The sequence below is a fragment of the Punica granatum genome, chromosome 1 (assembly GCF_007655135.1).
Source record: "Punica granatum isolate Tunisia-2019 chromosome 1, ASM765513v2, whole genome shotgun sequence".
In the NCBI taxonomy this organism is placed as follows: Eukaryota; Viridiplantae; Streptophyta; class Magnoliopsida; order Myrtales; family Lythraceae; genus Punica; species Punica granatum.
Genome location: NC_045127.1, coordinates 15,486,621 through 15,558,709, shown reverse-complemented (window position 1 = coordinate 15,558,709; position 72,089 = coordinate 15,486,621). Strand labels below are relative to the sequence as shown.

Sequence of the window (72,089 nt, the reverse complement as noted above, 5' to 3'; positions counted from 1 at the left end):
TGTTTGAATTTTGTAAATAAAAATATATTTATCATAAAGTCTCATGTAATATGGATGTCATTCAACAAGCCTTAATAAATGGCCAACAATTAGACGAATAAGTAACGGAGGATGACTAGTGAAGATTCGAGATCACGTAATTTTTTTTTCTAGCAATAATCGAAACATTTTAATAGAATTTTTATTTGAAGCAAACTTTTGACCTTTTTTAAGGATTTACTCTTTTCTACAATATGGTTTTAGTCACTTGGATCTGGCCGAACCCGCTTTCGTCGGTGTTTTAAAAAAAAAAAGAAAAAAACAGTTAGAACACCTGACATAATATTCTATAGTAGACGCGATTAATCTTTTTCTTGCTTTTGTTTAGTATGATATCTAACTATGAGGGTACTTGACGTTGGATGAACTTCCATCACCTCGAAAAAAAAAAAAAAAGCAATCCGTCTCCATCCAAGTATGTCAATTACTAATGGCTTCAAGCAAGAATTAGTTCAAATTGAACCAATCGAGTTCTTGATATATGTACAAGATGGCAAAACACCAGATTCGACGATATGATATAAGAAGGAATCCCAAATCCGGGCAAAGAACGACTTTGACATTGAATCTCTCTTTGAAATGCAGCTTCTTCAGGCATATATGGTTGAATCAACTAGGTGTTGCCCATTCCATGCTTCATCCAGTCAATAGACCGAGAGAGAGAAAGAGGGAGAGCATGTTGATCGGTCGCTCATGTAACGTTTACCGCCAATACTGGTGTTGATGCCACTGACGCTATACTGCTGCTGCCACTTTCGATCGGCTCTGAACGCTATCTTTGTACAGTCCATCTCCAGTTAATCTTCCTCCATGTTCTGACAACCAATGGGACTCTGGACACCAGCCTGAGGCCAAGCGAGTTGCCCAAGGCCTGTCAAGAACTCATGCAGCTCTACCTCAAGATCTACCATCTTCCACTGCTTCAGCAAGGCGATGATTGTGCTTGTGATTCCTGGTTAATAGTCTGGCATTGGAAATAGTTGTGATTAGAACATATCGCTAGATCAATGTGTAACACAGGATTTAGCTGAACCAAGCAACTTCATAGACATGTCCGTATACCTGATTTGGACCCGTCTCAGACGGCTCCCTCACCACAGGATCAGATGCAGGTCCATGGCTCCTCGGAGTACTGTGATTGCTACTTCTGCGTGAATCAGAACTTCTCCCGAAATCTCTGAACCTGTTCAGTTCCGGTACAATAACTGTTTTCAAATCTGGCCTGTCTTTTTGCCTGAGCTGCGCACACTCGAGGGCTAGTTTGGCAAAGGCCAGCATCTCCTCCATTGGCCATTCCCGAACCTCGGGGTCCAGCAACTCCTCAAGCTTCCCTTCCGCTATTGCCATTTGGACTTGGTGGGTGAGGCCTATTGGGGGCTTTGCCGTGATCATTTGAAGCAACAGTATTCCAAGGGAGTAAATGTCCGATTTCGTGGTCAGTTTTCCCGTATGTTGGTATTCCGGGTCGATGTAGCAAAATGTGCCTGCTGCATTTGTCATATGGTACCCAGTCGCACTGTCCACAACTGTAGGTGGAACAAGCCTCGCTAAGCCGACATCGCTAATCTTGCTTTTGTAGTTGTGGTCCAGTAGGATGTTTGCAGGCTTCAAGTCCCGGTGCACCAGCGGCTCTGGCTTTGCTTGGTGGAGGAACAAGAGGGCAGTTGCGATCTCTGCTGCAATCTTGAACCGCCTTCTCCATGAGATGGGAGGATTACTGCCCCTCCGGAATAGCCGATCATCCAAGCTGCCGAAGTCCATGTATTCATATACAAGGCACCCGTACTCGGGACAAGTCCCAAGGAGGAGTACCATGTTCGGATGTCTCATGCAAAATAGGACCTCAACCTAAAATATATATTGAAGCACATCAATAAGATCCTCTTCTGATATGTATAAATGAATTATGATATGATTTTTTTGAAATGGGAGGTCATACCTCTTGGTGGAACTGCCTAACTCCCTTGGTGGTGCCAGATCGTAAGACCTTGATCGCCACCGGGGTGTGATCAAGCTTGCCCTTGTACACGGGCCCATACCCGCCCTCGCCAATCTTATTCTCTTTCGAGAAATTGTTGGTGGCTTCTTCAATTTCAGTCAGTGAGTACTTCCGGTACCAGACATCGTTTTGATGCAATTTGCTTAAGGCTTTGTCCTTCTCCTCCGCCTCAAGTTTAGCCTTGAGTTCTGCCTCTCTCCTCTTCTCAGCCTCTTCGTCAGCCATCTTTTTAGCCTTCTCCGCGGCCTCTATGGCAGCTTTGCACTTTGCCTTCTCCATCTCAGCCAGAGCAAGGGCCGCCTCCTCAGCGAGCCTGGCCTCCGCAAATTTACGGGCCTCTTCCATCTTCAACTGTTGAAGTTCTGCAGCCTATTCAACCCCCGATGATTAATTTCAGGGACGTGACTTAATTACGGAAAATAAGCGGGCAGCACATGATCATTATGTATGGGCTTACCTTCTTCTTGGCAGATATAGCTTCTTTGCAGGCATTGCTGTACATATCCATGGTCTGCTTCAGCTCAAGCTTCAGCCTCTTCATCTCGGCCTCGAGTTCCCTCTGAAATGTCCAATGAACTCATTGTCAGATTGCTTTCCTTCTATTTTATATCCTGAGATACATATCCACATGTTCGATACCATACTCACGGAAGACTGAGATATCGAGGAACGTGTTGGCGAATCACTTTCGCTCATGCTTAAGTCCAACGTATCACCGCTGAGATCAATTGACCCGAAGGATTGAGGACTTGGGAATTCGCTTTCACTAAAATCGGATGTGGAATCCCGGCCCGGTGACCTCAACATCCGGATTGGGATATCCAGATTGTCCAGAGAGAAATGACCGAGACCATTTCGATCCCTCTCACCTGCTATTGTGATGCTCTTCTTTTCCGCAGCCAGTAATTCTGATCCCGTGCTTCTTCGACGTGTACGGGTCGCTCTATTCAACAAAAATTACATTTGGAGATAAACTTACGATTGCCGTATCTAATTCTTGCATATGCGAAAATAATAAAAAATATCATTTGCCCACCAATTTGAAAGTTCTTATAAAATGAAACCAATGCCGTTTCGTAATAACCATTTTTTTTTTACATTTACTAGAGTAGCAAGTTTCTGAAAACAATTCCTTTGAAACAGATCACGTCAATAAATTTTTGCACGAACTTATTCAGAAGGACAATCCCATACCGAAGTGCCTCTCTCGAACCAAATGCGGGGTGCGCAGATGCCCCAGAAGTCGGGGTCCTGGGGGGCGTGGCAGTGTTGACCGCGGACCTCCGGGCTTGTTTTACCGATGTAACCCTCCCTTTCGAGATCACATAGACGCTGCAGAAATCGGGGGACGATTTCGAGAGGACATTTGAGACATCGACGTGTTTCATTTTTCTGAAGCATTTAATTTAAGAGATAATTAATCCTTAAATTGTTATATGAATGAAAAGTAAAGCAATACATATATATATATATGTATATACAAAAGGAAAAACACAGAAGAAGAAAAAGAAGCAAGTGATGGTTTTATTAAAGTACCTAGTAAGAGCATTCCTGGTCGATGCACCAACAACCATGTTGGTTATGTAGTTATTCGCGATATACTCCAGTAACGCTTTCGAGACATCAGTCTCGTCGATAACAACCTCGTTCAATTGTACCTGATAAATAAGGTGGAGAAGTCAGGATTAATTAATTTTATAATCTTATCATGGATCCTTCAAATTATGTCACCACAGAGCAATCAGTTCCTTACCCCTTTGCGGGTTAAATATGAACGGTAAATACCGAAAAGATTGCGTCTATCCACTGGATTTCCCTCAATTGCATTGCCATCTACATAAACAGGCGGTAGGTTATTCATCCAGAAGATATATAAACAAAAAAAAAATCATCTCAAAGTATCTAAAATTTATTTTATCTAAAGATTGCGTTTTCGATTTCTTTTCATGTTGTGAAATCCTTAATTTCGGATAGTATGTATACAAGGGGAGAGGGATCGTACTTGGTATCTTGCGATTGACATGGATGAGTGTAATATACGGGTGGTTGACGGTGAGGTTGTCAACAGCCCACCGCACCGCGTGCGGGCTGTTTTTGTCCTTGTCTATGGCCACGGCTATTGACATGCTAATGGGGCAGCTGCCGTTATCGGAAGAAGCCTGGGATGCCGTATCAATATCCTGGCAAGCCTGGTAACCTTGCGCATCGAATGGTGATGAGCCCTCCAACCCGCATCTGCCAGCCATGAACTTGTCCCCTCCTTCTTTGGCTGCAGGGCTGGCGCCGTGCACGGTGCTATTCCTGCAGCTGCCAGCATCAACGCTACCGTTTGGGGCGGTGGAGATGGTGGGGTAGAAGGGGATGAAGAAGCTCATTGGCCGTAGTAGCTATACGTTAGTCGTTGCCAGGGGAGCCTCACATGTTCAACCAGGGATGTAATAATTAACTAGAGATTATACCTGGTCGAATGGAGCTACAAAATCAACCTGTGGACTATGTTGCAACAGGATTTCTATGTTGTCACGTGTAACAATTGGTCGTGTTTTAAGGAGGGAAGGCAGTTATCTTTAGGACCCTGACAACTTGGAACATCTTGACTGTCTCCGGAGACCTAGGAATTCCATTTATGGAAATGATTGTCCTGGACGTGTTTTGACAGGAATTATCCCGATTGTGGCATGCGTAACCACTTGTGACAGGGATAATGTCATCGGCCCTTAATGTCGGAGCTGATACACATCCAAGCTGATTCAATAAGGGAATCTACATTGCTGGTATATTCTTCTTAGTTTCAATAGGATTCTTTACGCGCTAGAATGCATCTAGACTGGAATTTAGTCCAAGAGGTTGAAAGATCAAGAGAAGGCAAGGCAGAATAAAATCGCAAAGTCAAGAGGGCAGGATAAGATAATTCGATGGTAAGGAAAAAGATAATAAAAGAAAACTCGGCAAGATGTATATGAAAAATTTTGTAGTTTATCGCGATTATAGGGGAGACGACTTCGCCTCAAGCCCACCTTAATCGGTCCATCTTTATTTCTATCTACTATCATCTATGAATAATCAATTCGTTTAACTAGATGAAACCAAGAAATAACATATACTAAAGAAGATCAGAGAAATTATAGGTCATGCAATTCCGTCGATCGAGTATAATTATATGTGTGGCCTATATTTATACCAGGAATTTCAAGGAACCCGATTATAATTGCTTGGATACATCTTTAAGCTTTTCAAGAATTTATTCCTTAGTTCAAAAATCCAGTTACGAACTGGAACTAAGAATTAGTAGGCATAGTCTTTCGTAGCAAGAATGGACCCGTGTCATGAAGTTATGATCGATTAAGTTCATTGTATACCAGACCATAATATAATAGCATTATAGCCGTGCACAACAAATCCGTATGTCTCTGTCCGCACTAGCAAGTTTTGTATTTATTTTATCTACTATTATATAAAAATAATTAAGTTATAAAGATAATTAAGGTATTAATAGCGTGCTCAAAAAATTTAAGTTACTTATAGCAAGATCAAACCAAGAAATAACAACTCAATGTGAAATTATAAGACTAGTAAAACGCCCGCGGCATTGCACTGCAATCAAGAATTAGTAGATGAGTTCCTCCGGAATATTAATGGACTAGAGTCATGAATTTATGATCTATAATTTCACGATTGAGCCTTTCTTGTGATTATAAGTTCATTTCATAACGTACTAGAATAGAATAGCATTATATATGTATATATATACATATATGTATGTACATAACAAGTTTAGAGTTCGAGTAGAAGAAAAATAAATGATAAATTTTCAATTAATGATATAATGATAATCTCTTAATTAATCTATATCTATATCTATACCATTTACAAAAGTAAGAGAAGTTTGTCCAATTTTCATTATTTCAAAAATACCCTTACACCATCATGATATTTCGCTGCATCATTTTTAATTCTTTACTTTTGGTTGCATACTTTATAATATTTATATTTATATTCTTTTTCTTTTCATTAATTTTTGACATTTTTCCTCTAACATCCATGTCAACTGAGTTAATCCCTATTGCAAGTATGTTTGTCATATTTTTTCCATATCGATTTATAATTTCAAAACTTTGTTGTATCATGTATTTGTTAGCAAGCGATTTCATGCGGTCTTTGTTTTATGGACCCTTTCATGCTCTCAATGGAAAAAATAAAAGTAAGAAGTGTTTCTCCAACGTTTCTTCCTATTTTTCCCTTACTTAAATAATGATAGTACAAATTTGCTCATTTACATAATTAACAAAACTAAAATAATTCTTAAAATCATTGTACCTTTGGTACAAGAAAAACAACTTTCAAATAATATTTCAAGAGAACCTTCCATCCCTTAGAGCTAAATGAAATTCATACATCACTTTATTTTTTATTAAAATTTATATCTTCTTGAGTATAATAAAATATATATAAAGATCCGATTAGAAAAATAAAGAGAAAGTTATAATTTAATAAAAGATAAATTTGATAGTTAAATTAGTATAAATAAATTTAATAGTGAAATACTATTTCATAGTTGAAGAAATAATTTTCTTGTGAAAAGATGTAATTGCTAAAAGGATGTGACTATTTAAAAAGTTACATTTATTTCTACGATATATACGTTTCAGTTATCAAATAGACATATGAATCATTGGAACTCCATTCTCCCTCTAAATCTTTTCTCTTTAATAGTTTCATTATGAAGTCTCAAAAGATAATGTTGTCGCTCGAAAATCTCAATGGTTGTATTCTTATATTTCAAAAGGTATGTCATTGCTTATAAAATATATATTCGCTTATAATTTATATATTCTTTATGGGTCTCTAATAGAGACTATTTACGTATAATTCTCGAGTAATTATTTATTTGTCATTCTTCACAGATTTTACTCTATTTTTAGGATATCGTAGGTTTCCTTCTCTATTTGGAGATATTATTTTATTATCTTTTAGCGTTATCTTTCTTTTTTTTTTCTGTATTGTTGCTCATATTTTCATAGAAAGCAAGAAATTGAGCAATCCAAGTTGCCCAAGTTGATTTTCGATGTTCCATATTGTAACTCCTAGTGAACTAACTTGATTCTCCACATTCTAAAGGGAAGTGTCGTGTTCTTGCAAAAGAGCATCAGTCTTAGAACAATATTTCAGCAAAGGTTCCTCCAAAGTCGACCTCAGTTTTGGTGCAGGAAGTCTTGGCTGCTGAAATCCTAGTAGTGGATTCGGTCTTGCTCCGGATGCTTGTTGATTTCCACAAGAAAAAGCAGAGTGATTCCTCCACCCTGGGTTGTATGTGTTTGAGTAGGGATTACTCTCAGCGTAGTTCTCACAAGATTCACATCTTCACTCTACTCGAAATATTGCCCCATCACTTGATGATCCTCTTGAGCTTCAAAAGATCCTCCACCTTGACTCGAGGTCTTAAGATAAGAAATTTCTCTAGTAAGAGCATCAATATTTGCATTAAGGGCCGTCACAGCATCAACTGAATGAATTCTTCAACTCCACAAGTTGAGGTATCCTTTTGCCCATTATTGGTCATCTGCTCAAATAATTCAAGCATTCTCTTCCAATGTCTTGGTAGATAGTACTTAGCCAAGAACTGCCGAGACAACTCATCTCGAGTGGTGATAGAATCCACTGATAACGATGAAAACCATGCTCGAGCCTGGTCCCTAAGTGAAAAAGGGAACATCCGCAACCAAACAGCATCATGTACCGAAAATTATCACATATATCCACGAAGTGTGTGAGATGCCAATTCGGATCCTCATTAGGTAGGCCTACAAAACTTGATTTCTTGATCAAAGAAACTTTTAATTTCAAAGTTATTAGCCCGAATAGCCAGCCTAACTATGCTCAAGTTCCCTTGAGGTGTCAATTGCAAAAAATGACACATAGTCCTCTGCTGGATACAACAGCAACTTGATTGTTACTGTTGATGTTTCCTCTATTGTTGCCATTGTTTTCTCCATTGTTATTGATGTCAGCCACCTCTCTCCTCTATTCTCTAAGTCGAGCATGGAATGTCCTTTCGATTTTTGAGGCAAAAGATATCATTTCTTCACTCCGAGAACGGCGCATCCGATGAGCACGCATGCGACGACAAGAGGTCTCCTACAAATCCAACAGCACAGTAAATTAAAAAGAAAAATAAAATATATGAATTAAAAGTGATTGCTCGGTCCTAATATTAGCAATAAGCAAAGAATCAATCCCCCGCAAAAGCGCCAAAAACTTGTTGCGATAAATCTAGCAATGATAACACACGTATACGTATCGAACAAGTAGTACGTAATGAGTATGAGTATCGTTCCCACAAGGAAAGATCTATACTATCACCATTTACTAGAATTAAAATAGTCAATCTTTATTCAAACAACTGATTTTCACAATAATTATTTAAAACTAAATTTAAGTAAGAAATTAACAATTTGTAAAATTGCAATGATATGAAACACGTAGAACATTCAACTTTCCCTAGGGCTATTCCTAATTTGATCACCTACTTCTCTTACTATTGACTGATTGATTTTATTGAGGATTTTATATCTTCTTGGACATCTTCCGATAGCTACGAGAATGTTTCCCCGTGTATCAAATCGACTACACTATTTCTAGGCAATTGACTAGTAAGGACCCATTAAGAGTGAATCCTAATTGGCTACCTAAGGCGATTGACTATTCCCAATTCTCTCGCAAATTAATCTCCTTTCCCAACTTGAAGTAATCTTAGGTTATTCGATTCGGAGCCTAAACCTAAAATCCGTCTCTCAAGTTCGTCAAGGTTGCTACAAAAATCTAGCTGTTGATCAGGCAATCATAAAGCATTAAGAACGGGATAGAATAAACACATCAATCAATCAATAGATAAAGAAGTAAAATCACGAATTATGAGCAACCCCTAGGTTCCATTGAAGCCCTAAGCAAAATTAATTTAGCTCATAATAATTGTGTTCATCATCAAAGAGTTAAAGAGAAACGTGAACGAAATACAAAAGAGCAAGAGAAGAATTGAACAAAACTCCGCTGGTCTCAGACAATAGTCATATATGATCTTCCCCTTTCTCTCTTCTGCAAAAGTCACGCCACCCTTCTCTGTCCCTTCACGTTCTGTTCAACACCCTTTATAAAATAATACCCCAAGGTCCCCTAATATTAAGCTAAAATCTTTCTAAAAAAATACACTTCTAACAAATAGAGTTTAATTTCCCAATTTAAGCCAAAACAAATCTCAACAATACTATAGACATCCCATTTTAATCCAGGGAATGAAGAGGTCATATGAGCTGAAAGGACGGACATGGGCAAAATAGTCAAAGTTGACCGAAAAGTCAACCGGGGACCGATCATAAGCTTAAGTGGAAAAGAGCTCAAAAACGTGTAACAGAATAGGACATCAGAAACTGAGTAAGAAAGAACGGAGTAACAAATAAAAAATTAACCTTGTTAAACCTGGTTAATGAAGGTCAAAAAAAGGTCAATGGTTAAACTTGATCAAAGTCAAATTTGGCTATCGAAAGACATGACCATAAGTAACGATTGACCGTTACAAGACTCGCTGCATGCATTGTTTCGACAATCGAAAATTGATCAAGTCCGGTCAAGGGCGGTCAAAGTACCAATTAGAGAAGCCAAAGTCAGTATTGGTCAACATTGGTTAATTGTTGACCAAAGGTCAACCTTATCAGGGCCAATCGGGCAATTCGCTCATTGGGATTCGAAATAAGTTGAAATTTTTATAGTAGATCGGGCTTGTCAAGAGATCTAATCAGGAATTTCACAGCGCCCGTAACTCATCTTGAATCCCGAGATATGACTTTTCAAAGTTCCTGATTAAGGAAGACATGATCAAAAACACTGCTTCTCTGTACTTCCGGAAACGATGAAATTAACTAGCTTAATGGAAACGATTTATGTCATAACTATTTTTCGCTCTAAATTCAACGATTTACAAATGTCTAGGCACAAAAATCACCCAAAGAGTTCATGGGAGCTAGGAGGTAAAATTCTCGAAAGTCGGGGCGTCAAAATGGTAAATACAAGACAACTCAATTTGGGATATAAACGCACATTTCGAGGTTAGATTTGGATCCAAATGGGGCAGATCTTGAGGCTATGACGTGCGTACTTGAGTTACAATCGGTTTGGTGGGTATCTTGTCCCGAGATTCTACTCTAATAAGGAGAACGAGAATTTAAAGTGAATTATGCGACAGTGATGAACAGTAGTCAAGCTCAGGACGTTAGGGAAAATAATTCCTCTAAAATCGCTTAAGCCGTATTTACGAGCAAGGTCAACTTTTATGAACTTCTGACTCCTCGAACTATGTGTCTTTGAAAAAATATTAGGTTGATATGAAAGAATCTTGCCCAAAGTTATCAATTAATTAGAACCGGTCTAGGAACAACCTGTATCGAGGGCTGAATTTTTTGACATGCTTCCCAGAGTCAAAACAAGCTGAAATTTAAATGACACATGCCTAACACATGACGCTTTTAGATAAAAATGCTATTTTGGGCAGAAGCAACTTAGAAGTTTCCCTAAAATTCGCTGAAGCCCATCAGAAAGCAATAACTGCCCTTGGATCTTTTGCCCTCTAATCACCCTCAGATCATCATTTATAAGGGAAACTTACCCCATTCGGAGTCAGGCCGCCTCACAGATTGCCTTGCAAGAAATCCATCTGCAGTCTCCTCTTGAGCGGTAAACACAAAATAGACACAGTCTTCCATTTTTTCTTCACACGTGTCCACTCTTGGCCTTCTTCGGCCATCTCTGACCACCAAACACCCAAACAACCACCACAAGGACATTCCTCTGCCTCCTAATGACCCTCTTCAACTGATCCCATTGCCAGAATCTGCCCCTGCAGCGCTGTCCAGAAGCTAAAAGATGACAGACCCGAACAAGCCTCTTTCGGTGTTTTTTCCGGCTTCTCCCTTCTCCACGGTGGTCCACCTGCTGAGTGACTAGCACCCTTCTTCTTACTTTCCTTTTTAAGACCCTAGAGACCCATTGAAGTCGTTGGAGCTGGCCCGAACAGACCCTCATAGTAGTTAAATAGAAACAAGATCCGAATAAGCCTCTTTTGGTGTTTTTCCGGCTTCTCCCTTCTCCACGGTGGTCCAGTTGCTGAGCGACCACCACCCTCCTTTTTCTTTTCCCTTTTAAGTCCCTGAAGACCCATTGAAGCCGCTGGAGCTGTCCCTAATCGCCCCTTACAGCTGCAGAGCAAAGAAGACCCGAGGACCTCCATCGGCTTCCTTTGACCAGTAGCTTGGCGACCTTCCTTTCTTTTTTGCTTAGTTTTTGCAGGTTGGAGAAGGACTATGTGATCTTCTTATTCCTTGAATAATATTGCTTATGTTTAGTTTAAATGTATGAGTTCCTTGGATTAATTCAAGGTCATCTCGCCCATTGGAATAGTCGTAATGTTACTTTAGATAGTGGCTGAGATAGTTAGTGATTAGTAGATTGATTTATGATTGCTTCATTAATTTTGATGATTAGATCTAAGTTTTAGGTGCTTGGTTGAATTGGGTGGTCATTCTTTTATTGATTTGGGCATGTTTGATTCGACTTCGATAATTAGAATGTACATTTTAGGAATGGACTGAGCTGCATATTGATTTCTTTATTTCAATTTGGGATGGATTTTCATGTCTTTGACGACTTATTATCATGTTTGAGAGATGTGCTGAGTTCTTTGGCAATTATTTAATGAATTTGAGGTGGCACGATTTCAATGGCTTGTTGTCATGTCTGGCAATCGGGTGAGTTGGACGACTATTTGTCGAGCTATTTGAGCATGTTTAATTCAGTTTAAAAGGATTATAAATGATGACCAGATTTGATTCTAGGCTTGAAAGCTTGTTTTGATCTATTATGCGGGATAATGATAGCCATTTCAAATGCTTAAGTCTCCTGAACTCACTCTTTCTCAAGTTCAACAAAGATCATGATGAAATTGGAGAATGAATATTAATGCTTGAGCGGAATCATTAGATTCAACGCCGATGATCGAATGAAGTGGGTTTCAATTTTAGGATTGATTGTACCTTGTCGACTTGAGACATTTATGATTACCATTGCGTTTTTGTTCCTTCTACTTCTTTCTTTTTTGTCCTTGTTTCGTATGTCATCTCGAGCTTGGGAGGAGAAGAAGAAGAATGAGGAGGGGCGAGAAGACCAATGCCGGATTAGCTTGAAGAAAGCGTGGAGACCTACCAAGGCTTAAGTGAGTCCTAACTTCAAGGCCACCTAGTTCCGTGGTTATGTGTGGATCTTCCGAGCTAACCCTCCTAAGAATCCCTTAGGAAAGGTATAAATTCACGTCTTAGTATCATGTTTAGGTCTTGATGATGTGATGATTGATTTTATTTATCTTTGAGTTATTGTCCCTACACATGCTAGAGTCGGAATTAATCTTGATCTTGAAATTGAGTTGATTTGCTTAATGAACCCATCACACATGAACATGGTTTAACTCAAGATGTGGATTAAAATGGATTGAATTGCGCGAAAATAAACCCACAAGAATTGGAATTATAATGGGTTGGGCTTTAATTGGATTTAATTAGGCATAAGATTTTGTGTGAATATGGACTAAGAGCTCAAGGCCCACCCCACTTAGTCCATAGCGTAAAATTTGAAAGTCCATGTATGTGATTATGTGCATCCATGATAATATGTACAATTATTTGTATTTAGTACAAATTGGAACTCACATGAATATTGGATAAGTTACGTAAACTTGGCACCTAAGTCACCCTAAGAAATGGACTTAATGTCATGATATGGGGCTAGAACCGTTAAGACACGACTTAGATATTAGAATCGATAATGGGCCAAAGCATAAACCAAAGTAGGAATTTGACTTGAGCCAGACACTGATATCGGGCTTGAATAGATTTGAATTGGCTCATTCTGACCCTATTTGGGTTGGTCTAAGTTGATCCATCTTTGTTCTAGTTCGACAATTTCCGATTTGAACCGGATAGGCCCATTGGGCCTCATGTGGATCTTAGGTCCACGTGGAATCCTTTGTACCAATCCAAGCTGATCCCCAACTTCTAACGGGTCCAAGTCAAGCCCAATGAGAATGACTGGGAAAAAATTAGTTAATTTGGACAGAGAAAATTCGAAAACCATGCAATGAGGATTTGCTTAGAAGTGTTAGTATTAATTAAACAAAAATCACGAAAATAGATGGGTCTTAGTAAAAAGTGGATGTGGGCTCACTCAAAAGTCTATTTCCATTAGATATCATAAAACTCAATCACGCCTGGAGGAATAAAAAAAAAAGATGCATATATGATAATGAATAAAAGGCCAAGAACACTAGAACAACTAGGTGGGCTTGGGCCTATGTAAGGCCCATCCCAAGTTGAATTGGACCATTACTCATATTATCTTGTATACATATAGACTTGGGCCCATAGGACATTTGATCCATGGCCCATGCATACATGTTAATCCAAGCCCAAATAAGGCCCATGATCATAACATGTAGTCACATGTTCAAGTGAGCCCCAATTGCTCGATTTGAATAGGATTGTCTGAGATTATAGAATGACTTAATACAACTCAACTCACTAAATAAAATCGGCAAATCTAGACAAGTAGAGTACCGAAAGGGCACATGACTTGGAGATCACATGTAATATAACCCCTGAACCTATTTTTTTTGTTCAAGACCGATAAATAAAAACATAGGTAGTATAGTTGGATATAAATTCTTTGCCTTTGGGCAACTCACCGGTCCGGGGTTTCAACAACCCCAAATAGGTAGTGGCAATTCCCTTTACTTCAATTAATCTGGTCGGAGTGTGAGTTCAATTCTATGTGCGAATCCAACATTCGCACATAAATATCTTCTCTTCCAAGGTCAATCCTCAATCTCATTCCATTTTATCTTCCTTTCTAAGAAAGTCTCCAACTCGTTTAGTTGCCCGAAATAAGCCAAAATAGCTTGAAATTCACTAACAAGCTCGCCTGTAAAGTTTGCTGCAGCACAATCGGAGTGTGCCTAGGTAGAGATCTACTGACACGAATTTATCCAATCAGATCATCTATGTTGAGTCACAATTAAAAGCGTGCCTAGGCACAATTCTGCTGAGACTCCATCATGACTTCCTAGATGATTCTGAAGGCTCTATTACGACCATTAGACCTCTTTACGCTTCCAAAGTTGTGCCTAAAACAAGATACTCGAAATCCATAATAAAAACTCCATAGAAAACCCGAAAAACCAACTCAATGAATAAACCTACAAAAATTGAACTCAAATTAAAACTAAATAGACACTATCTTTAAAAAAATTAATAATAATAATAATAATAAATAAAACTCTAAGTCTTAGCAACTAAGTTTAGCCCAAAATGTGATCTTCTAACTTGATTTTCGCTGAGTTATCACCCGACATGTTTTTTCTACTTCCGTATGGTACGTATATACATTGAAGCACCCAATCAAATGACATTGTCTTCTCGCTCCATGGATAGGAATGTCCAATCAGTTCATACGAAACCGAACCAGACCAACCAGAGCTGACTGGCCCTTGTTTTTGTTGGAGGGCCTGGATTATGCATACTCGAACTGAATTGAACCGAACCGAACCGAACCGAAGAAATGGGTGTCACCCTAACTCGAAATTAAAGGAAATGGGGAGAGTAAACTAGCAATTTGTCCCTGACTTATACAAGTTGTATCAATTGAGTTTCTGAGAAAAATGATCACATCAATTAGATCCCTAGTCAAATCAATTTCATCCATGGTCACATCAATTTAATCATTGGTCACATCAATTCCATCCTTAGGCACATCAATTTGGTTCTTGGTCACATCAATTTGGTCTTTGGTCACATGAAGTCCATCCCTGAGGCCCTTGTAGTTAAAACTCCGTCAAAGACCCAGATTGATGTATATTAAAAAGGTCATTATGTCCGTATTTTTTATTTGAGCTTTTTTTCATCATTTTTATGGAACTTTTGTTTCCATTTTTCATCAATGTAGTTCTTATACCCTTACCTCAATATAGTCCTTATACCCTTAATGAACAGATTGAGCACTCTTTAACACAGATTTGCCGTAACATAAGCTTGAGATCTGTTGTGCACTGTTATTACAGTGTGAGAACATATTAATCAAATTTCAAAATGAATAAAGTAGCGATAAGTAATAGTAATCCAATATAAAAGTAATTACACTTAAGTGGATACGAGTCACCCCAATTACAAAATGGATCAACTTGAACATATAACATTGAAGGAGATTAATTATTCATCTTGTAAAGTCAAGTAGTTCAAGAATTTACAAAATGAATTTACTCCCTAGTTAAAACATCAAAAGCAGCCAATGGTGCATTATTAAGGTATATAATAATCATTATCTTTAACATGTACAATTCAGCCAAAAAATCATCTATATCCCAGCCTAAAATCATTTAAGAGTACTTCATATCACCATCAAATAATCACAATCTTCATAATCCAAAATGCATCTATCATGAACATTTTCTTGCTTCAGCATCAACCAAAATCAACAGCAAAGGTCTTGGTGCTCCCGTGTTCATAAATGCTGCAAACCTCCGAGCAATTGCAGTACTGGCACCTTGAATGGTTTCCGTTGTAATAGGAGCTCTTGGAGGGGGCATCAAGCCAAGTCTCACTCGAGGTTCCACCTAGAGAATTGACTTGCATGTTGGCAAGATCATCTGCATAAGGAAAGTACTGCCAAGGACCCTATACATCAAGCAAAATTAAATTATGAGTACAAAATTAATCCATTCAATAATATCATCATGAAATAAAAAATAAAATAAAAAGTAAAATTGTACCAGTGTAGTGTGATGGTTAGTCTGTGAGGTGGGAATATGACCAAAAATGTCTATCATGACTTGAAATTTCGGCAGAATTTCCCTTATATTTCCCTTGATATCCATTATCATATAAATTATTCAGGTTTTTCCCAAATGTATATAACCAAGAGATTACTTTTTAACACCCACACCACTAAACCGACTAAGCAAAAATTTCAGGTTATAACATATTCAAATACATTTTATACAAAAAGAATACCTACTGAATAACTAGGATCCCTACATAGTCCTCTAAGCTGATCCCCGATATCAAAAGTGGTTCTTCCACGCAGCTAGAAGCTTATTTCATTACTTCTCATAATCGGGGACCACACATTATCAAACCTCCAACCTAACTTTCATCTTATATCCCGTCGGATCAGTGGTCTAGGCGTCCATCTTATATCCCTCCGGATCAGGATCAACAGTCTAGGCATCCATTTTATATCACGCCGATTCAGCGATCTAGGCGTACATATTATATACTGCCGGATCAGCGGTCTGGACGTCTATTTTATATCTCGTCGAATCAGCGGTCTACCACACTCCCAATCTTATTTCGCCGGGTCCAATAGTCCCATGGCTATAACAATTAAACAATATAAATATACACAAGTACAATCCCAATCATATTATAAAGATATCACATTATCATCACATATCTCATACACAATCAACATACACAATCACACTACATACTTCAAGTCAAAATGAAACATAACAGCAATATTTCTCAAATCCTTTCACACAACATAGTAAGACCGATTCCTTAATTTAACTATCACAATATTATTCTTAACTAATTTATATAACTATAATACATCATTTCACAAGGGAATAGAGTACTCACATAATACCCAAAAATATTTCATTGGGTCGATTCTTCGAGATGCAAAGCTCAGTCCCCATAACCCCTATTAATTATAAGCATAAAAATCAGATAACACACAATATAATAGTTTAAGGATACATATTGGTGATATTAAATTTTTCATTCCAAAAGAAAAATCAACATTAACACTTCCATACTCGATCTAGCTTTATTACCCTCTATTCCTCCATCAATGTGAAACAAATGAAAAAAAATATCATCCTTTGCCATCCATGAACTTCTTTACGGCCTATTACCTCAAATAAATCAAAGGAAAATTCTTGCTTGTAACGTCACCAACAATTCAAACTTAACACAGCAAGAACAAGGTTATAATATATTCATTCAATCCATAAGTTCCTCATGCCAAACTACTCCATCTTAGTCTCAAAGGAAAAGAATTATTTAGACTCAATTGCCCTTACAATTTATGGGTACTCAAACACGTGATCTACTAATTATCTCCAATAAGAAAACTAAATCTAGTTGAAAAAAATTCTTAGACAACCAGTAAGTTTCTCCTATCAATATTACCTAGCATCTCTGCCTCTTCGTTACACTCCCTACTTACTAGATTTCCCCCAAAACCTTGACCAATCTATCACTATTAACTTCATCAATTTGGTAAATTAACTAATTCTCTCTACTTAGAAATAATCAAAATTAAGAAGCAGAGCATTTCTTGCCCCTCTAACTGACCTCTCCACAAATTTTCGACTTCCAAGCATAAAAATCAGTAACAACAACCAACCAACTTTGCTACTACTTCCTGCTCTATCTTTAGTCCATTGAATACCTAGCAGACGACAGCTAACCCCGATTCATCAATAGCACAACCGTGACAGAACCAAACCGAAAGCCCACAGCCTCTCACATCCGACACAGTGGCTAACTCGCAACAAATCAAACTTTCCCCACAACGAGAAATTTGAATCATATAGAGTTCAATCAAAGTTCAGAAAACGAACAAAGCAATCGATCAAGATTCACTAAATTGATGAAGCAAAGTTCATGTCCGTTCCTCACCTTCAAGTGAGCTCCATCCCAACTCTCGGTCAAGTTCTCTATTTCCCTCTCTCTAACTCATCCTCTCTCTCTCTCTATACCTCTCTTTCTCTCTCGCTCTCTCTCTCAACCCTCTTTGTTTCCTCTGCTTCTCCGATTTTCTCCAGCTAAAAAGAAAAAGAAAGAAAACCAAAAGAAATGGAATGGTTGAAAGAAACAAAATAAAATGAATAGATGGCGGTGGAAGAAACAAGATTGCTCAGGTGAATAATGGTAGGGCCACGTGGAGCCCATGCCACTATCTTTTTTTTTTTTCAGCAAAGTGCATTATATATATATATATATATATATATATATATAAGCAAATGTGTATGGATGCACATTTAAAAAAATATGTCGGGTCTCATAATGTCTCTCCTGAACAGCTTATGCATCATTTGCACCATCACTTGCAGCAACTGAGTCCCCATCACCTGGCACATCAGGTGGTCTTGCTTCCTCAATAGCATCAGTTAATGAACCTAAGTTGGCCTTGCAACTGGTCTTCATGTGTCCAAATTGTTTACACCTCGAGCACCTATGATGGCCAAGCTTTATCTTCATCTTGTAAGGATTAGTATCTTTTTCTGATGCCTTCTTTCTCTTTGTTCTTGGTTTGCCTAGTTTTCTCTTTATAATGGGAGATTGAACAAGGTCAAAGCCAGTTCTTTCCCAAAATGTCTCACAAACTGCAAGGTTGATATAGTAGCAGTATATCTTGTCATTGGTCTCCTTGGTTAGCTAATTATTGGCAAATTCTTCAGCTTTTTGACCATTTTGATTCATGCAAGCAAAGGCATGCTTGTATGGAATGTCAGACAACTCCCAAGATCTACATGACCAAGTCATCTCCTCTAAGTCAACAACATATTTTGAATGGGGAGGACAAGTTACCTCAAACTTTGCCCTATATATATCCCATGACCAGTGAGGAATCCAATAGATTGCCTTTTGCTGCATTTTATCAAGCTTAATTTGGACTTGTTTGTAGAGGGGTCCTTAGCTCTTGGCAATTAAAGCCCGTGTTTTCACCATCTTGCTAGTGATATACATCATTACATTGTGATTATGGACTTACCCATATACTCGAGGATTGTCCCATTGAACTGCTCACACATATTGGATGTCACCGCCTGATTCTTGTACACAGTATCAAAGGCTGACCTACTCCACCTATCTACAGGGATGTCCTTTAACCACTGTACAACATCTTTATTCAGCCTCTCAAACACCTTCATTGCTTCATCAAAATGACGTTGTGTTGTTGACTCAGCACAGACCTAGAATGCTCTTTCATCCTCCGAGGTGTTGTTAAATTTCTTTATGAAGTTAGCAAAAATATTGCATCAATATCTATATGGTGCACCATGACAAACTAACTCCAAAGCGTTATTCAGTCCTTGCATGAGAAATGAAGGAATTAATCAAATTAGTTACCGGCAGGAGGACCTAAATGATGTTATTATATCCATGTGAATGACAGTTTAATATAAGTAACTTATAGCAATTGGTTATCTTCTCTCTATCAGAGATGAAACCGAATCCTTTCTCCACTAGATCCCCCAAATCATTCACTAGGTTTTCCAAAAAATTAAATCCAATTGTCTTTGTTCTTTACAACTACAATCGCGTATGCTATCACATAAAATGAGTTCTTCTCATCCCGACTCACAACAACTAACAATTGTCCACCATTATATTCCCTGCGAGAAGCAGTCATCCAAGCCAATCAAGGGTCTACACCTAGTCAAAAACCCCATTTTGCAAGCTTCCAAACAAATATACATTCTGTTTAACTCATGAGTGCACGGTGTACATTGCAAGCCAATAGTGGACTCGGGATTTCTCTTCAATAGCTCATTAGCATAATCACGGAACTTTGCATATTGTCCCTTTTCTTGGCCTTCACATATTTCATGAGCTAATTTCAGAGTCCTAAATACCGTGGCATCGCTCATCTTTACTCCATACCTATGGATCATATAGTCATATGCTATATGCCTAGTTATGTCTAGTTGGATCCTAATAAGTGGGACTAATTTAAGGTCTATTCACTCCCTTGTTGCATGCTTATTGGTCATCTTTCTAGCACATGCGTGTTCAAAGTAAAAAAGTCTTCACCTTGAAGACTTTAGTTGCATTGTTCTCTGAGTACAGTATAGCCCAAGGACATCCCTTACCCTCACTGTCTACATCCCTCTCAACACGCACTACCATGGCCCTCTCACTATCATTTTTCACAAATTCAACTTCTCTTAATAGAGATATTCAAATCTCTCACAACATTCTTGAATTGCTCCAAACTCTCAAACTCCATTGACTTAGTGATAACAACACTGATAATCTTCTTGATTGAAACATGGATACTTGATACTCTCGTCTTATGAATCTTCATCATGGATTGACTTCAACTCATTTGTTTCATAACTCTCACATATCTACTCTTCTTCAAGGTTAGCAGCAAATATGGATGCACCAGCAGCAGCTGAGGATGTAACATGAACTATGTATGTTTCATCTGCACTACTTACTTTCATCTCCTATGCAGAGCTAAAAGTACTTGCAAACATGTTTTCCCTATCAGCAGCAGTCCTGTCTTTGAACCTTCTTTTGCTCTTATATCCTTTTTTATTAATGGATTTGGAGTTATTTTTGGAGTTTGAATAGTTAGATTTCACATTGCATTTTCTCTTCATTCTCTTCCTAAACTATGTGCTTCCTTCATCTCATTGCATTCCACCTTCACCTCCTTCTATTCCTTCACCTCTACCTAATTCAACTCTTCCCTCATCAAACTCGTCTGAACTATTGTCATGTGGTCCCAACTTAGAGGTGTTGTCATTTGCAGTGTCATCATCTGAGCTTTTCTCTCCCTGATCACCTTCTTCTTCCTGATCACCTTCCTCTCCCTGATGGCCTTCATCTTGCATTCTCTTTCTCTCAAGCTCTCTAACCTCATTTAAGGAAACTTCTTTAGCGACATCTACTATATTGTGCTCAAAGTACAAGTGAACCTTCATATAGGGCTCAATAACTTTTGCAAGTATATTAAACAACAATCTTGCATCATCATTATTACTAGCTAGAGGCTCAAGCCCAACATCCAAATCACTAAAGATTGGATTTTTATAGAAGCAAGCAGTGCATTTGGTTCTATATTTATTCCCAAGCATGTATAAAAGCCTTTGCAGCAGTGAACTTATTTATATATTCGTCCTTCTTCATTTCTACTATACCACTTTTATATCGCAACATGGGGTCCCTAACAAACCTTCCACCGTGATGCATAACCACATCCATTGTCCTAAATATGCTTCTACTGCCACAGACCACATAAACCAAAAATTAGAAAAACCCTACAACGTTGGCTAAGGCAATGTCCCAACTCACAAAATTTGAATACATAGACATAGTAACCAAATTGTAACATACACTATTCTGATTACCAATAAAAATGTCATCTTTTTTCGCTTAAAACAATAGCTAGTGGGAGTTAGTAAGGGACATGCCTTGGCTTGCGAACAAATCTAAAGTCTCCACCCATGATCGAACAGACAGTGCTCTAGCGCGAAACTAATCTTCTTCTCCAACACAAAACCGGTGTCGCGCCGCTCACGCTTAAAGAGAGTTATGAGAGAGAGAGAGGGAGAGAGAAAGAGAGAGAGAGAGAGCAAAGAGAGAGCGAGAGACGAGAAGGAGTGATTAAAGAGGGTAAAAAAGGAATAAATTAATGCAATTTCAAATTTAAGCAAAAAAATAAGTGAACAGTGACACACAATGACAAAATTGATATAAATATTGTTTTTTGTCCGGTACTAAAGATAGATTTAACAAAGGGATGGATTTGATGTGACTAAAGACTAAATTGATGTGATCAAAAACAAAATTGATGTGATTAAGGACGAAATTGATCTGACCAATGATTAAATTGATGTAATCATGAACGAAATTGATGTGACCATATATACCAAATTGATGTAACATTTTTTTTCAGGGACTCAATTGATACAACTTGCATGAGTGGGACGAAATTGATGGTTTACTGGAGGTGGGGAAGAAAAAAACTTAAAAGGAGTATGGACACGGGCCAAGACCAATAAAAAACCGGGACTTGGCCCGGCCCAAAGCTCCTCAAGCCCGATACAATGAAGAGAAAAAGAAAAAATTAATTCCCAATCAATCCACTCTCTCCTTCTCTTACCCCCAAAGCAAAGCCAGTGATCGACGGAGAGAAGCAGCAGGGGAGATTCCCGGGGTGCAGCAATCGTCGGAGAAACGCCTACGGACTGGCCTAGTGATAGAGGATGTCGACGGTGTACGTGTTGGAACCGCCGACTAAAGGGAAGGTGGTCCTAAACACAACGCACGGGCCCCTGGACATTGAGCTCTGGCCGAAGGAGGCGCCCAAGGCCGTCAGGAACTTCGTCCAGCTCTGCCTCGAGGGCTACTACGACGACACCATCTTCCACCGCATCATCAAGGACTTCCTCGTCCAGGGCGGCGATCCCACCGGCTCCGGCACAGGTCACCACTCTCTCTCTCTCTCTCTCTCTCCCGTGTAAAGTCTAGTGTTGGTGAGTGAATTGGTCAATTTGGAAGCGCGGAACTTGCTCTTCCCCTTGTTCGGAGTTAATTGGATGAATGATGGCAGCAAGATGTTGCGTTTGGGATCAGCGCAGGGCACATTTGGGATCATTTCAATTCATGTATGAGAGAATGATAAACTGTTTTGCTTATACTTATTAATACCATTCGAGATGTTTGAATTCCTCATTCTCGGTAAAGAGGTGGCGGTTTGAGCAATGAGGGTGAGACAATCTCTCTCGCACTTCAGTGAAATGTGTTAAAAGAGTTTCCTTTGCATTGACATATCCGGCAAATATGATGATTCACCCTTTCTGGTTACGATTCTGCTTGAGGTTTAGTGGTATTTCTTTTGGATAGTAGCTGATAATGGCGGTAAATCTTTGTTGAATTGCATGATTTTGTTCTTCATAGATGTAAGGATAGCGGCTGGAGACTTATTGGACAAAACTGGGTAACTAACTATATAGGTTGTAACCATCGAGAATTATTTTTGAGTTGGAGACTCTCTAGGAGGAGCTAAACATGAATATCTAGAGCTAGTGTTTTTTTGGCCTGTGGATTAGCTAGAATTCTTGTTGAAAATTCCATGATCCTGGGGCGAGTTGAGCTATCCTGATAGAAAGTGCTTGTTTCTTTGGATGATAATAATTTTGCTCACAATTTCAGGTGGTGAAAGCATTTATGGCAGTCCTTTCGCGGATGAATATCATTCGCGTCTAAGATTCAAGCACCGAGGCTTAGTGGCGTGTGCTAATGCTGGCAAACTGAATTCAAATTTGAGTCAGTTCTTTATAACGTTGGATCGGTGTGACTGGCTTGACCGCAAACATACTATTTTTGGGAAGGTAGGGATCAACATTGCAGTAATGAACTTTCTTTACCTGCAGTTTTGGTGTTCTGATATACCCATTTTCTTCTTTCCAGGTAACTGGAGATTCAATCTTCAATCTCAGTCGACTAGCTGAGCTTGAAACTGACGATAACGATCGGCCATTGGATCCGCCGCCAAAAATAATTTCTGTGGAGGTAGGTTCCTTATCATGCATCATATTTATATCTTTATTTTCTCTGCTTGGCTTACAGAATGTTCTGTATGATATATCTTATTTTGTTATCAACCTTCTTGAAAATTTTGCCGAATTATTGGTGGAAAATGCTTAGAATTAATATAACTGTCACGGATCATGTCAATCTTTCTTTTCGGTACATAAGGCTTTGCTCTCTTTATTGGCCGAAAAACCATAGTACAAACAGGCTTTTAGATCACAAGTCGAGCTCTAAAGCATCAAACTGTACTGTTGAAGTCCACAAGCCAAAGAAACACATAACATTTTACATCAATTACTGGGGCATATCCCAGATCTCCAATAAGCTCTGCTGCTGTCCTTGAAGAGCTCTCTTCTGCGGATCCTTCATTCCAATCAGTCTGTACTTGACTGAAGCTTTGATGCAGGAGAGAGTTTTGTCTCATGAGGGATCAGTAGCAGCATAGATGAATTCATTGCGAGCTTCCAAAACAAAGTAAATGTGTGCATGTCATGCTAGCCTAGCAATGGCCACACGTAAGGACTTGCTTCTTAGTCTTCTAATTGCCTAATTGAGCTCAAAGCTCCAATCCCCTCCTCCTGTGCTTATACCAGTCATTCTGAGGATAGTTTTCCAAATCCCACGAGAGAAGTGACTACTAAAAAATAGATGATCCTTATTTTCTTCAGTCTCTCCACATAGAACACAAGTCATACTCAGCCCAGATTGCCATTTAGCTTTTCTGTCTAAAGTTGAGAGCCTCTTGTGAATCGCTAACCAAGAAATGAATGAATGTCTTGGGGTACAAGGTTGTGACCAAATCGGTCGATGCCACCTAACTGTGGGACCTCTCTCTTTAATACTTTCCTAGGCACTAGTAACACTGAAGCATGTCAATCCTCTTTATGTTAATCTTGTAATTGGATCTACTGATGGCTTTCTTTCTTTTTCTTATTTTTCAACTACTTAGTTTTATATTCACAAGAAATCTCTTGATCATTTTGCTCTTGAAATGCTAATTTAGGTACTATGGAATCCTTTTGAAGATATTGTTCCTAGAGCACCCGCAAGACCTGCTGCTCAACCAGCAGCTGAGACAGAAAAGAAACAAACTAAGCAGAAAGGTGTAAAGTAAGATAAGCTCCCGGTCATCTTTAATGTTCAAAAACTTTACCTAAAGGTGCTGTTGAAATGATAGCCCTTGCTTCTGTTTGCTTCTCCAGTCCTCCTGAAAGATTAATTTTGGGATTTAATGCAGGAAGCTGAATCTACTTTCTTTTGGAGAAGAAGCTGAAGAGGACAAGAAGGAATTAGCGGCTCAGAGGATCAAGATCAGGAGTAGTCATGATGTTCTTGATGATCCTCGCCTCCTAAAGGAAGAAGCGCCAATAAAAGAATCAGTAAGCAGAAGCAGCTTGCTTTATCACCTTGACCAAGACTGGCACATCAAAATTATTTATTCCGTAATTTGTTTGAGAATACAGGTTTTAGCTTCTTTGCAAAATACTATAACTTTTGGGGAAAACGACCTGACTTCATTCAAGATCTTATGTGGAGCCTTATTTATGCTTTTTTAGGAGTTGGACTTGTATCAAGATCTTGTGACTTCTGTAGATGGGCTGATTTTATTGTATCGACAGAGTTACATAAATAAGTTAAATAAAACTGATCTTGTTAATATCATTCAGGAGCCAAGCGAAGCCAAAGCAACGAGGGATGTCCAGTTATCCGTCAGAGAAGCATTGAGCTCAAAGAAAGAACAGTTGCAAAAAGAGTTTGGAGATGATTTTCCCCATTCATCTGCAAAGAATGATGCAGATGATGATGAGGATGAAGCCAGCTTTGATGCTCGAATGCTTCGGCAAATACTTGAAAAAAGGAAGGAGCTGGGTGATCTTCCACCAAAGCCAAAGCCAAAGCCAAAGCTTCCTAATGGTATAAAGTCATCATCATTCATTCAGCTTGTGGTTCAGCTATGGGTTTTGCGGTTAAAAGGTTCTTCTAGTCGCAGAAAATGAAATTCTTTGCTACTGAATTATGGGGACCCTAAAGACAATCATGATAAGATGCTTGCTTGGTGTAAGTTGAGATGAGTTTCAATTATGCTAACACTTGGCAGCAAATAAATTCAGAAGGATCTTTAGTAATGCGTGTATACTTGAACAATATTAATGTGAAATTTAGAGATAACTTTCTGTAAGTTTTTAAAAGTGTTGGTATTATTTTCATCCTGGGTGCTTGTTTATGAAATCTTCCTCACGAATCATGAAGCATTAGTGCTTAAAAAGAAGGCGGGCACTAAATTTATGACTTTGCCAGATTGGATTGTATTCTGTCGCATTATATGTGCGGCATGGCATGTATTCCTTTAAAGTGCTTGTTAACTTTTATTATCATTCTTCATGCATACTTCATCACTCATATCAGAAATGTCTGTTAAATTGCAGGAAGTTCTAGTCGGAAGGAGCGTGAATCATCTGCTCCCAGGTAAACTTAGTGGTCCATCGGCTATTTGCAGATTGCATGCTTTGTTGCCTGCTTATGAAGTTGTTTAATTAAATGAGCTTGCTCTGACATTCAATTTGGAGCTCCTTTATCTATTTACATGTATATAGATGTTTAATCACAGCTTGAGGGTTATAATAATCTCATTATGGTGTTAGACATTGTTAGAATTTGTGGTTCCATGATTAGAGTGGTCCCTCGAGAACTTTGTATTAAGATAGCACTCATGTTCAAGTCTGTTGTGTCTCTCATCCGTGCAAGAATGTTGACAGGAGTTGATATATCTTATTTAGCTTGAACTGATATCACCTGTTGGGAAACAAGCCATGTTATCATACGTAGATCATTTCTCATTGGTGTACTCGTAGTCGTTTCAGTCTCATATTAGTTGTCTGATTTGTTCAATTATGTGACAACTTCTTATATCATATATTACCAGGAGCGATTTTGATAGTGATGGTGGCAATAAGCCAAGGGTGGAGAAGCTTTCCTTGAAGAAAAAGGGAATAGGATCAGAAGCAAGAGCTGAAGTCATGGCTAATGCTGATGCAGATCTGCAGCTGTTGAGTGAAGCTGAGCGAGGGAGACAATTGAATAAGCAGAAGAAGCGGAGGCTCCGGGGACGTGAAGATGAGGTATGAGATGATGCCCTTATCTATTTTGAGGACTTAATTCTGTTGAAAAAGTTGATTACCTTTCCAAATGTCTGGAAACCTATATTTTTTAGATCAGAAGATCGGCAATAACTTTTAGTGTGTATACCAAAACCATTGTCTGGTTGATGGAACTACTTCAGGAAAAACATGGGAGTGTTAAATTGCCTGCCTGCACCTTCTTCAATTTCCTCATACATTTAATGGAGTAACTATGTATTTTTCGGACATGTACTCTTGAAGCATATATTTATAAGAAATATTGTCAATTCCATCTGAACATCCTATAGTTTACCTCACAGACATCAACTTCTGCTACTTGTTAGACAAGACACCCATCTCCTGTTAGTGTCCCCTTACTGTTTTTTTTCTTCTTTTTAATTGAAAAAAAAAACAGAGAAATGGCACCACATCACTCCGAAGTTGCCATCTACTCTAAGCTTCTGGATCAACTGGCATATCACATTTACAAATCTCTGCTTGTTCTTATCTCTCTCTCTCTCTCTCTCCTTTTTTATTTTATTTTTTATTTCTGTCCCTCCCCTTGTTACAGGTATTAGCCAAGCTTGAAAATTTCAAGGCGTCTACTTTCGGCAAACCAGTAGCGGCAGGTGGAGCAGATGATGAGGATTTATCTGACTGGAGAGAAGTGCACTTGAAGTTTGCAGCTGAGCCTGGAAAGGTTGGCTTTTTCTTCCCCTCGCCTGTCGCCCCCCACCCCCCCCCCCCCCCCCCCAAAAAAAAATTTAGAGCTCTTATCATTGACATCTGAGGAGATCATCATTTTTTGCCAGAACAGAACCACATATGACCTCGTTAATTTTAGAAAATTTTCCAGTTCTTCAAGAAACTTAGGGAAAAAAAAAATTTTGGTTGTGGCTTTAAAAGTGAGAATTAATTTCCTAGAGAGTTAGACATTCCACTTTGCTGATTTTGGTGGCTTTATGTCCAGTAATTCTAGTTGACATTATTCATTTTAAGCATGATTGAATGGAAATTGCATTATGTGTGGATTCAATTCATTAATGAACACAAGCCACTTGAAGGAATTACATTATTAGCTGAAACCTCTAAGATTAATTGAAACTACTAAACTGTTGTAAGATTTTCACATGTTGACATGCTGCCTCTGTTGTCATAAGAGATGAATAACGGGAATTGGGAGGAAAGCTCTTTCCTGAAATTAATACAAATGTTCTGTTGGATGATGTTGCAGGATCGAATGTCTCGAAAAGAGGATCCAAATGATTATGTTGTGGTCGACCCACTCTTGGAGAAGGGGAAGGAAAAATTCAACCGAATGCAAGCCAAGGAGAAGCGGAGGCACCGGGAATGGGCTGGAAAATCCCTCACTTGATCCCTTTTGCCCCAGTAAGTGCACTTGTGAATAATAGCTCAATGGATTTGATCATGTTGGTGGCATGCCAAAGACATATTTTCATGGCGCCTTGATGCCTTTGCCAACTCCGCGAATATTACAACCTGGCAACTAGACAGTTTGTACTCATCTAACATCACAAGTCGAAAAACTTCCCTTCAAAACTTTAGGCAATTCAATATATATGTATGCTGTGCATCATTGTCATTGAAGCATTCAACTTGAGATTGTGTGTTTCCCTTCCACTTCTCATTCTATGTCTAATCATTCATTTCTCAAACTTTCATGTAGAAGTCTGGGTGATTTGCTACGCATTTTGGTTTCCTTCAGGTGTGTGCTTTCGGTTATGTCATGCATTCGTGCAGAAGTCAGGGGGGTTGAAATCTATTTAGACTAATGTGAGTATATTGGATCCGACTCACCCCATATTTCTACAGATCTAATTCCAATTGTTTGACCTCCAAGACTGAGTTTCAGCGTCAGCACCACTATGATGACTGGTAAAGTTTGATTTTGTCCGCCGTCCTGATCGATCTCCTTCCTGTATGGGTGATGGAAATTGATCTACACCATCTTCTTCAGTTAGGAAGAAATGTATATATGACGACATTCTTTTAAAAAAATTTTAATGAACCTATGTTTTTCTCTGATCTATAAACCCCATTGAATACGGTAGAATGAAATGAAATGTAATGAAATGAGTTTAGTTGAATGGAATATAATGAACTTGGGGGAAAAATACTGATTCTGAATTAATATAAGACGCATGATGGAATATGATTAAATATAATACATTACACCTTTTTAAGATGTTATTCTAAACAATATAACATGCATATTAATCTCTTCATATTGTTGTTTCAGTTTGTTGGATTGGTGGAATATATTCCTAAGTTTTTGGACAGAATGTTCTTTTCACTAAAGTTGAAAAGAGTAATCATTATAATCGAGGGGAATGACAATAAGTGCAATCAAATAATGAATGGAGTGGAAAAAAGAATCTTGCGTTTTCTTTTCATTCCATTCCATTTCCTCTTGTCAAACATATATCTATTGTCTACCATAAGTGGAAATCGAGTCGAGCCCCCAAAACAATTCATCTGCAGATCGGTGCCAACCACAGAGGATACGACTGCTGTGCCAGAAAGGAAGATGAAACTTCCATACCCAACCTTTTTGCTTTCCGCCCCAAATTTTTTTTTTTTTGGCCTTTTACCTCTTTTTTCTCTCCCGCATGGCAATGTGAAAAGGCGTATACTGCAGAAATGCTCTCTTAACTCGGAATGAAGGGATTTGGGGTGTGATTCTCACCAATGTCGTTTTTACGTCCCTTTTTTGGCCTTTCATCTATCTATTACCCTGCTCATTGACCTTCCTCAAAACTGACAATTAGAGGATTTTAATGGGTTTGTTCAACATGACAACAACTCACGGTAATATATTTGATACTTCCAATTCAAGTACTTAGTAGTTTAATTTATGTATTTAGTAGTTTGTACGGTCAAGATGTGTTAGTTCCAACTTGATCAAATAAGTACTTAAAAATTAGTTATAAGTTAATTATAAGAGAGTGAATTATAGAGAGAAATGACGAGGGTTAATACTTATCAGTATCAAAAGAGGATGTAGCACAATGGCGCATGACGCACGCTTTCTCCTGGTAAATAATCGTCGTAAGACTATCCACATTCATTTATTAGTTATTAAAATTTTTATTATGTTATATTAAGTTCATAAGTCTCCTCTTATAACAAAAAAATATATATATATATATATTATGTTTAATCATCACATTAGAAATCACTTAATGAATAAGTAAAAAAATTGACTTAATGAAATAAATTATTTTTTGGTAATTAATGCCCTTAACATCTCACAAAATTTATTCTCATTTTTCTATTCCTCTCATATTCTTATATAATTTTTTAATTAATTAAGTTTTATGCATTTAATTTATCAAATATCACTATCTTTTTGTTGGAATTTTGCACCATATAAAAGATGAAAAGGAGAGAATATTGGTGAGGCAGTTAAAGTAGGTTCCTTGACGGGGGACGTAAGAGTATCCTTGTGTTCACACCTGATGAAGGCCCAGACAAGACTATGATATATGCCTGAAACAAAATTACAAGAAAGCCCCTCAAGGGTTGGGAATATTATTATTATTATTATTATTGGGGCAGAGCACATGGGGTCCTAGTTGGCAAATGTGAACCGGCTCTCTTTCGAGAGAGCATGTTTTCAACGAGTTTCTCATCCTCACTTTTTTTTTTCTTCTCTAATAACAACGGATTTCTGAATTTCCGCCGATTAATTTTTAAATTTACGTGAATATTTAAAAAGTTGTGGGGACATATTAATCTGGTTACACGTCATGCAGATGATTCAATAAAAAATTATTTCCATACATAATATCTGAGATTACTTAAATTTTAAATTTTTTCAAAAAAATCAATTTTTTTAAACATCATGTCAATGTTGTTGGATTAAAAATAATAATTCCATTGTCAGGATTACAAAATGGAAATGATAAAGAACAGTCTCTGGCCAAAATAAGAAAGATTGAAAGATGATGATGGCTGTTAGCCTGTTTCTAGCCGCAATCTCGGTGTTTTTTTGAATTGGATCAGACATAGAACTAGTTCTTAACAATAAAATAAAATAAAACAAAAAAAAGAGGGCACCGTTGCGTCAGTTCACTTGCGGGCTTAGTTCGACTTAGCCAAGATCTGCTCGACTTCAAACCGAATAGACTATTGCTCAGTGGAAATGATTTCTCAATAAGATTTTGAGGGCAACCTCACGTTAGATGTCTATAAAATTTTTTAACCGAAAGCAACATTTGTCTTCTTAGGAGCGACTAATGGTCCATAAAAGTTACGATAAGATGAGATAAAAGAGGCTTCAGAAGGTAAAAAGGAGTTGAAGGAAGCATGCCGGAATCACTGGGGTTGACTTTCTGGGACAAAAGGACTGATTAAAAGAATCTTCCATGGAACAATCAATGAGAAAAGAATAACGCTTTCCTTCTGAAGCTATCAAATTTCATTTGCAATCAATCATTTCTCTATGGAAAATATTTTTTTTAAAAAAAAGTTGCATTTTCCTTTTTTTTTAAAAAAATTATTACTCCCGCTTTTGAGCCGGAGTCGATTGGTCGTACATAGGAGTCAGTCAACAGATGACCAATCATTTTGTATGTGTCTTTTTTTGTTTTGGTAAAAAAGGAAATTATATATATTAGAAATTAGACATTGTCATCCGAAAAATATCAGTTAGTACACACAATATGGGTTTTATCAATACTCATTTGATCAGACAAAAAGAGATCGTAAATTCCCACAGGTGGAGAATCAAAATAGACAGTAGAGCTCTGGCCAACAATAAGAGATTGAAAGCCTAAATCCCGAGTCATGAGTAGCCCGTCTCGAAGAGCCCAAAACTCTGCCATTAAGTTGTTCGTGGTCACCAAGTAATGGAAGAAATCCCTGATCTAGCCTCCTTGATGGTTGCGAATGACCCCACCAGCTCCTGCTTTCCCCGATGAATTGTTTGCCGAACCATCAGAGTTCAGCTTGACCCATCCATAAGGAAGAGGGGTCTAATGCACTAGAATTTCCTGTTTGCTCACTTGTCTTGTAGGAGCAGTCGAGGCAAACTACTCAGCCGCAAGTTCCAGATAAAGACGATGAGGTTGAGGATGTAATCGTTTCTTATCGAAAGTAAAGTTGTTCCTTCGTTTCCAAAGGGTCCGCATAGCAAACCGAAAAATAATTTTCCATGGAATGTTCAGGGTGTGAATCTTGTAGGCCTCACAGTTGACCGTGAGCGGTTGAGGTATGGGAAGAGAGAATGATCCTCCTTTTGAAAGGGGGGATGCCAAGATTAGACTAGAATGCACGAGCCACTTGACAGTCTCTTAACACATGAGAGGTGTTCTTATCAAAATCTTTGCAGATGGAGCATTCCAATGGAATGGAGATGCCCCCTCCATTCAGTAGCATCGTAGTGGCCAGCCTATTGTGGCAGGCAAGCCAGAGAAAATGTTGTATTCTCGGCATAGTGTCGGTTTTCCAAAGCCATTGCCATGAATTGCTAATCGAAAGAGGATCCCTCCCACATGCTAGAACATAAGCTAAGCTGGTGGTGAAAATACCATTTGAAGAGTATTTCCATACCATCTTATCATTCCCTCCATTACCAGTCCCACTTCGAGGGATATTACGAATGAGATCTACAATATTTTCCGCGAGGTTGAAGGATAGCTTGGTTTCATCCCAAGAACCATTATTGCACAAAAAATCAGCCACTTTAAGATTATATCGACAGGCAAAAGAGGACTAGCAATTTGCGATCTCAACATTTTGTATGTGTCGGATTCATAAAGCAGACCTTAATTTAATTACCTATTGGAGATTAAGATGTACACTCATCATTAATGCAATTAGACAAAAGGCCCGTGATCTGATAGGCATATTAACAAATTGGCAACGGCTATTGAATTGGACATATATGCAACATAAAATTTCTTTAACTTTCCGATTATCGAGGAAACTTTTAATTTATCAAAAAAAACTTATTATATATTATTATATGTAAATAATGTTGATAAATTTTTAACATTCGTTGAATATAAGACCAATAAGATACAATATAAGTTCATTTAACTAAAAATAATAAGGTCAATTCACATGGAGCTACCACCGAGACCTGACAGCCTCGTAGTAGGGCTTGAGACAATTGCCTTGAATGTCCCTAGTTCGAGTCTCCGACAGTGCAACTACAATTCTCCTAAAGTAAGACTTTCATACGTAGCCAGAAATGTCTGTAGGGAAATGTACACGAACCAGAGGAGTTCATGTAATCTGTTCCCTACTGTCTACTAAGCGTCTCGATGGGGGGCCGTTCCCTGTGAGGGTAGCTATGTCGCATTAAAAACTTCTAGGTCCGGGGAGGGTGTGACTGCCTAATATAATAAACTCTATATTTTTTCTTTCACAAAAAAAAAAAATAATTCATGTGGAGCGAAAGGTTATCAAATAGAGTTATTCGAGTAATCGAGATATCTTACCAGGAGTTAAAGGTTCTCAAATAGAGATATATAAATCCCGCTCTTTCATTTTCATATATTATATATAGTAGGACGCAATCTGCACATTGCCGTGGGGTTCAAAAATATTTTGTGTCAATCTTTTGATTTACTATATTAGATTATGTAATAATTGATATAGAGTATAATCAAAATTAATGATAAGATATAAAAAAAAAATGAAGTGTTAATTATTAATATATGATTCAAATTTTCTGAAAAATTATTCTAATAATATTGTATAAAAGCTGAACTTTCTATATATCTAATTAAAAAAATATGACCACTATTAATAGAAGTTAAGTGGCCTCGGTAATTTTATGCGACAAACTTTACTATGTAGTGCATGTTTGAAATTTATTAAAAGTATCTCTTAGTCACGATCAAGTCAATACCCAATCGAGGATTAATGTCTCATCAGTGATAAGCTAGTGTAATTTTGCGTTTCACCACAAAAAAAGGACATCTATTCTCACAAATAAAAAAAAGGCTAATTAGATAGGCCATACATAAATATAAAAAAATTATTGCTTATGTTGGTTAAGGTAGTTTGACGCTTATTTTTCTTAAATAAGTTCTTTGATTTAAACCTTATAAATGGAGAAAATCCTAGAATTTGAGGCTTTTACCCCTTAATAAACCGACTCGACTCGAATCTGAATTAATCAAAACCCGTTAAATTTCGAATACTATATATCGTGCAAGCTAAAATACTTCCATACTTCCATACATATATCATCTACTTTATTTAAAAAATATTAAATTAAATAATATAAAAAAAGAGGGGGTGGATCCCTGTGGGGGGGGGACCCACCAAACCTCGTTCCAAGAATTGAGAAAGGGACCAGTAATCACATTTTGTATAATTGTATAATGTATAATTTGGCTCAAGGAATATGAGGAAATGAAAGGGAGGAGGAAAGGCGAAATTTTCTAGAACCCATTTGATGAAATTATTAACTATATATATATATATAAACAAGCAAGTGCAATGAGGAAGCGACATAGTGTCCTTTTGATGATATCCCGAGTTCGTGGTTGCACAACTCTTCAGTTACGTGATCAATTAATGTGATAAAATTATGATCACACTTAATTAAAATATTAATTAAGTGAGGAGGAAATGAGAAATTTTCTAAAATCCCATATGATCAAATTATTAACTATATATATATATATATATATATATATAAACTAGCAAGTGCAATGAGGAAGCGGCATAGTGTCCTTTTGGTGAGATCCTGAGTTCGTGGTTGAACATCTTTTCAGTTACTTGATTAATTAATGTGATAAAATTATGATCACACTTAATTAAAATATTAAAAAATTTAAAAAATATCTCTATTTGAGGATAAATATTAAATATTTTTAGGAAATTAAAAAATTCCCAATTTGCGAACTAACATAAAAATAATCTTGAGAAAACTTTCTCTCGATAATTAATTATTGAATCAATTATCAATTATCAATTATACATAATATAATATATAGAAGTTGACAAGTGTAATGAGAGAGTACCATAGTAGCCTTTTCGTGATATCCATAGCTCGTAAATGTGTGTCGTTTTAACTGCTCGACCAATTGATAACAGTAACTATATTATGATCACACTCGATAATTATTTTGAAAAATAAAAAAATTCTAAATTTATATATATATTAAATATTTTCTTACAAAAACAAAAAATTTCCTGATTCGCAGTAATATTAAAAGCAATCTTGAAAATTGTTTTCTTTCAATAAATTAAAAAGCTTCTCCATAATATTAACATTTTAAATTTTATGAATTTGTTTCACCTACTTGCGCAAGGCTCACCTAGTAAGCTTAGTAGTGGTGTCAAATTTGGGCTAAGGGATTGCACCCAACCTGCTCTGATTAGACATAACCCATTTAAACACAAGATCATACATACTATCTCTCCAAATCGTATGTTAAACAGAAAATTGTGACTATGAACATATTTCATATCCATTGTACAATATGCTTATTAAGTCATTTTGTTCCTGAATATGAACATATTACAGATCCATTATACACTGGCAAATAATGATCCATGTCTCGACAAACATTTATATTGAATCGACAATGATTTATAATGTCTAAGGAAAGACATTGAATAGTCCTAATCAAAACCATTCAAGAAAAAACATGGATTCTACTAGCAAAGGAAGGCAGATTCACTTGGCATATAAAATAACATGCCAAAAGCGTTTGGTTTGCAGCTTATATAAGAAGCAACTCTGGTGTCTCTAGTATCAATCATCTTATGAGATCTTATGAGAGAGAGAGAGATGAGGGAGAATTTTCTTTGTAAAAAAAAAAAAACAGAGAGAGAGAAAGAATTCTGGCCGTTTCCCCTAAAGGCAAAAAATTTATTAGGCAATCACCGAAAAAAAAATTGTATTAGCCAACATTTTATGTGAGAGAGAGAGAGGAGAGAGAGAAGAGAGAGAAAAGAGGAAAAATATTTCTTTGCAAAAAAAACAAAAAAGAATTATCGCCGTTTCCTCTAAAGGCAAAAAATTATATTAAGCAATCACCGAAAAAAAATGTATTAAGCAACATTTTGTGTGAGTGCGTGTGTGTGTGTGTGTGTGTGTGGGGGGGGGGGGGGGGGGGGGGGGGGGGGGGGGGGGGGGGGGGGGGGGGGGGGGGGTTGAAAGAGAGAGAGAGAAAAGAGGGAAAAAAAATTTCTTTGCAAAAAGAAAAAATTCTGGCCTAAAGGCGAAAAATTATATTAAGCAATCACCGAAAAAAATGTATTAAGCAACATTTTGTGAGTGTATGAGAGAGATAGAGGACAGAGACGAGGGAGAGAGAAGGGAGAAAATTTTTCTTTGCATGGCCGTTGGCCGTTTTCTCTAAAGGCAAAAAATTGTGGTAGGCAATCACCGAAAAAAATTTGTATTAAGTAACATTTTATGTGATAGAGAGACGAGGAGGGGAAAAGAGAAAAATAAATAAATAAAGGGAAGAGAAAAAGAAACAACACTTCAGAACATTCCTTTTTCTAGATATATATAGTTTTTCTTTTATTAATGTCAAAAAAGAAAAAAATACTTTTATTTAGGCTAAATAAATAAATAAAAATAAGCGATGGTATTTGGTGTGATAGAATGTAATGAGAATGGAATGTAATCGCCATATAGAATAAGTAATTCAATACTATTGATTCCATTCTCATTTTATTTCATCATACCAAAGTATGTATTAGGCATTTTCATACCGTTTCCTTGCAGGCAGAAAAAAGAGTACTAAATTATATTAGGTATGATAAAATGTAATGAGTAATCTTATACAATGATTTCATTTCATTCTCATCTCATTTCATCGTACCAGAAGCTATGTATTAGGCCATTTCCTTGCAAGAAAAAAAAAGTATTAGATTGAGTAACCGAAAAAGAGTACTACATTGTATTTGGTATGATAGAATGTAACGTGACTGGAATGGAGTCATTGTTTAATATGATTAGAGGAAATATGACTATTGGTGGAACGAGGCGTGGGATTTCTGTCTTGTCGGTAAATTGCGATATGTGTTTTCTACGGCCCTCGAAGACATTATATGCCAGATATACAACACGTAATTTTTACACTATTTATGCGGTAAATTTGGCAATTTTAAATCAGATATAGTACCAAAAGTTACTTAACATTTATAAACTGATACGCATTAGGTCCACTTATTGCCTATTAGGCACATCAAAAGGAATTGAAGTGTTGGTATTTTGTGGAAGATTGAGATGGGAAGAAAATTATATGGTTCTATAGCATTAGGTGATATTGTGATACTAGTAGACTACACCGCAATATATTTGATTTATTAACCGAGTTTATGGGAAAAAGCAGAATATTTGATGGAAGTACAGGAAAAATATATAATAATTTATGAAAATTTTAACATTGAGAAAACTTTAAGAAAATAATAGTAATCATATCATATGAATAGTGACATATGTAGTCCCGTTGAACTTTCAGATACTATGGTACATACAAAAAAATCTAGTCTATATATCAATTTAAACATATGAACTTTTTTAAGTAAAATTTTGATTATTTACGAAAGAATCTCAATAAATAATTAATATGTGCTCTTAGTGCCACATTTGACTTAGTTGACCAAATTATTAATTTTTGAGAGAATACTAAGTATGGTCATAACTCTTAGTTTTTTTTTCCTTTTTAGTCCATGCATTTATTTTTTTTTTACTGAAGAAAGTTCACATTACATAAAATGTTCATACACAATCTTTATTATTATTATTTTTATTTTTTATTTAAGGAGTAAAAATTAAAAATAAATAATAAAAAATAGTTGAAAGCTTCGATCTAGAGGACAAATAAAGAGAGGTAAGGGGGTGGCCTGTCGTAGGGCACTAGGAATGAGAGTAGAAAGTCGAAAATCGACGTCCGACCCAATCAAAAAATCGAACACCTGATTTTAATTCCATAAGGTTGCATACCTCAATTCAGTTCTCGGATTTTTTAAGAAATCAGATAGGTACCCAATCCACCCAAATTTAAACTTCAAAATAAATTTGGGGTTTTTAAATACGTTATTTTGAGTTTGTATCCACAATTAGCTTTTCTTTTTTACGAATATTACACTCAACATTCCATTTAGTGACCACCACCCCAAGAAGCGTTACTGGAGCCCTTCTCCTCCCTATTTGATCATATTCTTTCTTTTAAATATGATTATTATTAATTATTATTTTAAATATTTTATTTATAATATTTAAATATATTAAAATAGCCTTATACAATTATTTTATGAAATGTGGTTGCTTTATTCAGTAAAAAAATAAATGTATGGATTTGAAAAAAATTCATAAGTTGTGAACTCAATTGATATTTTTTTCAAAAATAATAATTGGTCAACTAAGTCAAACGAGATTAAGTGTATATATTCTCAACAAATGAGGTTAAGTGTCATTTCTCTAAACCTCAAAGGAGGTTAGCTCATTTTACCCTTATTATTATTATTATTATTATGTTATTCTTATTTAAAACATTTTCTCTATTAAATATATTATTGTTTGTATCTATCTACCTAGATATAGCGACTAAGCTTCTTATGGTAGAAAATTATTATAAACTTTTTTGGATAAGTGGTAAATCTTATAAATTTTATAACTTATTTAAAAATATTTGATATTAAAAAACATAAGCTTTATGTTTATGAAGTCTGTTCCTCAATTTCAATGGAAAAATATAAGCACTGCCTTTCGAAATGTATTTTTTTTTCTTTTTTAAGTTACAAGGCAGGATGTGAACTTAATACAATAACACAAAAATTCTAATGACTAATAAAGAGGTAAGAGTAGTCCCACGACAAGTATGAAACCTGGGACATCTTAATTAACAGGTGAAGACGTGCGCTACTACATTTCACCATCTACCAAACATCTCGTATCGTGGATCCTACGTTGTTTGGTTAATCTTTGAGAGGAGACGATGCAATTTCTTGTTATATCGTGTTGTTCAGTAAATGGTACTTAGTCAAACTTATCGAAAAAAAGAAAAAGAAATAAAATGGTATATATTTAAGGGACCGAATTTCCTTAAGGGGCCAACTATTCTTTCCTTAAGGGACCAAATTTTGTTTGCTCAAGGCCTCTGAGGATCTATCTGACTATGACACTACTTAGACGTATTAGTAACTTGGCTTTTTAGTGTTCGCCCTTATTCATTCCGTATTCTATGCTCGTTTTGATATGGCTTGGCTCGAGAACTAAATTGTATCTGAAAAAGCAAGTGGAGCCAAGAGCAACTTATGGGTTTTCAGAGGATGAAGCTGATGCAGAGACTTTTGAGGAAATTTAATTTATTATTATTTATTAAGAAGCCTAACAATATCAATCAGTACAACTGCCAAGGTAAATACACGATAAGCAGACAAATTACATAATCTCCAAATATTAAGAAGAGCCCTTCCGTCAAGCCCACGCTTCTACCTCAGCTTCCATCAAGCCCGAACTCAAAACAGGAGTATCATAGTGGTATGATGCTCCAGTGGATATATATATAGGTGACTGATTCAGGGCGAAATGGCAGTGGAACAAACGGGTCCAAAAGGGTAGACATTGAACTAGTACAGTTTTTTTTTTGGTATACATCTTGGTATTCGAAAGCTAAATGGGCTCCCGACTAATTCAATCGAGTCGGATCGACCTATTAAAGGATAAAACTCTTCCAACGTAAATTTTCTCTATTCACAATACTCGAATACGAGATTTTACTTATGAAATATAAATACCAAACTATTTAAATCAATTCAAATTAATAAAATTAATATAACTAAATTGGATTCGACAGTTAATAAGATGCATTTGAAGGGACACTGTCGTACTAAAATTTCCTTGGACACTTCTTTCGTACGCTTATCTCACTCTTTTTTTTCTGTGGAAACGCTTTTCTCACTTTTAGCGCCGTTATTTTTGTTACGACTGCATGACTTTCCGCACATTTTTCCTGCTTTTTACTATTATTTTTCGTCCTATCTGTAAGCAGGCTGGGGCCTGTGGGCATAGGGTCAAAAGTAGGATGCAAATGTTGATTTTTTTTTAAATTTTCTGTTGGGTAAATAGGGAATGCAAATGTTGAATTTCTTGCCGAAAAGTATTGCCTCGTCACCCTGACCAATTCTTACTTCTATGGTAGAAGCTTAACCATTGATTGTTTTAGTTCGCAACTGAATCTACCTCAGAGATCTGTTCCGAGCTTGAATTCTCATACTTATCTTGGACGTTATCAAAAGATAAGTTTCTCGTCTAAAATTTCCGTTGAATCCATAATCAGATGGATAATTTTATAGATCACAGTAGCCCATATTAGCTGGTATCCCCCATTTTCTTCCATAAATCTTAGCTATAGGAGAATTTTTCTTTCTAACACTGCCATCATATGACAATGTCTGATTTTCTCCATCTACCATTATGTTTGAACGTAAACCTAAACACTAATGATCCCAAGCTAGTGTTCAAATTATTTTCCTTTCCCAAACTTACTGTGTAAAAACCCGTGTGCACGAGGCGCGTTATGCTCTAGACTCGATGTGCAAGTATTTACATATAGAATGCATATCAAAACATTCTTTCATACAATATAAAATTTCCAATAGATTTAGTAATTCGTACATAGACTCATATATGTAAGTCACAAAGTTTAAATTGAGAGATGATTGAACCTATCTTTTATAATACAGGTAGGGTTTTGCTTTGTAATCCCTCAATATGAAACTTCTTGCTAACAACTCTCTGATAACCTTAGGGTTTGAACTCACGTGTTAATGCATCAGACTCCTGATTTGATTAATTTGTGTTGATTTTCAAAGACGTACATCGAATGTTTCAGCTCTTCCAATTAGAATGTATTAAGAGTCTGTGCGCCATTTCATCTCAGAGAGCTTGAGATATATATTAATCCCGTGTTGATATATATATTTTTTTCTTTTCGGGTTACATCGTCTTAAATTTGTTTCGCATGGTTTGAGATGAAGTCACATGGAGTGTTATCTTGAATTATAAATAAAAATAATAATTAGATAGATTGAGGAATGCGACTAAAAAAAGAAAAAAAGACAAAGGACCACCATTGGTCCCTATCATATGAATGCATTATTAAGAATTCTCTTATGAGTTGAATTATTAATTGTGGAGTTGAATAAACATCAGCCCAGGAAGAAACGTATACGCATCATCTGGTTTGCAATATATATGCTGGAAGTTTCATCGACAAGAGAAGCATATATACACACTAGAAAGTGATTTGATACCAAGTTCAAACAGTTCAACACTTGTTTTCTTTAAATACGGTATCGGATTCGAACCTTATGAATGGAAAACATGCATGTTGGGAGAACTTGACCCTTTTAGTTGGGGTCCGTTGTGCTTCTAAATACTAGAGTACATGTTGAACAAGAAGATTGGGATGATTAATTTTCATATTATTTATGGAATGCTTACTTGACTGGAATAGGAAGTTTGCTCCCTTCAATATAACTACGTGAATTCCTGCGGTGGGCGATGTGATCGACAATAGGAATTACAATTTTAAAATCATGTAATTACATGAATCAGGATAATATGTATTTCATAATCTCAAATCTTCATTCATAAAATAATATTAATTGCTTGAAATGTCTGTTATAAAGTTTTTGAAGTTACAAAAATTACGAAAATCTCATTGTGGATAATTGAATCATAAAATAATAAAAATTCAAAGTTTGAGGGACTGAATTAATTGTTTTCATGCATACTTAGTACAAAAATATGGTTTAACAAATCATTAGGATTGGCAATTAAGCATATAGGAAAAAAAAACTTCACTATTACGTTGCCTCCATAATCTCCTCTCACGGGCATTGAGAGAGCTAGTATTTGTCTTATACCATCATTTAGGGGAATTTCTCATGTTGTAATACAGTCTCATAAAGTCTTATACCTAAGCTTATTGTAAACAACAACAACAACAACAACAACAACAACAACAATAACAACAACAATAATAATAATAATAATTTATTTGCACCCAAAAATGTGGCCAATTTTATTAAAAAATTAAAGAATAATCTCTCAAACACCTCTCAAATCGTCACCCGTAATCTTCATATAATGATTAATTACTAAAAATAAGATATGAAATTTAATATATAAATTTTAGGCAAGACGCTGAAAGAATATGTATTGATTGTGCAGAATAATTGAAAGTAATTTGCATGTGCATGAGGCTAGTACTATATAAAGATAAAGGGAAGGTTTCTGATCACATTTTCTTTTCAAATTTATCATTGTAAGATTTATTATAACCAATAGAAAAAATAATTTTTTCGATGTGCACCGTGGCATCCGGAAGCACAATTGGTAGCGAGTAATTCAGTTTGAGCCGAGTCAGCCTATTAAGAGGTAAAACTCTCATAATATGAATTTTTATAATAAAAAAAAAAAGAAATTTGGCAAAAGGAAAAAGGAAAATAAAAATTACCCACACCACTTTTCCCTTTATATTTGTGGGTTAAATAGTTAAAAAAAAACTTTTAAAAAGAAGGATTATGATAGTGCCATGTGGCTTCATGAGGAAATGAATGAAGTAATTTACTCAATATTTTTCGAGAAATAGTTTAATTCATCGAAAATACATTTTATTTTTCAATAAAACTGTTAATCTATGCATTTATTGCCAAAATGTTCGATATTGAGATTTTTTTAAAGAAAAAATTTTAAATTTATTGACGATTTTAAATGTATTAAATTATCATAATTCTAGTAAGGGTGCTAAAAATTTGAGAGAATTTATAGAGTTAGAGTATAAAACTAGTCCCGATTCCCGAGTTGATTCTTACTTTTTATCATATAGCTATTTTCTGGTAAATGAAAATTTTAAAAAGACTTTGTAATTATGATAGATCGTGTGTATGGCTTACATATTGTGTAATATGTTGATTTTATGTAATATTGATAGATAGCACGAATTTAGTACATTTATAATTTCATATAATGTCTTGTCAATTAATATAGGGAATTGAAGGAATGACCACAAGCAGCTCATAGAACGCTGGCAAAACTTATATGACAAATTTTCATTACATGAATGGAGACGTCTCATTGTAAAAACCCGCAAGAGCCTCCTCTGATTACCTATATATAATAGATGAAACTTCCATGGCTTCCGCTTATGCTTTTACTTAAAGTAAATAACACCATACATCATAATTTCTGAAATAATTTCACCAGACATAATATTTTCAATAATTTTTTCGACACATCACGAAATTTTTTAAATTTGCACAATGCATCATATCGTTATTTTTCCGTCCATAATTAGATTAAATGGTAACGTTACGACATTTTCAGGGACAATTTTACTCAAAAGAAAACTTGAGAGATTTAAAACCGAATAAAATAAAAAAAATTAAAAAAAAAGAGAGAGAGGAAGGGGATGATCGGGAGGGGAGGTCAGGTGGCCCCCACGAACCACCCAACCCACAATTGAGCTGGCCGGCGACCCCAATTGGGGAGTTGGGTGGCCGGTGTGGCCCCCTGACCTCCCCTCCCGAACAACACCTTCCTCATTCTTTTTTTTTTATTCAATTTTAAATCCCTCAAGTTTTCTTTTGTGAAAATTTATCCCTAAAAATGTCGTAATATTACCATTCAATCTAATTTTGGACGGGAAAATAACAATATGATGTGCGGTGAAAATTCTAAAAAATTTCGTGATGCATCGTGAAAATTATTGAAAATATGATGTGTGGTGAAATTATTTCAGAAATTATGATTTATGGTGTTATTTACCCTTTTACATATTATATAATTGACAATTGATTATTTAGTGGTTTCGTTTTTTTCCTTGTCTTATTAGATTTTTTTCAATTTAATTTTTTATTACACTTCTTTTTGTCTGTCACATATTTTGCAATGGTGAGGTTTAGATAAATTTAAGATAGCAGTCAAAGTTTGTTTTTCATCATCATGGATTTCATAAAAAATAATATAGTAATTTTGCATATCTTTGACATACAAAAATGCTGTGTTCAAACTAACCATTTGTTTGGATAATGTCCCCAAGTAGGGAAAGGATTCGGATGATTAAAAGTTTGATTCTCGAATTCCTCTATTCACATGGGACGACTCTTCCTCCTGATGTAAAAATGAACATTTTCGCATTTATAATTAATTAAGAAAAACAAAAAGCTCTAATATCAAATTTTCAAGAAGTAGAGATGAACAACATTCGCTCCTCACAACCTGCTTATAAATTATGATGGCGTCACATATAGTCATTCAGAAATTGCAATGACCGACCAATAATGGTTGGTTTAAATGGATTGGCACTTATAAGTTGTTTTGGAGCAAATTGGATTGAAGGCCCTATAAGCTCTTATGTTTTCTAAGCAGAATCATTATTTAGTGATGTACATTTTCATACTATGGTTTGGTCTAATCGACAAATTTAATTTAATTTTTTTTCGGTAAGTGAATAAATGATTATGGAAATTACTAATTATTTTATAATTTTCGATAGTAATATAGAAAATAAAGCGAAATAAATAGGTAAAAACAATTCACTGAAGAGGATTTGGGCCCATGACCTCTTGGTTTGGTATATGCGCCTTATGCACCACACAAAGGATCCTTCTTAGAAAGGATGGCATAACACATGCCCTCGTCTGGTAATCAAGAGGTTTCAGATTCGATACTCAATATAACTATTTGTGTCAGTTTATTAACTATTAGGATTTCTATTTCATTGCACTAACCTCACATGCCTCCTTTGTAAACGAAAAAAAAAGTTTATTCTTAGATTATTATTTTATATTTTAAGCATTAGGCACACATATCTAAGAAAAATTGGTATAATGCACGGATGCATATCCTTATTGATAACCTAAATGTTTTATATTCAATTCTCGAGGTGAACACCAACACCCTTTCATTAAGTTTTTTATTTTTACCAACGCGGATTGGTTCAAGAGATTCGACATTGTCTCAAGTTCGATTATTGTGAATGGAAAAAATTTACGCTGGAGAACTTTACTCCTTAATAGACAGACTCGGCTCGACTAGATTAGTTTAAGTCCAATTGAACTTCCGGATATCAGGATTCACACAAAAAAAATTTCATTATTTCTATTTCCTTGTACTTGAACCACGAGCCTTGTTTACAAACGGACACACTTATCTTATTTGTACTAGATTTAAATTGACATTTTCTATATATTTTAACTTATTTTGAGAAAAAATAATTATTTTTCAACAAGTTTTGTCTTAGCACCTTCCCATTAACATCGATACTCCCAAATAAAACATAATTTCTAGATTTTTCTCCCGGCCATTTCGGGATATATCTTGATATTCGAAAGCTTATTGTACTTCGACTAATTCAGTTTGAGCCAGATAAGCTTAGTAAGAAATAAAATGCTCCGAAATTAATTTTTTTCTCTCAAAAGCTCTCCTCTTTTAATTTTTTCAAGACTATGACCAGCTCTATCACCGCCTTAAACCGATTCATTACCTCTTAGATTTTCCGCGTTTTCTTTTGTCTAGTTGGAACCCTAACAGTAGAGGTAGGGATACCTTTTTCATTGTTAAAAAAAAATAAAAAAAAATCCGAAAAACCGCGTAATCAGAACTACTAGAAGTCGCCGTCAAAGACCAGACCTACCCCCTACCTCCCACCACCGCCATAAAATCTTTCCCATCCCCGCCCACACCCGCCAAAGCCGCGTTCACACATGCCGATGCCATCGCTCCGCTCCGCTTCATTCCCCCCCCCCCCCCCCCCCCCCCCCCCCCCCCCCCCCCCCCCCCCCCCCCCACTCCGCCTACCCTACATCGCATCCCCACCTCCCCTCTGTGCAGTCGCACCCCTTTGGTCCCCCGTATCCCTCCACGTGTCACCCCGCCCATCTCAGTCAACCGCATTCCCATCTTTGGGTTTGACCGTATGGCCGACCACCTTTATTACATGTCTTTTTTCGTTTCTGCAGGTTTCCTTGAAGTTGTGTTGTATATCTCTCATATCATCTCATCTCATCTCTTCCCCAACAAAAGTAGTTAAATTACAAGCGTGACAATGTCCGCATTTCTTTCTGCCGTGGACACGGGAAGTAATATATATATATATATATATATATTTAGGAAAATAACATAGCAAAACTTATTAAATAATGCACATCATGTATGTTTATGTTGAAAGAAATCGCAGTAGTCAATTCAAACGCAATAATTTTTGTACACACATCAATTTAATTCACTAGCGGTAAGGAATTGCTTGCGTTTTGTGATGTACGTAAAGAATTAAGTTACATGGTGGTGCATATGGGGAAAAACTATGTATAAGTTGGCCCTTGTAATTCTTCGAATGTAATATAAGGTTTCAATAAGGTTATGTTGGTTGGTTTCCATGAATGGAAAAGAATGAATATATCCTATCATTTCGCTCCATTTCTTTATTTGATATCTCTTTTACGAGTTTGAAAGATTAAAGAGTAATTCATAGGGACGGTCTCTATTTGTTTTTCAATTCAGTCTATCATTTCAACAATTTTTTTTTATAATTATCTTATGTTTTCTCATAAATTCTTAGGTCTAAATATATATAGAATGATATATTGGTAGATAAGGTCCTTTTTTTTTTTCTAAATTACAGTCATTTATATTTTCGAGATTAACCTAAAAAAATTATTTTTCTCTCAATATATAATTATATTTCGCTCTATAAAACTTATTCGATTCCGTTTCTTTCCTTATATTTGTCGATTACCCACCTGCAATATATGCTCTTGGATTTGACAAAGTTCAACTCATTTGTTTGTGTGAATGATTAAGAATGGTTTTAGGAAGAGTTACCATATTCCAACTTGATATATCAGTCCTTATCCAACCTCAAATGTGAAAACCTCACCAATTAATTGAAGTGCAGACAAGTACGGAGCCCATTAATTATTCTTCTTTTTTTTTTTTAATACGTACCCCCTAATCAATCACCATAAAAGGTGGAGAAATCCGAATTGGCTAACGTTGAGATTCCACCGCATAAAACATGCACCAATCCACACCATACACAAACTCAATTGAAATTAAAAATTATATATAATAATAAATATTAGTCATCAGTCATAGCTGTTAACTCACAACATACTCCCCAATTTTCCTCAATTTGTCAATCCCTGCGTTCACACTCTCATCCCCCTTCTCTTCTCTTCTTCTTCTTCTTCTTCTTCTTCTTCTTCGTCTCAAATAGCCCACGACACAATTTATAATTCCCCCACCCACAAAAAAAAAAAAAAAAAAAACATAGAACCTTAGGCTCCAATTCGTTCTCGGTGAAGCAAAATCTCATCCCAAAATCCGCCATTTTTTCTTTCATGAAACTCACTTCTCTCTCGGACCCACAAGACCTCTCCTACATCTACGACTTCCTTCAGCAGATGAATGAGCCCCCGGCCGCCGCTAGAAGCCCCGCCAAGAAGCAGAGGAGGCGGGACGACAGCTTCACCGACACCGACGAGGACGACGATGACGGCAGCAAGAAGAAGAGGGACCTGAAGGGTATCATCACTTCTCTCTCCCTCTTGGAGGACCAAGAGAAGGAAGACTTGCGAGAGCGGGAGGTGGCCGCGGTGGAGGAAAGGCAGCTCCTTGAGAACAATTACCGGAAGAAGAGCCGGGCCACGGCCGATTTCTACTCCAATGTCGAGGATTATTATGCGGAGACGGATGAGTTGGACCGTACGAGGCGGAAGAAGTCGCGGGCTCTGGCCGGTGCGGTGGCTGCGGGCATCGCCGAGGAAGGGGTGCTGAAGAAGTCGGAGAAAGGGGGCAAGAAGTCCGGCGGCGAGGGCGGGCAGAGCAGGCGGCTCTGGGTCAAGGACCGATCGAATTCTTGGTGGGACGAGTGCAATCGGCCCGATTATCCCGAGCACGAGTTCCGGAAGGCCTTCAGGATGGGCCGGAAGACGTTCGACGTGATCTGCGAGGAGCTCAACTCCGCTATCGCCAAGGAGGACACGGCCCTGCGGAACGCAATCCCGGTTCGGCAGAGGGTCGCGGTCTGCATCTGGAGGCTAGCCACGGGGGAGCCCCTCAGGCTCGTGTCGAAGAAGTTTGGGCTCGGAATCTCGACCTGCCATAAGCTGGTACTCGAAGTCTGTGCTGCTATTAAGAGTGTCCTAATGCCCAAGTTCCTTCAGTGGCCCGAGGATTTGAGGAAGATAAAGGAAGAATTCGAGTCAGTCTCAGCTATCCCGAACGTCGTGGGTTCCATGTACACGACTCATGTCCCGATCATCGCCCCGAAGATCAGCGTCGCAGCTTACTTTAATAAGCGGCATACAGAGCGGAACCAGAAGACTTCATACTCGATCACATTGCAGGGTGTGGTAGACCCGAGAGGCGTATTTACGGACGTCTGCATTGGCTGGCCTGGGTCCATGCCTGACGATCAGGTGCTGGAGAAGTCTGCCCTTTACCAGCGGGCCCAGGGTGGGCTCCTGAAGGGTGTGTGGATCGTGGGCGGGTCCGGATACCCGCTTTTGGACTGGGTCCTGGTGCCCTACACCCAGCCGAACTTGACGTGGACCCAGCACGCCTTCAATGAGAAGATCGGGGAGGTCCAAAATGTCGCTAAGGACGCGTTTGCAAGGCTGAAGGGTCGGTGGAGCTGCCTCCAGAAACGAACTGAGGTGAAGCTCCAGGACCTCCCGATCGTGCTCGGTGCCTGCTGTGTTCTCCACAATATCTGTGAGATGAGAGGGGAGGAGATGGATCCTGAATTGAGAATAGAGATCATGGACGATGAGATGGTCCCTGAGGCCGCACTAAGGTCCGTGAGCTTGATGAAGGCGAGGGACGCAATCGCCCATAACATCTTGCACAAAGGACTTGCGGGCACTTCTTTCCTGTAGGAAACAAGGGAGGAAAGGAAAAAGAGAAATGTCTGCCATTTTTTTTTCCTGTTCTTTTCTGAAAAGATTGTTGTAATTCTTTCATGTATGCTTTTTTCTTCCTTCTCGGTCTCAAATTCTGCCCTGTTGCTGTAGAATTTCACATTACATTAGACCATACTCAGTTCATCGTAGTTTGTCGGAGGAGCTCGAGAAATTAAATGTTGTAATCGGCCCCTCCTACAAATTAAGGGATGATTCTTAGTCCTGTAACCTTAGGCTCCACACTGAAAACCATCAAAATAAGATTCAAAATGAATTCTTACAGTACTGTATCTGTTCATTTACATCAGGTCTTGTGGGTATCCGAGTCAATGCGATTTGTTCGAGCGAATGTAAAATTTCTTCATTATCAGTGGCAGTTTTTCTTAGCTGTTTGTTGGAGATTGTAATTACTAACGCCAACAGTTGTTATGTGATTCTATAGTTTTTCGGGGGACTGTCTTGAGTTCTTTCATTGTTTTTGCAGGTTTTGTCAGGTGTTCGTGATCACTATCTATCTGGAAGATTGATGAGAATTATTCCCCCGGGTCTCAGCTTCTGTTTGTAAGTACTTTTCGCAATTTGTTCGTCTTATCAATAGCTTTATTCGCTGCATAGGAACTACACCAGCTAGACAGCTGGTGAGAGTTTTTTGGAGTCCTCAATAAAAGATTCAGGTGTTCATAGGTTAAAAGTAGAGAAATCTAAGCAGCTTGTGCTATGTAATGCCGTTCGGTTTCACTTTTGGCGGATGGCTGAACTAAACACTCTGCATTAAGTCACTCCTATTAACTCGGAGCCAGTAACATCATATTTCCATATCCATCAGTTGTTCCTTTTCCTTCGTATCTATTTAGAGATTACGTTAGCACGTCAATGCTAACTATCGGTCGAAGTTAGACCGGGTGAAGAGCCATTCTTCGGGGGTCAGATTCAAATTTCAATAGTCAAATTAACGGCAAGTCATCATCATCATAATGTGTGAAACATTCAGTCATGTTGTGGTTGAAAAAAGCAGTGGGAACAGACCGAATTGTATAGCGGGAAGTTTTGACATTGTTTGCCTTCTTTTATCACAGTGGCAATGACTGGCTGTCGGTATCCTAAGGAAAAGGGCAAGCCCAATCATGTATTTCAGCAAACGTATTGAGGTTTCAAACTCCTGCACATCAGTTTATAGGAGGTATTACAAGACCACATGGAGCCCGACCGGTACACGATTTTCTTTGACGAGCCGTGATTAGGTTAGATGGTTGATCCTGAGCTTTGTTTGAAGATGTTGGAGCTAAGTTGGTTCTGACCTAGGTCTGCTGGACCCAAGCCTTTCTCATCGCTGGTCGGAGACTCGGAGTGCAGCTGAGGCGGTTCCTACCTAGATTGCCCGAACCAAAGGTAAAGCTGTCCTGGTCTTGCATGATCTGGGCCATGCAAGGCAATGAGCTCACTGGCATTGGTGGGCACGGTAACCCTCCAGGATCATATGTAAGATGGGGTAATCTGACGATCATCAGGTCGGACAGTTCGGGGTCCCATAGATTTTTTTCTCCGATAAAATAACTGTTAAGAAAGCAGCCATGTTATTCATTAAGCAGCCAGTTTATGGGAGCATACTAATCACATTTCAAATGTTCTTTTGATGGGCTGTTTTTAAATGTTATTGAAAATGTGGTTAGCATGCCCAGTTTCTCTAGAAGAATCTCAAATTTCCATTGAGGTTACAAGCGATTGGGACCGTTTTTAATTCAAAAGTTCGAACTTGTAGGTTGTAATATCCAATCTCTTGGAAACCCATTGGAATTTTTTTACTTTTTTTATGTGATAATTTAAATCTCAACATCCATCTCACGTGGCACAATGTAGTCTTTCTCACTCTTTTACCTACAAGTGTCACGTGAACATTTAAACACTCGCTTTCGATAGCTTACCTCGAGTTGGACCATCCTCTCTTTCGAACTCAAGTGTTAATTACCTCAAGGTGGGCTTTTCTTTTTCCACACTCGGGCAAGGGGGATTAAATCAACTACGAGCCGAACTTTGGTTTTCAGATTTGGACTTTACTAGCCATGAGTTTCACACTCAGGCCTAGCGTAGTGTAAGTCTCCATATTAGCACGTGATGTTGCTCTGATACAATGTCAAATTTTCACTGGACCTATCAGCAATTAGGCTCGTCTCAAATTCCAAAGCTCGAGCATGTAGGTTGTGGTATACAATTTCTAATAAACCCATTGGGGTCTTAGTTTTTGCAGGTGGGATTCTAAATCTCGATACCCATCTCACGTGACACCATATGGTCTTTCTCACTCTTTTACCTATTCATGTCATGTAAACACTTAAACACTTGCCATTAACAACTTACCTTGAGCTAGACTCTCTTATTTTCGAACTCAGGCCTTAATTATCTCAACGTGAGCTTCCTCTTCCACACTCGGGCTAAGGGATTAAACCAACTATGAGTTGAGAACCAATAGTTCATTATCTAATGGATTTTTCCGTTCTAGGTCCCATTTTCAGATTTAGATTATTTAATCTAGCGTTTGATTATTTATTTGTCGTACAAAAAAACTTTTTGAATTCCCGGTTGAAAGAGAACATGATAGAACATTCATATTGCCCTCTGACAGAAATAGAACATGGATTGGGTAGAGTCCCCTGATCTCGACATCCAAGCACGAATCCCTTGAGCGCTTCGGCGGCGGATAGCAGCATGGGCAAAGCACTCGGACTCCTCGAGGGCTACTTAAGTAAGGCACTTTAGTGCAAACCAGAAGGACTGGAGTTTGGATAAATCTTGTTGGGAGGTACTGCCCAAGGAAAGAAAAAGGTTACTTTCGGATCAGGGATAATAAATAAAATTGAAACAAGATAAAATCGTATATCGAAACGACTTCTGGCATCACCGGAAGGATCGAGATCGGGGCGCCTACTATACCTACTTTTTGGCTAGTCTACACTCTTTCTTCGATCCTACTCCGGCTTGCTTAACCTTATTTAGTTTTCTTTCCTACTCGAGTTTCAGCAGAGGACCTAACATATAGCTCGCCCAACTAGCTTATGGGGCACTTCACTCGCTTAAGACTCGTTCAAAACATCCAAAGGATTACCGGCTTCGCGAGACCTTTTCGATCTACTCATGGCCTTGCTCTATATGGGTCCTTGCTTTCTCGATCAACTAACTTCGTGCTGAAGAAAGACAGTTCCTTGAAATTGGAGAGCGCATTAGATATTTACCTAAACCAGTAGGTCCTTGAGCGGATCCCACGTTAGCCCCAAGACGTTGGTCTCTAACTAGAAAAGTAAATGCCTGAGCTTGAGAAGCTTCTGGTCCAGTTGCGATTGGGTAGGAGGCTTTTGAGGTTTTTGAGTGGGTTGGGGGACGGCCCCGGCCCCCTGGATGGCTTGCTGATTCCGGGTGCTCTGTTGTCTCTATGCATTCTGCTGTGCTTGAACCGCATTAATTTGATCCGGAGTGATGGTAACCTCTTGGCATTGATAGACCGTTGAATGAGAATGGGAATCGTCTTAGCAACTGGCTATAGCCATGAGTAAAAGCCGCCGGGAGAGGAGACGGCGGACTTAAAAAGCCACCTACAGACGCTTTACGCCCAATCATTCCGGATAACGCTTGCATCCTCTGGTAATGAGGATTCGGAATATCACACATTGATCAATCAAAGAGAGATTCAACAACTAAAAGAAAGATCGATTCTTTTGGATCCTTCCTTTCTTCAAACGGAACGAAGGGCTTTTTCCCGGCGAGAACCCCTTCTTAAAAGTTCCTTTTTTTAAAAGTTCTGTTAGGTTCTTAGTTGTTTGTACGAGTATAGAGAAGAGACTTTCTATAGGAATAAGAGCTGATCTTGTTACTGCTTGAGACTTGAACCAGAGACCTCGCCCGTGAAGTAAATCATCGCACCTACGGTCCAACCAATTGGGAGAGACTCCATCCTCTTCCCAACGAGCCCTTTTTTCCTTTGATTTGGAAGACGGGCGTTGCCTTCGGTTCGAAAGGCATGGCTTTCAGTATGTCTCCAGATGGGGGCCCCGCTGCTCTTGCCGCCCGCCAAGCGGGCGGAGCGCTCGTTATCCTTACTGTTTTCTCTGCTGGGGCCCACTCCTATTGCTCTAGCCATAAGCTATGGCTACTGGACGACGAAATGGATTTTGAAATTTATAACATTTTCCAAAAAAGGTACTGTTAATAATCCCGCAGGTACTGAAACCATTAAAAGAACAAAATAAATACATCATGATTATCAAAACCGATCATAAGGGTGGCACACATACTAGGGTGGCACACATCTTAGGTGCATTTTTTCAGACTCGGACTTCACTAGTCACGAGTTTCGCACTCGGACCTGATGTGGTGTAAATCCCCACACAGACGGGTAACCTTGCTCGATACCATGTCAAATTTTTATTGGGTTTATAAGCGATTGGGTCTGTCACCAAGTTTTTGGATTGAAGATAAACCTAATCGCTTAAAAGCTTATAGAGAATTTTAGAAAGAAAGTTAGTAAGCAAAAAAAAAGAAATACTCAACTATTATTTCGTTTTGTCAAATATTACATAGCGCTTAGTAAAAAAGTTAAATTTGATTTAATTTGATTTAGTTTGATTTGAGTATATGGAGACAAAAGTAGTTGGAAAAAGAATGTTCAAGAATTTAAAGAAAAAGATTAAAAAAATAATGATTATGTTGTTAAATTGAAGAAAAAATGTTAAAATTGAGGAAAAATGTTGAAAGTTAAGAGAATTTAGTACTAACGAATTAATTTAAATAATAGATAAGAAAATATATGAGAGAAAATTTAAAGAAAAAGACAAAAAAAAGTGATGATCGTATTGTTGAATTGAGAAAAAAAAGTTAAATTAAGTGAAGTAAAACTTAATTTTGTTATAAAGCATAACAGTGTCCGTTAATTCAAGGCTAATTTAAAAGAGAGAGTTACCTCCATACCAAATGGCTTTTAAGTGAAGAACCAATCTCAAGGATTTCAACTCCGTTTGGTTTCGCAGTTAAAGTTACAAAAAATTTAACGTTAACTTTAACTCAATATACTACACAACAAAATACACATTTTCCAAGTAAAAAATTTTAATTTTAGCTTTAACTCAACACACTACACAATCATTTGTCCTTTTCCACAATTAAAATCAAAGTTACTTTAATTCTGAAACCAAACGCACCACATATTCTGTGTTTTGCTACAAACTACATTACTTGATTGAGCCGAGGCGCCATTAACAAACTGGAGCTTTTTACTATCTTTACTAAGCCAACCGCCTCTTCTTCTATACTTGGCCGCTTCTCGCTCCCCAAAGAAAGCATACTGGTCTGATTTTCAAATCTGAGAGTTTTTAAAAAGTGAAGAATCAAACTCAAGGATTGCATCTTAATATGTGATTCCTTTAATCAACGTGAATTGGTTCAAATGGTTTGGTATTTGCTCTTTTTAAATGAAGTTTTGAGTTGGAATCTTGTGAATAATAAAAATCTATATTATTTCCCATCTTAATGGCTCAATCCGGCTCGACTGAAATAATTCTAATGAGTTTCTGAATATCAGAATGCATATTGAAAATATATAATTCTTTTTTTTTGGCAAATAAAAGAAAAAAACTTGTTTAATTTTCGAGAAAACTGAAGAAAGGAATCAAATTTCTCTCGATTTCCTAATGTTTTATAAGGGAAGACAAGGAAAGGGATAGAAGACGTGGGAACGATTTTTTTTTTTGCACGAGTAACATGACCAAAAAACTTATTAATTGTTGGAGCTCGTTTTGATGATTATCTATGTATACCAATGTTTTGTTTGGAAGTTGCTTTGCAAATTTCTTTCCCAAATAACAATTTCCTAATGTTTGCGGAAAAACAAAACTCTCTTCGGTCGAACCACCACGTCTTCCATGGACCATGGTCCACCAGTTGCCACCATCCATCACCGGTAGATAGCTCGCTAATGATGTCTTCTATAAAACATAAAGATATAATTGTTTACACCCATTTTCCGCACTTCTCAGTAAATGTGGGCCAAAACGTGTAATGGATTGAGAGAAGCCCATGAGATTGACCCATGTGAGGAGAATAGCCCACAATTGAAGGCCATCAAGGAAGAGAATTAGAAATGTGCCCATCATTACTTTAATTGGACAATATCCTATCAACATGGGGCGTTCATGGCAGCAAATTGGAAAAAGGGAACACGCGAAGTAATCTGGTTGTTGCACGGGAATATGGAGGTGCAGCACTTTGGAGTTTCCATCTTATTTTATTTGCTTTCGTTGCATTTTGTTTGCTTAATTAGAAATAAGTGGAACATTATTTTCCGTAGTCCTAAGTTAGTTAGTTGTCCATTTTGGTAGATTATCTTCCGATTCCATTGTCTTGGGCGGCACTCTAGTGCTATAGCCTATATAAGCTAAGTCCGTCTATTGTTTTAAATCTCTTTTGGGACATCAATCAAACGCATTATCTTTTATTCTTACTTTTCTTGCACTTGTACCTTACATATCTAAATTCTTGCACCATTTATCTTCAATGTATTTAAACCCCTTTTCCGGAGCAAACCCAACTGACCTTTCGGGGTCTCCTAATTGTCGATCCATCGGCTGTCATCATCTCGACTTCCGATTCGAGATAACCACCGAGCTAAGATTCCGGCCGTTGGCTCATCCTTCTTGGCTATCCATAGCTGAGGCCACACTACTCACAGGCCACCTTGGGCTGTGATTAACCACCCTTCAAACCGACTTCTGAACCGTTCCATTCGTATAGTTAATAGGTCGCACACGCTCATTGGGTAGAATCTAAGCGGCCAAATCCTCGGTGTGCTGTAATCGTCTGAACGACACACTGTCAACCACTCGACTCGTTTTAACTTGAAACCCAGCCGCTGACTAGACTTGTAGACCTCCGTGGTCGTGGCACTACACTCTATCTCGGTGAGGTCGGCTGGTAATTTCGCTACTAATCCTTGGGACTGTGCCCTGACACGCCTTGCACCTAATGCATAAACCATTTGCCACGCGCGTGTGTCGAAAGGAGATTCTAGCAAAAAAAAGCCAAACAATCCTAAGAGCATTTGCATAGTGATAGTCCCACCACAGATATAGCCTGTTAATTAAATTGTTAATCCTCGTCCATTGGACCCACAAAAAACTTTTAGGGTCCATTTAGTTATGAAGTGAAAATATTTTCTATTTCGCTCCACTCTACTCCTTTTATTTTTTCTTCAATTTAACAACATAATCAATACTTTTTCTATTTTTTTTATTTTTTTTATTTTAACTACCATTCAATTCAATTTTGTAATACTAAATTTTCTCAATTATTTATTATTTTTTTCACAATTCACACAATTATTTTTTTTTTTATTTTCTTCCTCAACTCCATTATTACAACCTCACTTAAATATATATAATATATAAATACATTTTCACTAACATTTATTTATTTATTACCTATTTTAATGATAATGGAATTAAATTTCGAAATTTAACTCTATTATCAAACCAACCCTTAACAATTTTCAGTTCTATTAGTCTCTTCAACTTCAGAGCGTCAACCTAATAATGATTGATCCTAATAATAAAAAAAATTGAAATAATTAATTTAATCCTTGCCTCTAATTATACGACCTTTGAAGGAAGACGACCACGCGGTTTGCCTAAAACTGACCGTAGTTTCCCACCATGATTGTGAAAACAATTATCCTTATTAAGTTGTTCAAACTTTTCGTTCCATCTTAGAGTCCTAAGTCTTCAGATGGACCAGAAACTCAGTTTCCTTCTAGAAACATGATCTTCATCTTGTTACAGTAGATCATATACGGAACAAGCGAACAAGAAAAATGTTTCATCTAAACGACTTCTTTCGATCTCTATATTTCTTGTATCAAAACTGTTGTCTCAAAACCAGAACGACAGAACAAAAACATTTGCTTTTTACAGGGAGGGGGGCCGAAATGCAAGTTCCTGACACTGTTTTCGATATGCAGAAAATGTGTACTCTCGAGGACCCCAGGACTATGTGAATGAGCTAACAACTATTATAGCATATTATGCATGCCTCGTCAGTGGGGGGCCTCTGCCCGGTCTTCATCTCGGTCAGAAGGGAGACGGAGTGGGAAATGCGCAAAATGGATCATCAAGCAAGGGGAGTCAGGCTTCTTGTCATCGAACTTGTAACCTTTAAAAAAAAAAGGGGGGAAGATAGAAGTCACCATTCAAAACCTGAAAATGAATCACAGAATAGAATTCTCATGGGACATCAAACAGATTGAGATATCAAGGTTCATTTGAAAACTGACATGAGTGATGCCAAGTGACTCATTATCCTTCCAAGCAAAACCAAAAAAAAAAAAAAGAAGTGATGCCGAGTAACTTTGACATGTGATGAACTCCGAGAAGTACAATAACACAGATTATCAAACAGTACATTCTTGATCTAGCACAACTATTTCAGAGACCACAAAAACGATATATATGTCAATCTAAATCAATTTAGCTACAAAATAATCCAAAGGTGCTCTAGTGCCCAGAAGTTATAGCATTTGGTTTTCCTGGAGTGACAAAATAGTTGAGGGTTTGAACTCCAACTTAATGTGAAAATTCCTTGGGGTGGCAGCCCATTAATACAAGACTTACCAGGTGCGAGTAAATGGGAAGGGCGCCCCCAACCAAGGTTAACGGATCTCGGTACAGAAGTGCAAGCTAACATAATACTTGAAGAGAAAAATATGGAAAGTCTACCTTGGAGAGCTTCCATAGCAGTCAAAGCATATTTCGAGTCAGCGAATTCGACAAAGCAAAGGACCATCGCACGGTCCCCACTCTGCAATTCATGTATTCTAGTTTAGGAGGCAATTGCGGATGGTCAAGTAGATAAGTAGGGTAAATGCTAAATCCAACCAAAAATTTTGGGATGCTCATATTAAAGATCAAAAGTTCCATTTCCTCTAGAGTCTGATAATTATTATGAATTCCCCCACCTAGAGAATCTAAGAGTCATAAAGCAATGGACTTACATGTCTTGCCTCCTTATGGAAAACTCTGATATCTTTGAAGCCGATAAATGGTCGAAATATATCTGTCAATGTAAGTCAGGGCCTTCACAATTATGTATAGACAAGGAACGTACAGGAGAACATTGTGGGACTTCGTTTCTTTTGAAAACGCCTAAAGAAGACATTCCTTTTATTGAGAAAAAGAAAAATCAGATGGCTTGTTTTCGAACAGAATATATATATACATATATACAATTTCATGACATAATAGTTTTTATCTATTCTCCTTCTTGTCCCTTTCAATTCTGTTCTACAAAATGGGCCCCATAGACACCAGAACCAAAGACGAAAAACATGAAAGTTTGGCTCTTCACTTCACGAGGAGATGAGAATCTAAAAAATGACACTCTTGTTTCTCCGCACAACATCTGATCCTGTTCCAATGAATTTTAGTAAACTACTCTTAATTGCAGCGAGATACTTTAACTATAGGAGTCTATAACACATTCAATAACCACAGTAAAAGGATACGGCCCACTTCTCTCCTTGTACAATCTGTGGGGAGCCCACCTACAAACAAGATATTTGAGTCTCTTGATGATGCAGCTGTTGGTGCTGATGCTGAGAAGTTCTCAACGTTTCTCAAGGAGCTTGGCCTCTCATTCACCATTTCCAGTGGCCTTGGACTGATACCCACTCCATAATCTGGTCTTTGGCTTCTCAAATATGAATCATCCAATGGAGAAGCATAACCTTTAGTGCTTGCCCCAGCTGATAATCCACCAAGACCAGGTTCAGGATGTGCCCCGACGCTAGAATAATCATTCACACCATATGTCCCAGATCGAATTGGATTTACCTAATCAAATATTAAGCAATAGAAGTTCAAAAATTTAAGCAATAGAAGTTCAAAAGTTTAAGCAATAGAAGTTCCAAACATTAAGCATATGATCACAATTAGCAACAGACAAAGGAAAAAAGCCAAAAAAAAAATGCTATTATCAAATTACTGGTCCTATTATTGGAATGGAAGTGGTTAAGAAGGTTCATCATAATTTTATATAAACCATGGTTTAACACTTCTCCTCAGATGCACACAGAACTTTGAATAATCAAAAACAAAGACACAGAATATATAAAAAGATAATGCCAGATTCCCAGAAAGCCTGAACTAGAAGGAAGAGGTACAAGCAATGTGCATCACACGCAGTCTCAGCAGGGGCGAAAGCACAAAAATGATATAGAGAAAAGATCCTTACATCGGGTTGTAGGTAATCAGAAGTTGTGCCACTAGAAGCAAACAGTGACGGTGCTTCTGATGAAAGGTAGCCCGGGAAGTTGGGCCTTGCAACACCATCTGTTATGACAAGAAATCAAGTCTCGACTTGATCAGTAGGATCAACTGCTCAACTTGCAGAGACATTGGAGAAAAGAAAAGGCTCAACCGCTGAGAATAGAACAAGGAAAGCCATAAGAGCATCAACTTCAATTTGTGACATATTAAGTGCTCATGGATAAAGTGAAAAAATAATAATTCCAAAAGCGACCTAGTGACTAGTAGGCAAGAAATTCTCGGGGTTCCAACCTATCACTGAGTTCAACTGCTTAACTTTGCAGTCAACTTAAGGACTAGAATAGAGACAGCCACACCACTCCAAATGTTCGAGTTCAAGTGCTCTTATTATAGAATAGAAAGGGAAAAGCAAGAAAAGGAGAAAGATTATCCAGAAAACCACATTAGGCCTATTCAATGCAGGAAAACCTCGGAGGTTATCTGTCCCACATTCCTCAAAAACAAGACCAAAGGCCATATTCGGTGCAAAAGGACGGAATGAGAATAGAATGGAATTGCCAGAACAAATAGTTCTGCTCTGCAGCACGATTGAAGTGCACTTTTCTAGGGGCTGGGAATGGGAATTGCGGACCAGAACCTAGGAAAATTGAAAGTCGCAACCGTTTGATATCTATCCCATAATATTCTTTATGAATTGCTTTCTCCTAATAGAGTGATTTACCCCGATTCAGTTATCCGATTCTGCATCCTCACTTGTCCCACATTCTTTCCGTTTTTGAAACTATAGAAAAAGAATCAAGCTACTGCCAAGCAAAGGGCAATGAGAAGTGCATAAAATAGAGCTTTCAAGTCTTGATGACAGATCAAAAGCCTCCGGAATTGGAAGACCTGAGTTCCACATGTGACCCTAGTGGTAAGTAGGCTCTATTAGGCACTGTTGGATCTACAATCTCATGAGAGGAAATCCAAGATTTTACAGTAATCTCACCAGTCCATGCTAGAACTCTAGTTACATTTTTCTATTATATCATATCAGACTCAGTCCACGCACAATATCAGTACGGTATTCTCCAATAGTGGGAGCCAAAGAACAAAAATCGAAAAAAAAAATCAGACACTCCTCAAATTGATCAATTAAACCCAGAAGAGAAACGAAATTTCCCCGAAGAATTGAATGTCATTCCAGTGAAAAAGAACTAAACCTGACACGAAGTATGGACTTATTCTGAAACAACGTTAAAACTCGGGAAAAAAAGGAGGGGGGGGGGGGGGGGGGGGGGGGGGGGGGGGGGGGGGAACTGTTTTACTCCTCAGGTGATCACATCCCAGAACTCAAAGCTAAAGAAAAAAGCCACCATGTTTCCAGCTATTTTCCCCTTCTGGGTCCTCCTAAAAACGAAGATTGTAGCTCGATGGATTCAAGTTTTCTCAGAAAAGTCAAAGGAACGGAGAATTGAACGCTATCTTTTCCTACTCTTCTTCCAACTCTCAGTAACCAAGCAGGGTTTTGGACAAGCAGAAGCGGAGTTTAAGATTAGGGGAAGAGAATGCGAAACCTCTGGCCGGGGCAGCATCATATCGATAGTAAGGATCCGCCATTGTTGTAGAAGAGATTCTTCGATATTGTTTTTGATGAGAGGCTGTTCTGCTTTTCAGACCATTGGCATTTGTAAACCCGAGTTGCCGATTTTCCCAGCTCCAGCGTCGATTGCCCTTTGGGTTTTGTTTTTCAAAAAAGAAAAAAAAATTAAGGTTGGTTTGGTTTTGGAGTGAATTTCCACCGCACTTTATTTTTTCTTCAATTCAATATTATAGGAAAATGCAATCATATTAACGAAGCTCAGCTCGAAGAAGATGAGACCATGACCCTCATTAGCGAGCATTTCAGCCTTTCCCTGCGGCCATTACTCAAGCCTTTGGGCTCCGCTTCATCCTCTCGAACCAAATACCGTTAATACTATTGATTCCCTAGGATTACCTCGGATCAATAATCTAGGCGACATAATTCTTTCTAATATGCAGGATCCTCATAAGAGGCAAGCATAGAGCATTCTCGAATTCTTTCTGATGTGCAAGATCCTCATACAAGGCAAGTACAGAACATACTCGGAGTCAGCTCCTGGTATTGAAGAACTACCTTGAACTCTAAGAACCTATTTGCCCAGAAGAGAGAAATTTAGAAAGCCATGGAGAGAATGTTTCAGAAAGAGTAGTTTTACTGCTCGATCTGCTCTTATAGATTACAAGAATGAAACCCGCAATTTATAGGCGGGATTCAATACAAGCAGACAAACACAGTAAATACGGGAAAGTTCCGAAGTAGAGGAAATTTCCTATAATTACGCCAACACAAAAAGACAAAATGCTACAGTAACTGCTTCAGTGACTTTGCTACAGTGACTGTCGACAAAATACTACATTATACTGGGCTGAAGTAGTAGGATCATCTCCACTTTTGTAAGAGTCGTTGCTACTACTATAATCACCGCCCATGATCCTTTTGTTGATCATTTTCCTCTGTTTGTCTTTTATCTTGTTCAGAGCCCAATTAATATCTTCAATGGTCAAGTCGTCATCCCACCATTCACAAACATGTGATTCTGTCAGTAGGTTGGGGCCAGATGTCAGGATCTTGCAGGTTGGCAATTTCGCTTGGGCCTGCCTGGTCATTGGCTTGGGTTGTCTGTTGGGCAGTAGAACTGGACTCCTGGGCTGTCTGCTAGGTAGTAGAACTGGACTGGGCTTGAGTTGGAGAGCTATCTAGAGAGCCAATATACAGTTGCATGAGGGCTTCTAGATCAGGAGAATACGGGTCTTAAGAGTCAGAAGGAGGAATAGCATCAAAGAAATACTGGTCCTGAGAGACTATAGGAGGAACAAGATTTTCCTCGTTGTATTCTTTCAGGGCATGCTCAAGAATAGGCCAAGTGCGCTGATAATTCTCCGGATAGTCCCACTCCATAGGAATCTGGGCTGGTGGCCATATGATCTGTGGGACTATACTATTCTTTTGACAGATGATCCATTGGAATTCCCTGTATTCATCTTCATCTTCAAGGATATCTACGAGCAAAGTCTTCCAGACCTCTGAAGAGTAGGTCTATTGGAACTCTGAAGGCTCTCCTTGGACTCGAGCTTGGGCTCGAGTGCTCCTTCTCCTCGTTGGACCAACATACCACATTTGTTGAAATAGGACAATGACATGCCTATCCTCTTGTGGCAATGGTTGCACCCTTCTTGCTTCCTCGATGAAAAGTTCTTCCCATTGCTGAAGTGGTTTAAACCATTCTAGGAATTAGATAAAATGAGTGTCTGAATTCCCAGTTTTAGTAGGGTAGCTGATCATGTCCCGAACTGCAGCATGGCGCCTAAAGAACTTGAGCATTTCTTCTAGTTTGAACTGGATGCCAATGGTGTAGCAGTAGCATGCATACCAGAAGAACCATTTCATGTCTTCAGGATACTGCGCAAGTGCGGAGTATCTGAATGGATGGATGTACGGGAATTGATGATGCATCCTGAAAGGAAGGAGAGTGAGTCCTCTATAGTACCGAAATATCCTCCATTGATAATGCCAAAGGAGGTTGCGTGCCTCTATCTGGAACCGTTTTTCCCGCACTAAGTCATGGACTTCAGGGGGTATATCTCCCCTTATTCTTCTAGGGCTTCTCCAATGAACACCTGCGGCTTGATTTTGTGCTCGCAGGGTTGTGAACTGCAACCTTGAAAACATGCAGATTACAGGCAAAACTTGAAGAGTTTGCCGAGTCAATGCTTGTTCCTTCCTTGACAAGAAGTCTGCTAGCGTGTTGTGTTTCCCCTTGATGTGTTTGACTTCAAAATCAAACTTGGAAAACCATTCTGCCCACCTGAGTAGTTGCGGATGAAGTAGTTGTTTTTGCTTAAACTTCAACATCTTGAGGAAGCTAGACATATCCATTTCCACTAGAAATTTGTATCCAACCAGGTGGTACTCAAACTTCTTTATCCCATTCATGACACCGCCAGGATCTCCTTGAAAGTGGAGTGATAGTGTTGTTCTGACGGTTTGAATCTTCCACTCCGGTAGCCACAGATGTGGCACTTGCCATTGAGTTCTTCAAATAGGACCACTCCCCAGTATCTGTCACTTGCATATGTCTGGAGGATCCTCTTTACCGTAGAGGGAATCTGGAGTGGAGGCAGGGACTGCAATTGCGCCTTAAGCTCCTCGATCACCTTTGTCTGAGTAGGACCCCAAGCAGGGGCGTCTTTCTTCAGCATTTTCTCCAATGGACGAGTGAGCTTGGCTATCTTCGGAAGGAAATCTTTGAGGTAGTTGACCGTGCCAAGAAATTGTTGGATCTGCTTCTTGGTAAGTGGCTCCTCAAGGTATTTGAGTAGCTCCTGAGCCATATGTGGCTCTGGTTGGCACTGGTCATTGGCAAGCTGCATGCCAAGAAAGTTGATCTCTCGTTGGCCAATTACCATTTTCTTCTCAGAGAGCATGATTCCATAATCTTGGATTATTTCTGAGAATCGTCGGAGCAGGTGGATATGAGCTTCTTCTGATGGGCTGAACAGAAGGATATCATCAATGTATACAAGGGCCTGGTCCATGATAGGAGCAAAGACCCGACAAAGAGCCTTCTGGAACAGCGATGGTGTCGTCTTTAGCCCAAAAGGCATGACCTTTCACTGATAATGGGCATTCAGGATACAAAACCCAGTCTTGGGCCTATCTTCTGGATGGATCCTGAGCTGCCAAAAGCCTGCCTTTAGATCAAATTTTGAAAACACTGTAGCCTCTTAGAGGCTAGAGAAGATGGCCTATTTGTTCGGCAGTGGAAACTTGTCATCCTATAGGACATGGTTAAGGGGCTGGTAATTAATAATTAGCCGCAGCTTTCTTCTGACTTGCTCTGATCGTTTGTTGACGTAAAATGCCTCACAAGCCCATGGTGAATTAGAGGGCTCTATGATATCTTGTTGGAGTAGCTTAGCACATTCAGCGGTGGCAAGTTTTTGGTGCTCAGGATTCATTCCCGAGTGACTGTTCTTGGTAGGATTGATGTCCTCATTTTTCTTGAATGGCAGTTTGACAAAGAACTGCTCATTTTTTCACAATGGGTGATGACACTTCTTGAGGAACTCCGAATGAGAGTCCGCACAAGAATGTTGCTTTAGCTCCTGTACCAGTTCACTAAGGATGTGCTTGACTTCATCTCCCTGCGCCATGAAGAGTCGAGGGGTCTGCACATAAGGTTGAAAGTAGTGCTTAAAACGGACTCCTTCTGACGTCATCCTAAGCTTGTTTACCTTAGTTATAATATCCCAGCCAACAACAATGTCTTTCCTAGGTAGGGCTGAACCCAATACCCTAGTAATAAGATAACATCCAGGAAAGAACTGGATCTTGATGGGTTTGCTGATGAGGTGAGTGGAGAACACCTCACTGGAGGCAGAGCTGAAATGCTTAATGTGTGGTTTCCAACACTCTTTGGGTAGTACCTCCGGGTTCATGATCGTTTGGGCAACTCCAATGTCAAGGAACGCAATAACCTTGATAGGTTTCACGTACTTAGACGTGTAGATTGAGACTGGAACATGAGAAACTGAATTCACCAAATTAATCTCTTCAATATCCTCGCCGCCATGTAACATGTGTCTGAGTCAGACCCTGAAAAACTAGAGTCCGAGTCAGTTAGAACTTCCAGGGCTGCTATGGAAGATGGCCCAGCTTCTTCATCCAGAGAGAAAAGGGATTCTACGTCATCTTTTTCCAGTGAGATCCCTGTAGCATTTTCTAGCCGTTGGACAAGCTTTACCCCTTGCTTCGGAGCCCTTGGATAGTTCTTAGCCAAGTGGCTTGGTCGATTGCAAATATAGCACTTGGAAAATTTGAACTTCGTCCTAAACCTTCGCTTCTTCCTCAGGTACTTCCATTTCTTTCTAGAATATCTTCTGGACTTTACTTTCGACATTTTCTACTTCTTGTAATGCTTATTCTTCTTGGTTGGGCAGCTGCAGGTCTTGTCCTTAGAGGAGCACTTAATGTACAACTCAGGCCGCTTGCAGGCCTTTTCCATTGACTTATCTCCCTTTAGAACTTCTTTGATGGCTTGTTTTTTTTCATGCAGGCATCTTCGAGGCCCACATGAATCTCCTGTTGGATTTTTCCGACAGTGCAGTCAATGACTCGTTTGCCTCTTGCTTGAAGTAACCTTTCCACTGCTCCTGCCAATGATGTAGGAATAAAGGAGAGGAAAACTTGTTTCAGAGAAATATCTACCCCGAGCTCATAGAATAGCCGGACCATGTGCTTGAAGTGCAAGTTTAAATGCTTCCTCTTGTAAGAACAACACTTCCTCTCAAAGAATTCTTTTCTTTTGAGCTCTTTGAGATCTTCAGGATGTCTTATAAAATGCACGTGCAGAATATGGATGACTTTGCAGGGCTTCTTATGAGGAATTGGAGCTGGTCCTACTCAGTTAATCTTGTCCACCAGTTTCTTAATGTCCCAGTAAACCGGGATACAAACTCAGACATGAGTTCGTGGTTATTTTGAATGGTGAGTGCTCGGGTGGTTAGGTAAGCCAAAAATTCCTGGAGCCTATCTGGCCACCTGGAGTAAGGAATATCGTCTAAGGTGAAAACGAGATTCCCTTTTGAGGTTGTTGTTGCCGCCGCTAAAGGCAATGGATCCGCCATTTCTGATCTGGCGTCTTCTGAATCAACTCCATCTTCCCTTCCCATCATCTTTACAGGGGGATAGGAGTCGTTGGTCTCCCACGAGTCTTCTGACTCTTTGGGAGAGACTTCTGATTCTTGTTCTTCTTCTTCCTCTGATACTGAATCAGATACTTCATCCTTTACCAGCATCTGATTATCTTCGCACTGCTCCTTAAGGAAGGAACTCAGAGGATTCTCCTTAGGGAAAACCATGAAGGCTTCCCTTGCTTCTTCTTCTTCACTATCTCTGTTCTTATTTTCTTTTTCTTCTTTTGGAGGTCTAAAGGCAAATGGAACTAGTCCTGGAGGGGTTTCAAACACCTCATTCTTTCTTTCTACTCTTCTTTTTGCTGCCTCTGTAGCATGTCTTGCCTTTTTCCCTTAGTTCTACAAGTGTAACCTTTTTGGGCTGCTGTTCCTCCTGAGAAGGAGAGAACAGTGAAAGCCTTGCCTCTCCAAAAAGTTGAAGAGGCTTGTGGTCGGGGAAGATGGCGGTGATGGTACTTGAGTCCTAGAGAAAATCTCAATCTGATTTTTGAGCTTGCGAATCTCTTCTTCCTTTCGATCTAGATCAATCTAGAAATAAGAGACATGAGGGGTATCCTAAATCTCCTTAAGATGCTTTTGGAGTGTACGAAGGAGCGACTGGGTCTCTTGATGATGCCTGTCAAACTTGTTGTCAAGCTGGCTGACTTTTGAAGTTATGGTGTCCACCTTAGTTCCAATAGAGGAGAGTACACGGTTTTGGGATACCCGTTTTCAGACTGCCAGTTAAGAACAGCTTCTCCTCTAGTGACTAACTTAGGGTTTCCCTCTTCATCACGGTCAGTTGGATTTGGAACTTTAAAGGCATGGGTATGCCTTCCATCGCCATCTATAAACTGTCCCAGCTAAGGGAAATGTTCATCATAGTTTGGCGAGGTTGGTCGAAACATACAGGCGGGAGTTGCTTGTGGAATGGCAGCTATTTCACCTTTCTACTACATCTTGTGGACAAGCTTCTCAGAGATAGAGGCTTGCACCATATCTTTGAGCTAGTCCCAAATTTCTTGACCCACTTGGGAATGGGCTAATAGCAGGGTAGCACCTTTTTCTTCTTCAGATCGGTCGATAAACCTCTATCTGCACCCGGATTTGTCTTGGGATCTGCTTTCTTTTTGGCCTCTTCTAAGCAAGGAGGTTCCTTTCGCTTCTTTCTGTAGCAGATATCACAGTCGCCACAGTCGCAAATATCTTAATAACAGTGTTTTCCTCTTGGTTCTAGAAAGAAATACATTGGCTTCCCATTACTCATAAATGAGTGGATGTGAGGCATCCGCTTTTGCACCTTCGGGTTGTCATGTACTCCTTCTTCTATAGGCTGCATCATCATCATGGTCTGGAACATGGGAGGAGTGGATGGCTCTAGGTTTTCAACAGGACGGTGGTCGAAAGAGATTACGACCCTTCCGTCTAATCTTTTCCCAAACTTGGACTCAGAGGATTGGATGGGTTGAGCGTTTTGGTGGAGACACTCATAGTTAGTGACCCAGGTCTTTGGAAGCAGCTTCACAAGATCGGCTCTGGAGATTTATCTGGGAACATGAACGCAGGTGGGTGCGTTCATAGAGTCCACAGAGATGATGAGGGCCTCTTTGGACCTTGGGAGCAAAAGATCCAGAGCATGGTTCTAGATCCAGTAGGCCATCTGGTAGTGGAGAGTGGCCGCCACGGAGTCTTAAACCTGTGGAGCTCCAGTGATCTGGAGCTAGACCTTGAGGGTTGTCAGAAGCCGCAGATCTGAGAGAGCCATGTTGAAGTTGGGGAAGAGGGTGACAAAGACTGTCCCCGTGTTAAGGGTAGTCTCTGTCGTCCCTATGCAGGCATGCTGGTACTCTAGAAATTTGGTGTCCAACAAAGCCATGCATGCCACGACAGGCAAACCCTTCCTGCCATGGTAACTGAGGGCAAGTCAGATTGCATCGAAATGAAGATGCGTATACGCTTGAGAGATCCACTGTCGTGAAAACTCTTGAGGAATCTGGAGAGTCATGAACGGTTCAGCTTCTGAGGCCTGAATAGGATGCTGGTCAAACCTTATAGACTGGACATATTCTTTGACCCGGTGAGGAGACTGACGGATGAACTATCGGATAGATCTGATGGGTGATAAGGAGGGTTGTTTAGAGAAGGTTGTATAAGGGTTTATGAGAGGGAGATCAGTAGAGGAGATCTTATCGTCCTCATTGAGGTAGGATACCTCATAGAGGGCGTCTAGTTTACTTTCGAATGACTTCCAGAAGGGAGTCTCAATAGAGAGGGTAACATATGTGGTTGAGGGAGTACTTTCAGAAGAAGAAGTCATGATGTCTGTAAACCCCAGGTGTGGGGTAGGGGGAAGAGTTCTTCAGTAATTCTACAAAACCAGACTCTGATACCAATTCTAGGTGAGGCTAGGGAAATGCAATAATATTAACGAAACTCAGCTCGAAAAAGATGAGACCATGCCCTTCATTGGTGAACATTTTAGCCTTTCCCTGCGGCCATTGCTCAAGCCCTTGGGCTCCGCTTCATCCTCTCGAACCAAACACCGTTAATACTACTGATTCCCTAGAATTACCTCGGATCAATTATTTGAGCGACATAATTCTTTTTGATGTATTTTCCTCTTTTTCTTTAATTTTTAACTTAATTACATTTAATTTAATTTTTAATATTAAATTCCTCAAACTGTTCATACTTTTTTTCACAATTTAACAGCATAATCATTACTTTCTTATTTTCTTTCTCAACCCCATTATTACAAGGGGTTTTTACCTAAAACGGCCCATGGTTTACCCGTTTTGTCAAATCTATCTCATGGTTTACTTTTTGCATCAAATCTATCCCGGCGTTATCTTTTTTGTTGACATCTAACGGTTGTACTGACATGGCTCATGGAGAGATAGTGGGCCACACTTGCCACATGGGCGCCACGTTAGCACAGCCGTTAGATGTCAACAGAAAAGATAACGCCGGGATAGATTTGATGCAAAAAGTAAACCATGTGATAGATTTGACAAAAAAAACATATGATAGATTTGACAAAACGGGTAAACCATGAGCCATTTTTGGTAAATACCCCTTATTACAATCTCATTTAAATAAATATATATAAATAAATTTTTCACTAACATACTTGTTTGTCTTTTTATTTTAATGTGAATAGAGTTAAATTTCGAAAATGAACTGTATTGCCAAATGGACCCTAAAAGATTCATAACAAAAAAAAAAGTAAAACACATAAATTATATAAATTTCAAAATAAATTATACAAATTTCTAAATAAATAATACATATTTTAAGTTGATTTCCTAAACATTTTACTAAAAGGGGTATTTACCTAAAATGACGCATGGTTTGCTCGTTTTGTCAAATCTATCCTATGTTTTTTTTTGTCAAATCTATCCCATAGTTTACTTTTTGCATCAAATATATCCCGGCGTTATCTTTTCCGTCGACATCTAACGGCCGTGCTGACGTGGCGCCTATGTGGCAAGTGTGGCCCACTATCTCTCCACATGCCACGTCAGCACGGCCGTTAAATGTTGACGGAAAAGATAACGCCGGGATAGATTTGATGCAAAATGTAAACCATGGGATAAATTTGACAAAAAAAACATGGGATATATTTGACAAAACGGACAAACCATAGGCCATTTTAGGTAAAAACCCCTTACTAAAATGATCGACCAATCAGTTGGATTTTTTTTTTGTAAGCTAGGCATACTTCTTCATTCAATCAAAAATAAAGTACAAACTAGTGGAGGTCTGATGGTCTACTGACCATCCTGGTACATGATAGACTCATACAATCTGCAAAATAAATAAAATATAAATCAACAAGAACTGAGGTAAATATAACAAAATCATTCTGCTGAGTAGCTCCCTTCTTCGCTAGAGTATCCGCACAGTAATTAGCTTCCCGATATATATGCCTAGCTTTGAGTCCGTGGAACCTACTAGCCAAGCACCTACAGTCATTGATGAGGGATTCACGTATTACATTAGTCCCGGTATCACCCCATATCATATCTTAAACAACACGAGCATCAAGTTCCGCTTCTAGATATGTGAGACTGTAATCGGTAGCCAAGTGAAGGCCATCCTAGAGTGCCCATAATTCGGCTGTGACGTTGGAGGCCTAGGCGATCCTAAGGGTGAAGCTTACTTTCCATAGGCCGTTCTCGTCACGAATGATGCCTCCTCCTCCCGCTTTACAGGGATTACTTAGCACAGACCCTTCAGGGTTAACCTTATACCAACCTAGGCTTGGGGGAGTCCATCTAACTTGGATTTCATGCTGAGGATTTTTAAGATTCGGTTACGTGGAAAAAAAAAAACTCGGCTGCACGACTCAAGGTGAGTTGTACTAAGTTCGGGTGTAATGGTTTTCCTCTTGAAATTCTATGATTCCTATCAAACCAAATATGCCAAAGAGCAAATGGGAATATAATGGACCGAGGAATGGAATGGTGTGAGACTCGTAAGCTTGGCAATTAACACGAAGCCAAGAATTAAAAGGGATGTTGAAAGTGGAACGTTTGGATAGGCAGCCAAGAAAATTCCAGAATTCCTTTGTGAAATCACAATCCCGTAAAAGATGTGATGTGGATTTCGAAGAGGAAAGGCAGCGGGAACACTGAGGGTTGACTGAAAGATTGAACTGAGTAAGCGTTTAGGAGCAAGGGATTCTATTTTTAACCTCGAGCCATATGAATATGTGTATTCGTGGCAAGCAATTTTTCTTCCATACCCAATCCCAATTTCTCCCTTCAGATCTACTTGGGTCCCATCCCATCGCAATTTCATAAGCTTATTTCATATCAAACTGGCCATCTTGGGAGAAGTTCTAGGCTATTTGGTCATCGGTCGATTGATTCAGTTGGATAGGATGACTTCGAATGCAATCGACAATGTTATCAGGAACAGTTACGGACATGCTCAAGAGATCCCATGTTCTCTGGGCAATGAACTGGTGAACGAGGTTATTTTCCTCTTTAGAGTTTAAAGGGCCACCAATGATGGAGCTCAAGGGCGCAAACCCCTGTCCAATTGTCGGACCAGAATCGAGTAGCTTGGCCATTTTGAATAACACATCGAATGCCCTTGTGACCTCAAGACTCATAGGATGTTTGAGAATTCCTAGGGAGTCTGAGGCTATCAATATATTTACTCTTTAGCACAGTAGCCCATAAAGCGTTACTGGCATGAAGAGTGCGCCGAACAAATTTCCCGACAAGTGCCTTGTTATGCCCTTTGGCGGGTTTGATCCCTAGTCCCCCTTCAGATTTGGGTTTCATGATCATGTCCTAACTGACCATATGAAGTTTTCTTCTCTCATTTGAGGATCCCCAAAGGAAGTCCCAATTAATTTTATCAAGGGAGTTAAGGATTCTTTTTTTGGGAGCATGGTGCATTGCATGAAGTATGTGGGGATCGTCGATGTGACCGAGTTGATCAGGGTGAGTCTACCAGCCATGGATAGAACGGCTGCTTTCCGTCCAGCAATCTGAACTTCTCATACCAGTCAGGAAACCCAAATTTTTACAATGTCCATGGTGAGTGAACTATTGAATGTCATTGTAATGCGAGACCGAGTTTGATCAGAGACATTTGGTGATAGGCAGATTCTTGATTTATTGGCTCGGTTGATTTTTTTGACCCAAGGGGGGACAAAATGTCTCAAGTGTATCGAGAATACAGCAACATGTTTCGGGATCAGTTTTCCCAAAAAGGATGAGATCATCTGCGAAAAATATGTGTGAGAGGATCGGGCCAGATCTTGAAGCTTTAACACCTTTCCATTTCCCGGTGCCCCCTGCCCTTGTGATCATGGAGCTTAGGACCTCCATGCAAATGATAAAAATGTATGGGGATAGGAGGTCCCCCTGATAAATGCCTCTAAAAGATTGAAAAATTCGAGTTGTCCTCTATTTACCAAGACAAAAATGTTGGTGGAGGTCACTCATTTTATAATGAATTTAATCCAATTCGGGGGAAAGTCGAAAAGGGTTAGAGCTGTGTGGATGAAATACCATTTGAGGCGGTCATAAGCCTTCTCTAAGTCTAGCTTACTAACCATTACTCCGTCCTTTGCCTTGTTTGTTTTCATGGAGTGGAGGATCTCTCGAACAATGACAATAATGTCAACGGCTCTTCTCCTCGAAATGAAGCTCGATTGGAGGGAGGATATAAACTTATCCAAGAGGGGACGAATGCGGTTAACAAGGGCTTTTGAGATGATCTTGTAAAGTATTACATAAAATGATAGGTCTGTACTGGGAGATCGTTTCAGGAGATCGAGATTTCGGATTAGAGAGATGAGAATGTCATTTATGCTATTTGGAAGTGTTAAGGACACAAAAAACTCTTTGATCATTTTAACGATGGAAAAGCTTGTGGGGCTCCAGAACTTTTAGAAGAAAATGGAATGTAGACCATCAGGACCCGAGGCTTTGTACGGTTTGAGGCACCAGAGAGCACATTTAATCTCCGCATAAGAGGTTTGAGCATTTAGAGAAGCATAGTTGATCTCAACAAGTTGTGCAAGACTAGT

The 72,089-nt window shown here is 38.4% G+C and overlaps 4 protein-coding genes across 10 annotated transcripts; 2 read left to right on the top strand and 2 right to left on the bottom strand.

Moving 5' to 3' along the window:
* Positions 1-496: 496 nt before the first annotated feature.
* LOC116197351 (U-box domain-containing protein 52-like) lies at positions 497-4,546 on the bottom strand. Its single transcript, XM_031527471.1, has 9 exons — positions 4,041-4,546; positions 3,792-3,871; positions 3,575-3,696; positions 3,233-3,430; positions 2,687-2,981; positions 2,496-2,597; positions 1,979-2,407; positions 1,102-1,887; positions 497-1,003 (listed from the first exon to the last, which is right to left on the bottom strand). The coding sequence occupies exons 1-9, from the start codon at positions 4,411-4,413 to the stop codon at positions 962-964; spliced, it is 2,427 nt and encodes an 808-aa protein (XP_031383331.1). The 5' UTR covers positions 4,414-4,546; the 3' UTR covers positions 497-961.
* Positions 4,547-21,863: 17,317 nt separating this feature from the next.
* On the top strand, positions 21,864-28,639 carry LOC116187818 (peptidyl-prolyl cis-trans isomerase CYP57). Of its 6 annotated transcripts, none has more exons than XR_004152132.1 (12): positions 21,864-22,356; positions 23,086-23,264; positions 23,344-23,445; positions 24,470-24,576; positions 24,704-24,845; positions 25,134-25,380; positions 25,893-25,932; positions 26,390-26,585; positions 27,157-27,285; positions 27,820-27,974; positions 28,276-28,311; positions 28,419-28,639. XR_004152132.1 is itself a non-coding variant. In XM_031516800.1 (11 exons), exons 1-10 carry the CDS (start codon positions 22,137-22,139, stop codon positions 27,958-27,960), a joined length of 1,503 nt encoding a protein of 500 aa, XP_031372660.1. In that variant the 5' UTR covers positions 21,864-22,136; the 3' UTR covers positions 27,961-27,974; positions 28,419-28,639. The 6 variants fall into 6 exon arrangements, 4 of the variants coding, with proteins under 4 accessions (XP_031372660.1, XP_031372640.1, XP_031372649.1 ...); XR_004152131.1 differs by having other exon boundaries at positions 28,273-28,311; XM_031516800.1 differs by lacking the exon at positions 28,276-28,311.
* An 18,055-nt stretch (positions 28,640-46,694) lies between these two features.
* Positions 46,695-48,873, top strand: LOC116212834 (protein ALP1-like). Its single transcript, XM_031547551.1, has one exon. The coding sequence runs from the start codon at positions 46,941-46,943 to the stop codon at positions 48,477-48,479; it is 1,539 nt and encodes a 512-aa protein (XP_031403411.1). The 5' UTR covers positions 46,695-46,940; the 3' UTR covers positions 48,480-48,873.
* A 7,482-nt stretch (positions 48,874-56,355) lies between these two features.
* LOC116193250 (RNA-binding protein 1-like) lies at positions 56,356-60,554 on the bottom strand. Of its 2 annotated transcripts, none has more exons than XM_031522061.1 (6): positions 60,358-60,548; positions 58,767-58,864; positions 58,039-58,366; positions 57,529-57,590; positions 57,254-57,335; positions 56,356-56,690 (listed from the first exon to the last, which is right to left on the bottom strand). In XM_031522061.1, exons 1-6 carry the CDS (start codon positions 60,398-60,400, stop codon positions 56,575-56,577), a joined length of 729 nt encoding a protein of 242 aa, XP_031377921.1. In that variant the 5' UTR covers positions 60,401-60,548; the 3' UTR covers positions 56,356-56,574. The 2 variants fall into 2 exon arrangements, with proteins under 2 accessions (XP_031377921.1, XP_031377922.1); XM_031522062.1 differs by having other exon boundaries at positions 56,615-56,734; positions 60,358-60,554.
* Between the last annotated feature and the right edge of the window lie 11,535 nt (positions 60,555-72,089).

Coding starts and splice junctions, on each gene's coding strand:
- LOC116193250 (XM_031522061.1), bottom strand. CDS start 60,400: ATGGCGGATCCTTACTATCGATATGATGCTGCCCCGGCCAGAG. Junction 58,367..58,766: donor CTGATTACCTACAACCCGAT/GTAAGGATCTTT, acceptor ATATTTGATTAG/GTAAATCCAATTCGATCTGG. Junction 57,336..57,528: donor TCCATAAGGAGGCAAGACAT/GTAAGTCCATTG, acceptor CATGAATTGCAG/AGTGGGGACCGTGCGATGGT.
- LOC116212834 (XM_031547551.1), top strand. CDS start 46,941: ATGAAACTCACTTCTCTCTCGGACCCACAAGACCTCTCCTACATCTAC.
- LOC116187818 (XM_031516800.1), top strand. CDS start 22,137: ATGTCGACGGTGTACGTGTTGGAACCGCCGACTAAAGGGAAGGTGGTC. Junction 23,265..23,343: donor AACATACTATTTTTGGGAAG/GTAGGGATCAAC, acceptor TCTTCTTTCCAG/GTAACTGGAGATTCAATCTT. Junction 27,286..27,819: donor TTGCAGCTGAGCCTGGAAAG/GTTGGCTTTTTC, acceptor ATGATGTTGCAG/GATCGAATGTCTCGAAAAGA.
- LOC116197351 (XM_031527471.1), bottom strand. CDS start 4,413: ATGAGCTTCTTCATCCCCTTCTACCCCACCATCTCCACCGCCCCAAAC. Junction 3,872..4,040: donor TGTCAATCGCAAGATACCAA/GTACGATCCCTC, acceptor CTGTTTATGTAG/ATGGCAATGCAATTGAGGGA. Junction 2,408..2,495: donor CTATATCTGCCAAGAAGAAG/GTAAGCCCATAC, acceptor GGGGTTGAATAG/GCTGCAGAACTTCAACAGTT.